General features: G+C 40.8%; 1 pseudogene; it reads right to left on the bottom strand.

The window, feature by feature from the left end:
- Positions 1–28,420: 28,420 nt before the first annotated feature.
- LOC133084620 (uncharacterized) lies at positions 28,421–68,259 on the bottom strand (annotated as a pseudogene).
- Positions 68,260–72,089: the final 3,830 nt, after the last annotated feature.

Raw genomic sequence — 72,089 nt, 5'->3', positions numbered from 1 at the left:
TGTGCCAGACACTGTGCTAGAAACTGGGACACAAAACTGAAAAAGATGTAGTCCTCGCGCACCGTCAAAGGGAGCAAGAGATAAGAATGCAACTACACCATCTGAGTGAGGCTACAACAGAGCAGGAAAATATTCTGGGGTCACAGAGAGAAGGGATTCCATGCGGCAGAGCCAGGCAAAGATTCACAGCAGAGGAGATGTTAAATTGAGTTTGAAGGAGGAATGGGGGTTTGCCCACCAAGGATGAAGGGAGATGAAGGGCAGCAAGGGCAGAAGGAACAGTGTGCCGGAAGGAGGGGAAGCATGGAAAGCAGGCAAAGGGGGAAGAAACACTGACTTAGCTGTGCGGGAGCAGGAAGGGCTGGGAGGTGTCCTGCCCAGGCAGAGGAGGCTGGGATCTGGAGTGGGGAGTCAACCTCAGGAGACACCAAAGCTCTCTGTCACTGGGTCTCCACAGTGAACTGGAGGGGGTGGAGGGGGTCCTCCAAGGCAGCCCATCCATCAGATCTGGTAAAAATTTGGCCTAAGCAGCAACAGGACTCAGCTTTTATCCCTCAACTTTCATTAGCCTTAAACGACTTGCCTGCACCCCCAAGATGGTCAAGTCTTCACTGCAGAGATAAGATACATAATAGGCCCAAGGGGAAAGCAGTGGCCCCTGAATCGTCATACTGGACACCACCCCACACCCCCCCACCATTCTTACCTCTATCTCTGCCTTCCTTCTAGTTTGAGAATGCTGATCCTACTGACCAGGAAGGAGGTCTGTGAGCAAAAGCTGTTTTCAGTTCTACCAATTGCAAAAGTATGTTCAGTCTCTGTAGGTGTTTTGTCAATGCAGTATGACTTGAGTGAAGGGAAAATTTCCACAATCCAAAATGCACCCTATTGATTCTGCCTTCAGTTTCTACATTGCTTCCTTCTTAGGACAGGGCTTTTAAAGGTTGATGCTAGAAAGAGAACACTATAGACGAGGGTTGACACCAGGAACAACTTCATCAAAAGAATGTCTCAGATCAGCCAGTCTCCTCCAAAGGCCCTGAGGGGAGAGACAGGTGGGGCAAGAAAACCTTGTCTTGGAGCAAGAGTCAGCAAACATTTTCCGTAAAGGACTGGATAGTAAATATTTTAGGCTCTGTGGGCCACTTGGTCTCTGTTGCAACAATTTAACTCTGCTGTTGCAGCATGACAGCAACCATAGATAATGCATGAATCAATGATGAATGGATATGACTGTGCTCCAATAAAACTTTATTTACAAAAACGGGATGTGGGCTAGACTTGGCCCACTGGCTGCAGTTTGCTAACGACTGCATTAGTGATCCCTACTATGACAGGTCAGTGGACAGCTGTAAAGGGAAACTAGATGACAATTTGACAAGGGCTCTGAGGATGCTAAAATTGGAATCTGCCCCATTAACTTGTTGTGCCCAAACATATTAAGGTCCCCAGAGAGTGCTCATTGGAATAACCCTTTTGTTCTGACCTCCAAAAAAACAGTCTCAGCATCATCCTGACTTCATTCCTCATCTTCACCTGCTTTATCCAATCTGTCACTAAACGTTATTATTTCCTCCATTGAAATCTCTGAAACCAAAGCTTAAGAGGTTAAGAATTACATCCAGAGTTAGTTATACAGCAGTGAGGGACCAAGCCAGGACTTAAAACCAAGTTTGGCAGATACTAAGGATAGATGACTATCTTTACTGCATCTTTACTTTGCAAGAGCCCCTGGGAAATGTGTTTGGTATAAAGCACGCCAGGGTGCTAGACCTGTGGTGACAACACACAGCCTCTCTGGGAACTCTTCCCCCATGACCTTTGCCTTCTGTACTCACAGCTGGTCCCCCTGAAGACCTTGAGAAAGATACCTAGGAAATGAAACACATTTTTAAATATAAGTGTAATTGCTTGTGGATGCTGGGAATGCAGGCCTGGGGTCACACTGTAGTGTGGAAATGGATGAGTCAGAATGTGAGCTTTTAAGTGAAAGGTGCAAGTTTCAAACAACTTTATCCAAAAGTAAAAATTCACATTAAAATAAAACACTGCATGGTCTGAAACAAATATATATAAGTCAACAACAGCAGGGGGTGGGGGGACTATTATTTTATAATACTCTAACTTTATTCTTTAATTATCCATACCCTGTCAACTTCTAAAAATGTTGAAGGTGACTTACATATCAACTTAAACAAAACAAGGATAAAAGGGTTACAGCTAAGTAAGAAAAGAAGAGAGATGCTTGAACCATGAAACCATAGAGTTCAAAATCATATGAGATAATCACAATCACTTAGGTCTACAGGAACACTGTTTGCTCTGGTGCAAAACTCTAGAACTGTGGTTCTAAAAATGTAGGGTCCCTAGGAATGACCTGGTAAGCCTCTGTAGAACAGCTTCCTGAGATATCCCTGCAATTCTGACTCAGTTGGTCTTGACCAGGGCCTAGGAATCCACATTTCAATACCCATTCCTGGTAATTTGATGCAAGTGGTTTAGCGATCACACATGATAAATACTGATTTTTCAAGAACTCTTGGTACACTCTTTGAACAACACAATGATCATCATTATATCGGGAAGAAACTTAAGGTAAGAAATGTTCTTGGAGTGACTTTTCAAAAAGCTCAAACCTTGGTAAAACACTGAGGACATTTTATTTGAGATCTTTCTTTTTTCTTTATGTAGGCATTTATCACTATAAAATTTCCATTTTAGATCTGCTTTAGCTTCAGCCCATAGGTTTTGGTTTGTCTTTCCATTTTTGTTTGTTTCAAGATATTTTTAAATTTCCATTTTGATTTCTTCTTTGACCCATGGGTTGTTCAAGACTATGTTGTATAATTTCCACATATTTGTGAATTTTCCAGCTTTCCTTATGTTACTGATTTCTGGTTTCATACTATTGTGGTCAGAAAAGATACTTGGTATGATTTCAGTCTTTTGAAATTTTCTAAGGCTTGTTTTGTCACCTATCATTATGATCAATCCTAGAGAATGTTCCATGTACACCTGAGAAAAATGTGTATTCTGCTGCTGTTGGAAGAAATGTTCTATTCAAACCCAACAGAACACTGTTTCAACAGGGAACAAGTTTCCCTTGTTGAACAATAGAACCCTGTTCAACAAGGAACAAGTTTACTTGTTGATTTTCTGTCTGGATGATCTATCCATTGTTGAAAGTGGGATACTGAAGGCCCTTACTATTATTGTATTGTCTATTTCTCCCTTCAGAACTGTTAGTATTTGCTTAATACAGTTAGGTGCTCCAATGTTGGGTACATCTATATTTACAATTGTCACAGCTTCTTGATGAATCATCATATAATGACCTTTTTTGACTCTTGTTACCATTTCTAGCTTAAAGTCTGTTTTGTCTAATAAAAGTATAGCTATTCCTGCTCTCTTTTAGTTTCACTTAAAATGGAATATTTTTTCCCATCCCTTCACTTTGAGCCCATGTGTGCCCTTAAAGCTAAAGTAAATCTCTTGTAGGCAGCATATAATTGGATACTGTTGTTGCTTTTCCCCCATCCAGCCACTCTATCCCTTTTAACTGGAGAATTTAATCCAGTTACATTTATAGCAGTTACTGATAAGTAAGGACTTATTAATGCCATCTTACTAATTTTTTTCTAGCTATTTTGTAGTTTCCTTGTTCCTTTCTTCCTCCTTTGCTGCCTTCCTTTTTGAACTGATGATTTTCCACAGTGGTATGTTTTGATTCCCTTCCCTTTATCTTGTGTGAATCTACTGTAGGCTTTTGCTTTGTGGTTACCAAGAGGCTTACATAAAACATCTTATAAATATAATAGCCAATATTATGCTCAAGAAACTAAAAAGAAAGGAAGAAACTAAGCCCAAAGTTATCAGAAGGAAGGAAATAACAAAGATCAGAGCAGAAATAAATGAAACAGAGACAAGAGAAACAACAGAAAAGATTAACAACACTAAGAGCTAGTTTTTGAAAAGATAAACAGGCACTCAAATAAACAAAATCATAAATGAAAGAGGAGACATTACAATTAATACCACAGAAATAAAAAGGATCATTAGAGAATACTATGAACAGTTATGTGCCAACAAATTGAATTACCTAGAAAAAAATGGATAAATTCCTGGAGACATCCAACCTACCAAGACTGATTCATGAAAAAATAAAACATGTGAACACACCAATAACATGTAAGGAGATTGTATCAGTAATCAAAAACCTCCCAACAAAGAAAATGCCAGGACCAGATGGATTCACTGATGAGTTCTACCAAACACCCAAATAATTAACACCAGTTATCCTCAAACTCCTCCCAAAAACTGAAGAAAAGGGAACACTTCCAAACTCATTTTACAAGGCCAACATTACCCTGATATCAAAGCCAGGTAAGGACACTGCAAGAAAAGAAAACTACAGGCTAGTACTGCTAATGCATATAGATTAAAAAAAAAATTCTCAACAAAATACTAGCAAACTGAATTTAACAGTACATTAAAAGGATCATACACCATGATCAAGTGGGATTTATTCCAGGAATGCAAGGATGTTTTAACATATGCAAATTAATAAATGTGAAACCCTAAATTAATATAATAAAGGAAAAAATCATATGATTATCCCAACAGATGCAGAAAAACAATCCTAAATTCATATGGAACCACAAAAGACCCTGAAGAGCCAAAGCAATCCTGAGAAAGAACAAAGCTGGAAAATCACACCTCCTGATTTCAAACTATACTACAAAGCTATAGTAATCAAAACAGTATGGCACTTGCATAAAAAGAGACACATAGAGCAATGGAACAGAATAGAGAGCCAGAAATAAACCCTCACATGTATGGTCAACTAATATTTGACAATGGAGCCACAAATCCTCAATGGTAAAAGGACAGTCTTTTCACTAAATGGTGTTGGGAAAACTGGATACCCACATGCATAAGAATGAAATTAGACCTCTATCTTGCACCACTCATAAAATTTACTTGAAATGGATTAAAGACAAACATAAGACCTGAAACCATGAAGTGCCTCAAAGAAAACACAGGTGGAAGATCCTTGACATGGGTATTGGCAATGACTTTTTGGATATGACACCAAAAGCACAAGCAACAAAAGCAAAAATTAATCGTGGAACTACATCAAACTAAAAAGGTTCTGCACAACAAAAGAAACAATCAACAAAATGAAAAGGCAACGTATGGGATGGGAGAAAATATTTGTAAATCATGTATCTGGTAAGGGGTTAATATCCAAAATATATACAGAACTCATACAATTCAACAGCAATAAAAAAAAAAATCAATCTGACCAAAAAATGGACAGAGGAAATGAATAGATATATTTCCAAAGAAGACATACAAATGGCCAACAGGTATATGAAAAATGTCCAACATCACTAATCACCAGGGAAATGCAAATTAAAACCACAATGAGATATCACCTCACACCTGTTAGAATGGCTATCATCAAAAAGACAAGAGATAACAAGCATTGGCAAGGATGTGGAGAAAAGGGAACCCTTGTGCACTGTGGGTGGATTGTTAATTGGTACAGCCGCTATTGAAAACGGTATGGAGGTTCTTCAAAAAATTAAAAATAAAACTGTCATATGATCCAGCAATCTCACTTCTGGGTGTATATCCAAAGGAAATAAAAACAAGATCTCAAAGAGACATCTGCACTTTCATGTTTATTGCAGCACGATTCACAATAGCCAAGGTATGGAAACAACCTAAGTGTCCATCAATAGATGAATGGATAAGGAAGATATGGCATGCATATACAATGGAATATTTTTCAGCCATAAGAAAGAAGGAAATCCTATCATTTGAGACAACATGGATGGACCTTAAGGGCTTTCTGCTAAGTGAAATAAGTCAGACAAAGAAAGTCAAACACTGTATGTTCTCAAGTACATGTGTAATCTAAAAAACCTAGCTCATAAAAACAGAGAGTAGAATGGTAGTATCAGGAGCTGGCAGGTGGGGGAAATGGGGAGATGTTAGTCAAAGGGTATGAACTTTCAGTTATAAGATGAAGTTCTGAGAACCTACTGTACAGTAGGATGACTATAGTTGACAATACTGTATTGTATACTTGCAAGTTGCTAAGAGAGTAGATCTTAAATGTTCTCATCATAAGAAAGAAATGGTAATTATGTGAGGTGACGGAGGTGTTAGCTAATGTATGGTGGTAATAATTTCACAAACTATAACTGTATCAAATCAACACATTGTACACCTTAAACTTGCACAGTGTTATATCTCAGTTATATATTTCCTTTAAAAATATTGAGGATACAGCATTAAGCCACTGCCCTAGGAAGACGTTTCCCTTAGGAATTAAGGAAGTTCAGTACAGATATTTAGCTTTCTGGCAATTTCACTTGCTTCAAAAGGGAGCTCAGAGAGCCTAGGAGAATGCATGGTTGATTTCAGAGCTTCATATTGGGTCCCTATGTCACCTCCAGGAGACTGATTCAGTCTGGCACCTCTCCAAAATATGAGGATACTCTTCTCAACTTTGTTGTACAGCAGAAATTAACACAACATTGTAAATCAACTATACTTGAATAAAATAAATCTTTAAAACAAGACCTATGGATCACATGTCTCGTTCCCCCTCTCCTCTTGATATTCTGCCATACCCCTAAATAAATCTCATTCCTCCAAATACCACTCTACTTGTCTTCCTGAATGCCTGCCACCCTGGGTGCCTTCTGTGCACCCCAGTCTCCCCCTTCTCCATCTCTCTGTGCCCAAAAGACAGAGCACATGGGCCACACCAACAGCGTCCTTGCCTTCCAAGTTCTGGTTCAATTTCTGCTGGGTCGCAGGGTGCCATAGGCTGCACTCACTCATCTGCCAAAGTTCCAGCTCCTGGCCGGCAGCCTTCTCCAGCAGCCATACTCTCCAGGTTCCAGTAACCACTCTCTCCTGTGCTCCTGCAGGCCCAGGTGGGAACAGTTTCCCATCAATTTTAACCCTGGTGTAGGCCACTTTTTTTTGGTGGCACTTTCACCTTGCTCATGCCTTTGTAAATCATGCCCCTCCTCAATTTCCCAGTGGTGGTGAGCAGGGGAAGGGATGGAGTCAACGCCACTCAAGAAATGAAAAGGATGTTAGAAGCCAGACTGCCTTCACAGTAGTTGAAAGCAACTTCATGTGTTAGGGCAGGTAGCAACATCCTTACTGTAAGAAAGGGAGAAACTGAAAAAATAAAATCAATAGAAGTTCACGGCACAATTTAGCAACCTTACCCCCTCCCTTCTGTGTGTCCAGGCTATCAGTGAGATAATTAGCAATGAAAGTATGTTAAACTTTGTTTTAAAAAGCAGGTTAAAAAAAAAATACCCAAAGGGGTGATGAATTCTGTAAGTAAAACCAGTTTTTCTCATCTGTAAAACTAATTATTATGATCATCCTTACATTTGAACAGTTTCCCAAGTGCTTTTACATGTATTCTCTCATTTGTGCACCTCACATCAACCCTATCCATCAAGTGGATAGTATTGTTCCCTCAACTCCATAATGTAGAGAATGAAGCTCTGAAAGTTTAAGGGACTTGCTCACAGACTCACATAAGCGGTACAGGCAAGCTTTCAGCCCTCTACCCATTGAATGAGCCTAGTTCAGGGAAGAAGTATACCGCCACGCCAGGTTGGCCAATAGGTTTCACATTATATCAATTCCCATTGGTAGGGCTTCCCTGGTGGTGCAGTGGTTGAGAATCTGCCTGCCAATGCAGGGGACACGGGTTCGAGCCCTGGTCTGGGAAGATCCCACATGCCGCGGAGCAACTAAGCCCGTGTGCCACAATTACTGAGCCTGCGCGTCTGGAGCCTGTGCTCCGCAACAAGAGAGGCCACAACAGTGAGAGGCCTGTGCACCGCGATGAAGAGTGGCCCCCACTTGCCACAACTAGAGAAAGCCCTCGCACAGAAACGAAGACCCAACACAGCCATAAATAAATAAATAAATAAATAATTTTAAAAAAAATTCCCATTGGTTGGTGGTGATTGCCTAGAGTCCTGTGTTGCGAAGGATTCTGAGGTTGAGTGTGGACTCAAGAGAAAAGAGTATTGTGATTAATTAGCAACATCTGGCAAAACATAGAATTGAGGAGCAGTAGCGCGACTCTCTCGTTTTCTACCCTTGGTGTAGTGTTTGAGAGCACGGGCTTGGGAGGTTCATAGTTCTGTAATAGGGACTGACTCAACCTCTCCACTCAATATTCTGGGCCTTGGTTTCCTCATCTACAATCAAAGGGCCATAATACCAACTGCCTCATGGAGTTGACCTAAATTTATTTTCACATGAAAACAAGCTGTCATCCTCGTCTAAGAGAATAAATCATTCAGAGAAAACTATTAACAGGACCCATTCTAGACTTAAAAATTCAACAAAGTAGCAGAGTGCAGTAGGGGAAGGGCTGGGCTTAGAGATTGGAATCCTGGAGTCTGGCCCAGTTCTGCTTTTATAATTTGTTCTAGAGCTTCAGAGATGTCCGGGAAGAGCTGTCATTCCTAAAGTAAGCCCAATGGAATGTACGGATCATAGAGTCTTTATTAGACACAGGCTGGCATAACTTGATGGCACTTAAAAATCAGTAGAGAATACTCCAATATAATTTATCAGCCTTCTTAGATGGGTGTCCTCTTTGTAGGTCTTGAGGAGTTCTGTATGAGCTGTGTCATCATGAGCAAGTTAATTTTCCTAAATAAGAGTTTCTTAGTCTATATAATCAGATTGTTGAAACAAAAAAGTTTTTAAAACAGCAACTTCCGTATTGGGGAAAGGATTATGGGAACTATTCTTCTCAATTTCCCCACTTCCTATAGTGTTATATCATCTTTATAATAATGAAAATAATAGTAAGAATAAATGATTTAACATCTGTTTGAAATGTTAATCTCCTTAGAATCAACTTACTTTTCTCTTCTTATTTTCCCATTGCCTTTGATTCCCTCTCTTACTTTGTAAGTTTTTGTAATGCTTTTATTTATTTATTTATTTTTGGTAAACGGCTCTGTTTTCCTTGCAGAACATGGTGTGTATGTGTGTTATGTGCATGCTTTGTTCATGATAATGATTGAGGTGCACCTGAAATACATGCTCCTCATGCCCGAAAGTCCATCCTTCTTCTAACAGTGGCATCTATGGCTCTCATTTGTCTTGTCTTTTCAGTTATAAATGGTCCTGGGAGGGGCAACAGCTTAAGCCCCTAAACCTTGGAGCAGCTGAGTCAATTAGAGGGTTCCCAGAAGTTACAAGGGTAGTTTGCTAGTACTAAGACCCAGAGGAGGGCAAGAAGGCACTTGGAACAGGGAGGCTGCTGAATTGTCAAAGGATTCCAGAGGCCTGGTCCTAACTGAAGCTAGAATACAGAATGATATACCTCTCAAATCCCTCTATGTCAAAGCACAGTGTTTTAAATTGGATATGCATCAACTATTAAAACCATCACATTCACTGGAATTCACTGCTTACAATTTGTATTATAAATACAATTTACATTTTAAAACCATTGTAAGTAATAAAATCATTCTCACTTGGTCAGAGGCAATGTAACTAAGCAGGACCCTATGGGGCCTTCCCAGAACAGGACTCCTCCCCATGTCCTCTGCCTGCCTTTGTCTGTAGAAAAACTTTAGTCAAAGAATAAATTTAATCAGAGAAGTGAGAAAATGCAGAAAGAAAGGAAAACAGTCCAGTAAGCCAAAACAATAATAGTTTAGCCATTAAACAAAGTCAAGGACCTTTAGTTCCTCCTCTAGGGCTAGAGATAATATCCTGAGCCACATCCTTTGAGCTGTTTTGCAGAGACTGAAACCCCCACCAGGTGGAAGAAGTTAACTGTCTGCTGCCCACAAGCACGTAGACCCCAGACCGCTTGGAACCAGAAGGTTGATGATGCTGACTCCCAATTATCTCACCACCAACCAATCAGAAGAATGTCCACAAGCTGATCACACACCCCACAACCTGGCTCCCTCACTCTGTCCTTATAAACCTTTCCTTGAAAGCCTTCAGGGAGTTCAGGACTTTTAAGCACTAGCTGCCCTGGACTCCTTGCTTGGCGCCTGCAATAAACGCTGCACTTTCCTTCACCACAGCCTGGTGTCAGTAGACTGGCTTTACTGCACGTGGGCAAGCGGACCCAAGTTTGGTTTGGTAATGGCAATGCTAGTTGAACTCAGGCCTATGGTTTTTGCTCAGAATCCATAACATGTAGATGGCATGTGTTCTCTTATTCACTCCCTAAATCTGTAAAGATGTGTTTCATAGTGTCTCAATCTCATGTATTTCTAATTTTCTCTTTTGATCGGTCATAATGTCATTCTGAGATCCAACAATAAATGAATGAATGAATATACATAACATACATATATAATATTCACTATATAAATACATCTATACACATAAAACACATATCTCACAGCCCACATATCTTGTTTAAGTGGCTCTTTCAGGAAGATTTATAATACTTTGCTTTACAAAGAAAGTTTAAAAAAGAGGGAAAATGAAATGAAACAGTGACTGTTCCCTAGTGCAACTACTGTGTCAAATACTCCCCTGGGGAAAGGAATTTGCTGTTATTGTGAAATAAATTAATATAGAAACCAGACTCCTGCAGTAACTTTTCTTTATCCCCAGGCAGTATTTTCCCACTACCGCTCTCAGAATTCACTTTTGGCGATTCACATATGGGAGGTTGGAAATAGCTAGAAATTGTATGTTAGAATTTCAAATATATTCCCATTTCCAAAAATGTTAGCAGCTCCCCAAATTATCAGGGTGTGCACAATCGTTTAGAGATTGCCTGCCCCAGAAATCAACTGCATGTCTTCTTCATCCTCTGGAAGGGTAAGAGCTTTCTCTTACCGTCCATTCAACTGCCACAAATCAGGATTTCTGTCCCAGCAGCTACCATTTGCTCAGAAAATTTGGAAGGACAAGGCCCTCTGGGCTGCAAGAAAAGTGCAGAAATGGCCAAGCTTAGTTAGTCTTTTCCCAAAACCCACAAGTCAGCCTTCTCTGGATATCTTCACTACCCAGGCTGCCAGCACAAGCCCTCTGTGATTCCTAATTAGGTGCTCACTGCTCAGTTAATACCCCATTAGCCCCACAGTCTCTTAACATCAAACCACTGGACAAAATTCTCTTCACCTCAGCCATATCATGAATGAACTTACAGTCAACGGCTGAAATCCATGCTGGCTGAAATTCACTCTAAGCTAATCTTAAATCAACATCATAAGGGCAGTGTATGCAAAATTGATTAGGGAAAGTCTTCATCAAACTACAGAGCAAAGCAGGGTCTTGAGAAGGAGGTTATTTGGGGGGGGGGGAATCTGGAATATACAGTGCAAATAAGTATTAGGCCTGGAAAAAAAGATAATGACTGAATGTTCTTTGTTGACCTTTACAGTCTAAGCGTCTGTGCCAGGCCTGTCTATGTCATGGGAGCCTTGCTGATGAAGCAGTTCAAACTTCTTTAAGTAGCTCCCTCCTAGGCAGATATTTTGTCCCTTAAATGTAAAAATTACAACAAAAAGTAGCAACAACTCACACTTACTGAGTTCTTACTTTGTGCTAGGCTTTGATCTAAGGGCTTTTTATGTTTAGCTTGCTTAGACTACACAGCCTGAAAGGTAGGTATCATTACTATCTCCATTTAATGGGAAAGAAAACTGAGGCATGAGATCATAGCTATCACTGCATAGAACAGGGAGCAAGCAAGCCCTACAGATCAGAGGCCCTATGCCCTACATTATTAGCATTGTTGGCATTTTCAAATGCCAACAGGTTCGATAATAATAAGTATCATTATGTATCATTTATTAAGCACCATCTATGTTCCTTTGGGATGCGTGTGTATGAAAGTATAGTGTATATGCACTCTTTTATTTTTGGAGTCAAGCTGACTTTGGCACTCATACATGAAACACTGGCACAGGTTATTGAACTGGTTAGGAGCCAAGCTATGGCGTCAGATGCTCTCGGATCAAACCTCAGCTCCACCACTGCTCGCTGTGTGACCTTGCACAAATTACTTGACCTCTCTTAGTCTCATCTATAAAATGAAGACAATAATGGCACCTACTTGATAGGGTGGTTGTGAGGATGAAAGGAGATCATCTAAGGAAAGTGCTTAGAATGGTGCCTGGTGCATAATGAAAGTTAAATAAAGGTTGTAATTATTTTCCTCTGTTGATAGAGAAAAAAATTTTAATTGTCAATAGGTAAGCAGCCAGTATGACTCCTCCACCAAAAACGTAATTGGTCACATTGTCGTTTTACACCAATAATCATTAAGACAATAGACCTCTCTCTTTTACGGTGTTGATTTAGTTAGTTGATTAGTTTCATTGGGCATTTCAAAGAGCACATCTTTTGACCCATTTCTGGTATTTTCTGTGAATTGCATGGACTGAGGGAGACAGTGCACTGGAGGGTGGGGGAGGGTCCCCAGAAACAAGGAGGAATGTAAAAGGCATTGTAAAATTCTGAGAAATTACAAGTAGTTTTCTCCAAAAGGAATAGTAAGGCATTGTATTCTTCTCTATTAATTCTTATTATGAGCAATACATCCTTGTGGTACAGAATTTAGAAAACAGAAAAAGGTATAGAAACGTTTTAAAGACAAAAAGAAGAACATCAGCTTCCATTATTGTAACACTTACTTTTTTGAGACTAGATACTCTGCAGTAACCACTGGCTGGCATGACCAGACCAACTGAGAAGAGAAGGTGGCCATTCTAATTGGCTAGTACCTGCCTTAACAGTTGTTATATATTTTGAATATTGCTCCTATGCTTGTGTGTATGTTTCATCCTTATGTGTTTATTTTTAATTACATTAGAAACATACTGAATATCTGTTTGTTCAGATTTTTCATTGTTTTTATCACATGTAATGAACTTTTCCCATCATTAGACATTCTTTGAGGGCAGCATTTTAAAATCATCTACTAATAATGCATAGATACACCATGATTTATTTAACTGTTCTATTACTGTTCAATATTCATGTAGCTTCCATTTTTTGCCATTATAAATATCTTTACACATAAAACTTTGAGTAGCTAATGTGTTGTCATTTGAGCACATATTTACTTCCATAGTAAAATAACATTTTAATTTTAGAACAAGCTGTTACTTCTACAAATCACTGGGTTATCTGGTATGTTTGTGGGGATTTTGCTACTAGGAATGAAATTTATACCAGCCTTACATATACCATTAAATGTAAATGAATATAACAGTGTCCTTTAAAAGGTAAATTGCTATACAACTATGTTATTGTTATTATTTATGGTAGTATTAGTCTCATCGATTGCTGACGTTATAAACGCTCTGGATTCTACCTTGACTTTTAGGCTTTTATAACTTTTACTAGACTTATTCCTCACCTAAAGAACATTATGATGCAATTTTATCTGCCTCCACCTAAAGATATTTCATACCCTTTTCCTGCCCCCCATTTGCTGACTGCACCATTGCAAGACCCCAGATTTTGACATAACAAGCGCCTGGACACATTTCATTAAACAGCTGTCCAGGTAAGAGCAAAAAGGAAAGTCAAACGGACATGTGTTGTTTGCTGTCCAGCACACTCTCCCTCCTTCTGGATACCAATACCCTGAATTTCTGAAACATGTTGGTACCATGATGTGGAAGCCTAGAACCTTCTAGAAACCATGATGTGGAACCTCAGGATAGAGTCAGCAATGGACAAGGCCAAGCAGAGAAAGAAAGAGACTGGGTCAAACTTGTAGTTTGGGAAAGATGGCAGACTAAAGATAGCCTGAAAAGCCCTCTACTTCACATACTTAGAAACGCTGGATATGCATTATTTTCTTAAGGCAAGTATAAGCTCATACAGAGGGGAAAAAAAATTGTGAGAGAGTGTACACACACACACACACTCATTCCGTCCCTCTCCTCTCCCTCTCTCTCTATATATATATTCAGTCAAGTCAGAAGTTAACATGCTTAATCTCAATCCAATCAAATCAAGTCAGCTGAAGACGGCAGAGTGACAGAAAATGAGTAAAGATCTCAAAAGGTGAGCTCAGATCCCCCTGGCGAAGCCACCCACGGGATAATGATCCAGCCAATGATAGCCAAGTGAATGATGGCCATCTCTATCTTTCTAAATGGCTAAGGAGAACACTTAGTAATAAGGAGTGACCATCACGGCAGAGGAATTAGAAGAGATGGGGTTTGCAGAAGAGAAGGTAGCTGGCAAAAGTGGGAGGAAATCATTCCCAGGCCTTGTTAAGAAGATATCTGTTTGGTTACCTAATAATATAATTTTTAGTACTTTCAAGTGAGTGGATTTATGCTGACTCTCATATTTATGCTGTAATCTTTGCCATATATTAATGAGATTGACTGTACATGAGATGATCAATTATTTTCAGCAGCTTATATCTTAAATGTTATGCCAGTTATCTTGATTATGAGCTTAAATACCAGCCTGGTGATGGATTCGCCTTTTAACTTTTCTCTCTTAAAAAGAGCAAAATTAGGAAATCGAAATACACCCCACATAGATTTTTCAATATGTAGTGAAAGTTAGTAGTGGCACAGTTGTAGCTGAGCTGGCATTTAAACATGTAATCTGCTGACCTTGAATTCCAAAGCAATTTCTTGTCCCTTAAAAATTTGGAACACATAAAAATTATATTAGCATCAAATTATTTTAATCATTTATGTTAAAATTTATCTTTTTCAATTTTGGTGAATTGGTACTATAATGCACTATCTCTTTTCGTCTCATATTCCCTCATTAATATTCATTGGAAGTATTTGCTACTTCAATAAACCCAGACTAACTTATTACATATTCATAAGTATTACTTTTTAAAGGTTTTGAGCTACTTCCACCTTCATTGAATATAATCATTTGTGCTTTATACTAATGTGACACCTCAGATATGGTCTAAAGTAACGAATCAGGATGGACTTCAACTCATCTTAGCAAGGACCTACACTTCCCCACTCTGCATCCGAACATCACATGGTTCTTGTGTTAATCAACAGTCTTGTTGCCTGATGGGGGTCCAAGGCTAAAGACCAGAGCTGACCACTTCAGCCCAATGCAGGGTTTCTTTCTTTTTTGTTTAGACATATATGTATTTGTTTATTAAATATATATATACACAAGAAGCAGAAAGTAGGAAATATGGTCACTGATAGCAGCAGGGCAGGGTAGGGACGAAAGATGGACTGGACTTGATAGGCATGGATGTCAGTTATCTGTGGCTACTATAACAAGTTGCCACAAATTTAGTGGCTTAAAACAATAGAATTTTATACATTGCAGTTCTGGAGGTCAGAGATCTCAAATGAATGTCACAGAGCTAAAGTCAAATGTCAGCAGGACGGGGTCCCTTTTTAGAAGCCTAGAGAAGAATACATTTCCTTATCTTTCCTAGCTTCCTCAAGATGCCCGCATTCTTACGCACTCTTCTCTTTGCCTCCGAAGATGGGAATAGGTAGGTAGAAGGCCAAGGGAGGCATGTTCTTAGACCAAGTGTGTCAGTTCTTCCTTACTCCACTGGGGGGCTGGGCATTACCCCAAGGGTGTGGGTTCCATCTGAACCCCTTACTGATGTCCTGGAAGATTTCCCAAAGCAGGCTTTCTTAATACGGAGCCTTTGGCAGGGTTTCAGGCATTTTGTGAACCCCCTGTAATAGTATGCAGGCTTTGGGGTACAGGTATGTGGGTGCATTTTTCTGGTGAAGAAAGTCTATAGCTTTTATCAGATTCTCAAAGGAAGCTGTGATGATAATGATGGGAATGGTGGCGGCAGTGGTGGTGATGATAATAATTTTGAACCCCTAGCCTATGAAATATTTTGTCTGGATTTACATCAAAGAGTAGAGGGAGAGCAGCACACAGGAGTTGATAATTGTTGGATTCATTTGGTGAGTACACAGAGGGTCACATTCTCCATAATAAAAAGTCCTTAAGGATAAATAAAGAAAGGCTTACGAGTCTGGGGTCACCTCTTGTGTTGAGAAGCTGGAGCAGGTGTATTGAATTAAGAATATGCAGCTTGTGACCTGCTGAGTGAGGGGGCACAAGTTACCCATGCGTGGGTGGCAGGCAGCTCCCTCAGCATCCAGCTCTCACTCTGCGGAAGTGAAACCCATGGGGTCGTTTTGAGTGAAGGCACAGTTTCAATACATCCACACAAAGGAAGTAGTCACAAGATTTATTATTTCAGATCCCAGAAGCCAGGGGCCGCAATGAATCGGGGGGAAGGGCAGTCTTCCTCCCTCCCAGGTCCTGAGGGAGAAGACAGAGAGCAGGGTACCAAGCACCTATTATAAGGTGGTAGGGGCGGAGGTCACTAACTTTTCGTGGGCTTAACTCTAGGTAGTTATTTTATTTTATTTTTTTAAATTTATTTATTTTATTTATTTATTTTTGGCTGCTTCGGGTCTTCATTGCTGCGCATGGGCTTTCTCTAGTTGTGGCGAGCGGGGGCTACTCTTCGTTGTAGTGCGCGGGCTTCTCATTGCGGTGGCTTCTCTTGTTGCGGAGCACGGGCTCTAGGCACACGGGCTTCAGTAGTTGTGGCTCGCAGGCTCAGTAGTTGTGGCTCATGGGCTTAGTTGCTCTGCGGCATGTGGGATCTTCCCGGACCAGGGCTCGAACCTGTGTCCCCTGCATTGGCGGGCAGATTCTTAACCACTGTGCCACCAGGGAAGCCCTAGGTGGTTATTTTAAAAGGTGCCCTGGGAAAAGCAAAGCAGGCACTGATGGCAGGAATCCTAAACTCAAGTCCTTATCAAAATGTCCAGACTCTTGGTGTGAGGAGGGTTATCACACTGTAAAATGCCTACGTAGCAACTTTGAAAAACAAGCTGCTTTTCAGAGAAACAGAAGTTGTTTTTCTCATCACATCTCTCTCCTAGACCTGTGAGGCCAGGTCATGAGCGTTTGCTTCCAGGGCCAGTAGATGAATCTTAAGAGGAGAAAGATTTTAAGAAGAACCACCACTAAGGACATGATCAAAAGCATTCTGCAATAGTTCCAATGCAAAGAAACAACTGACTGTATGTAGCCCAAAGATGACTCACACACACGTGATCCCAGGCATCCAAGGCTTTCTGCCCTCACTCTCACAGGAAGCAGGCAGTTGCACAAGTCAGACTAGGAAACCCTGGCACCAAAGATGACTCAAGTCAACTCCCCATAGTGACCCAGGATGCTCTGAGGCCAGGACCAAGCTACCCGTGGGGAGGCCCTCCAAGAAAACCTGCAGTTGCCCTATAGAATGTGGAGTTTGGGGGCACCACCAACCCAAAAACCTCTGTGCGAAATGACCGGGATGTGACTTTTGTTCTGACCTACCTTTTGCACTGCTTTTTGTATGTGACCCAGCGACTTGGTCTCCATCCATCACCAGGCCCCATCTCTCTGCATTAGGTCCCTATCTGCAATCTTAACCTTTCTAGCTCATTTCTCCGGTTGGCCTTCATTTGGGCATTCATTCATTCACTCGGCAAATATCTATGAGCTACTAGAAGGCCTTGGCTAGAAGTTGTGCAGCTACCAAGAAAAAGTTACAATCCTTTGCCTCTAATAAGCCTGTGGTCCAAATAGATATTTGAATACTCAGCTTTAAGACCACCAGGTCAAGCCCTAAAAAAGCCTGTGGCTCCTGAAACCACTGTTATAACATCTGCCTTAAACCCAAGGATCGTCCCTGAAGAGGTTCTAGTGCCTCTGAGTTACACCCCTGGTTTGAGTCACATTTCTAAGCATGCTGATCAAAAACCAACATTTCCACTCTGGCTGAGAAAGAGGCAATGTCTCCATAAAGGACCACTCCACGCTTCTGAAATATACCACTTGTCCAAGAACCCACAGGCCTAAAAATCATTACTCCAAAGGAATTTAAACTGGCAGGGAACTCAGATCCCCACTTAATTTTACACCTATCATGAATAACTTTGGGGTAACTGTATATTTTTTTAATATCTACGTAGTGGCCTTTCCTTTGTCTCATACCCTACCTATCTCAATCCTCAGGACAACTCTGTGAAATACTCATTACTACTTTTTTAGCGATGAAGAGCTGAGACACGGAGAATTTCACAGGGGTAGTAGTAGCAAAGCTAACACTGGGCTTCTGACATTTGTTCTATGCGTCTTACAGATATTTTGTGAAAATTATCTTTTTCTGTAAAGTTCTCTTAAGATGCCCAGATGAACTCTGTATATCAGATGAAGCCCCTGGGATGTTACAAGCCATCTGCCCACTGAGTATTATTTCCCTTATGACAGGTAACGAGAGTTAGAGAAGATACCAACTAATATTTTTAAGAATTAATTGATACATTCAACATTTATTGAACATCTGCTGTATGTCAGATGCTACATTGGGATACTGAGTAGAAGCATCATGTTGGCCCTTCACTACCTATGCATGAAAAGGTGATACCAGGGACATCAAGACACTAAAACTCCTGCAGAGTAACTGTTACCCTAGCCACATCTATCTTCCACATCCTATGTCTCTATCTGTGCCTTTTCCATTTTCTTTTTTCAGATACACAAAGCTCTCATGCTCTTTCCCTCCTCCCACATTAGAATTTACTTTAAGAGGGCTTCCCTGGTGGGGTGCAGTGGTTGAGTGAGAATCCACATGCTAATTCAGGGGATACGGTTTGAGCCCTGGTCCGGGAAGATCCCACATGCCGCAGAGCAGCTAAGCCCGGGCGCCACAACTGCTGAGCCTGTGCTCTAGAGCCTGTGAGCCACAACTACTGAGCCCGCACGCTGCAACTACTGAAGCCCGTGCACCTAGAGCCTGTGCTCCGCAACAGGAGAGGCCACCGCAATAAGAAGCCCGCGCACCACAACGAAGAGTAGCCCCCACTCAGCCAAAAATAAATAAAATAAATAAGTTTTTTTAAAAAAGAATTTACTTTAAGAAAGACCTCGATCAATCATTCACACTTCAGTAGTAATTTTACTGTCTGAGAGGGCATCTCCCAGGCCTTTTAAAACTACCTTCCAATGGGAAAAATAAGTTGGTTCCTTATTTTTAAATTTTGAGATATTGGCAAGCATGGCTGAAATTATAACTTAAAAACAGCCAAAATGCCTTCCCAGAATCATATTTGAAGGGATATAGAAGAAAGCATATTTGAGAAAGACCAATTACAACCCAAAATGTTACTGTCTGCCCTCTCCTTTATCTTGTCTTCTTTATCTATGGGAAGAAGCTGCCCTCTTGTTTTTTTCTGAGATCTCTGGCATGATCTTTACAAGATAATTATTTTCAGAAGTTCACCTGCACTCAATTCCTAGCACAGTGACTCTCTCTGAGGAGAGAGAATCCCTAAGTGGATAGATCAAACCCCCCAGGTGGAACAGAAGACCATAAATAATTTGAGAAAACATATTCAGTATTATGTATAGTTGAAAAATGAAAACACACCACTATTTTCATAGCATGGAAACTAAAGTCCAAAAAAAAATTATCTTACCTGGTGAGGACATACAGAAGATACTGATTTTTGATGGAGATGGTGGAGGTGAGGGGGAGGGAATAAGGAGTGTCTCATAATCCTGGCAGTGAAGGAAGGGCATTTTACGTACATCAAAATAAAGCACAAGCTTTAAAACGTTGAAAAAGACTGGCCTGTTCTGTGCTCAATTTACCTGCTGAATGAGTCAATAAATGTGTCCATCATCCTCTTAGCAATTTCATACATATTTTACTACTACCAGATCCCTTCAATTACACCTTCCGCATCTCCAAAGGAACGAGCCACGGTGGCTGTAATCATGGCTTAACCCTGTACAATTAGATCATCCAGCATATTTCAGCTTCTGTGGTAGCCATCACGCCACACAAAGGAGAAAGGTGGACTACTGTACCTGATCTCAAGATCTACCACCGATGCAATCAGCAGAATCAACCACACCATGTCAGAGACCTGAAGGGCTGACTCGAATCTTTACAACCCAGGTGCCCTACATCCATGCCAATAGCACAACAGTACACAAACTCTGTTCCCTCCACAGAAGTGCAGTGTCCAGTTTGTAAAATTCTGTAGTGAACTTAGGTATCTTCTCTATGACATCTCTGCTTTAATCTCCTCACACTAGGCCCCGATGAAAGACCTCTACCAGGAACCTAACCACAAGCTCCCCAGCAGTGGCGATGGTACCCATGACTCGGTGATTTGTCACAAGAAGCTGCTCTTCCACCTTTTCCAGTGGCTTCCGAGTAACAACAGGAGAGCTGGATTCTGTACAAATGGGTGTGAACAGCCGAGGGGTTCAGCAGGAAGCACACCTTGGGGATTATTCCTTCTAGTTTGTTTTGTTTATGTTTTCCGGAAAATCTGAGCTGAAGGAATGGATGGGGACTTTCAACAGCCAGGTTGGCTGGTGACTCCTTGAGTCCCCAGGAGGGGACCAATCCCATGTAGAGCAGAGATGATGCTCTATAGCAGGTTAACCTCCTCCTGCGACAGCATTTGGGGATTCAAAATCCAGACCTTCCTGGGTGAAAGGAGAGGAAATAAACTTTCCCTTCTCCTCGATCCACAAAAAGCTCACTCTTCAAACTTGAATGTGCAGAAGATTCACCTGGGGAATCTTAAAATGCAAATTCTGATTCAGGAGGCCAGGGCGGTGCCTGAAACTCTTTCTAACAAGCTCCCAGGTGAGACTGGTGCTGCCGGTCACTTGCCCTTACTCTGAGTAGCAAGGCAATAAATATAAACAACCCAGCTATTCAGCTGAGGAGTGGGGGAGGAGGGGCGGGTACTAGGAGGAAAATAGAAATATATTTGATATTTGATGCACTCATGTATTACTCAGTTTTTTCCTTTGTGTCCTATCTTTGTAATTTTTAAAAAAGATCAGATACATATAATCTTTTTTTTAGAAGGAAAGGAAAGAAGAAATGACCAGCTCTGAGTTTTTTCTTGTTATGAAGTCGGTATCTGCTCACACCCTGCCCGAGGGTATGGCTTCGGAATTCTGGAATATCACAACCTGATACTAGAGCATGTGGGAACCAGGAGACTCTTTCTGAACAGAAGAGCTGACCACAGTCATGGTCAGATCTCGGTGAGATCTGTGCTTGACAAACCAAGGAACATGGTGGTCACAAGCCAAGGCAGCCCGAGGCCACCATGGTGCATCTCCCTGGATGTACACTGATTCAGGTATGGGGGCCGGGGGGCAGCTAACATGCATAAGTTGACTAATAAATCATTTAAAACATAATTTATATCAAAACAAACATGGATATTTTATGTGGCAGAATTCAGACCCTAAATACATTTTTCAGATTACGCAGACACTTGAAAGAAAATTTCTCCTTGGCCCCAGACCCCAGTCTCCCCTGTGATGTAGGGGCATCTTGGTTAAAAAAAAAAAAAAAAAAAAAAAAACTGGAGAAGTGATGACCCACGTGAACCACAGTGGGGCTTAGACTAATGATCCCACAACCACCTCTGGGGACGCAGACAGGGAGACTGCCCCAGCAACGGCAGCATTTCCCAAAACTACAAGCCCCATTCATCATCCATGGAGAGTTTAATTGTCCTGTCCCACCTTTGTGTCACTCCTCAGCATTACAGTCTTACACTGATATTTTCAACTGAACTAAATAAACATCACCAACTACCTGTCCCACAAATACAACATGTCTACAACTAAGCTCCTTGGAGCTACACCCAGCCCTTCCAGACCTGCTCCTCTTCTCACATTACGTTTAGCTCCATCCATCTGGAGAGAAGCTGAGCACTTCCCCAGCTTTTTCTCTCCTTTGCCCACAAGATCCAGTCTCTAAATCCTGTCATCTCTGATGATGCCACCCATCTCCTGAGACCATTCCCTCCCTCTCCACCTTGGCTCAGCCCTCGTCTCCTCTCACCTGGACTACTGCCATGACTCCAAGCCAGGTTCGCTGTTCTGGGCTGTTTCCACCTCAATATTCCCTCCACACACTGGCTGCTGGAATGATCTTCCTAAAGCATGAACCCAGACCTGTCCCCTGTCCTGCCTAAGAGCTTTAACTGATCCCACCCCTTGTCCCCATCCTTCTCTCTGGATCAGATCCAAACTCCCAAACCAAGCTTTCTAAAGGCCCTTTATAATGTGGTCACCAAACTGCGGTTCCAGCCCCCGCCCCTCAGGTCCTCCTCTTGTTGTCATTCTCTGACCACCCCATGTTCCAGGGCCACTACTTTGCACATACAGTGTTCCTTCTGCCTAGAAAGATTCTTGCACCTTCTCCAACTGATGAAATCCGCTATCCTCCAAAACTCAGTTTAAATGTTACATAATTTATGAAACATCCCGCAGATCTCATGCTCATATAATCCTCCTCCCTCCTGACTCCCCCAGTACACCTCGTACCTGCCTCTATTATTGCCCTTTGCCATCATATCATGGTTATATGTCTATTGTGAGCTCTTCACAAATAAAAGCCAAGTATCTTTGTAGCCTCAGAGTCTAGCCCAGAACAACCCAGTGAATGAGTGCATGAATTAATGAAAGGTGGCTTTTCTACCCTGCTTTCTGTTTAATTCCATGCTTTCTGACCCAAGTAGGAGCCTACTGATCCCACTTGAGGAGAGACAGGAGTGAGGGACCATTAACCATTTCCCCCGCAGTTGAAAATCCTCCCCTTACCCCAGGGGAATGCCAGGAACCAAAACCTTACAGGAAATGTTGGTCCTGCTTACCTGGGTCTCTCACGTCAGTCCAATTGGTGACACTACTAATTTCCAGCAGTGGGATGGAGATAGAGAGAAGAGATACATTTCTGGGCAAGAATTCAGGATAGAAAAATTGGATGTCTCCAACCTCCCTAAAATCAAGTTTTTGTAATTTCAAAATGCTGTGAATGAATTCCCAGGACATGAAAGTATAAAAGAACTAGAAGTCCAAGTAAATGTGATTAGAATTGTCTGTGCTGGTACATATTAGGTCTCTAATACTTATGTCAACACAATCCAGCACTGTCATGATGTATATCATATCTTCCTAACCAAACTGTAAACTCCTGTGAGCATACACTATATTTTTACCTACACTGGGTTAACTCTCTGGGCCTAATGTTGTCTTTTTAATACAGGAGAATTCCAATAAATGCCGTATACATGATCAAGGGTTGGCTGTATACATGTGTGTCTATATATACTACGTAATTTTTTCTGTTATACTTTGCCTACAGCTTTCACTTAAAAAATGGAAAAAAATGGAACCAATCAGGTTTTGCAAACAGAACAGGCATATAGGCCTGTGCTGATACCTAAATGGGTTTTGCTTTTGGTCCTGCCAGAGGCAGGGGGATTGATTAGTTAACTCCTCCAGGGGTCTTCCAGCCCTGTGGTTTTCACTCCGCATTTTTCTCCTGAGAAAGTCTATGCAGTCAACTATATACCCCAATGCTGAGGCGTCACTGTGGATTGGATCTGGCATCTAGAAACCGCACTGGTGAATCTTAAGTATGTTAATATGGATAACTTAAACCTTATAAATAGCTTCCCATAATGTGTTTCTTGCCTGAGGAGGTCTTTTGGTTGGAGTACACTACAATCAGGCTTGAGTTTGCAACTTAAAAAGAAAACCAGAATTTGAGAAGTATAAAATTTTATGTAGCTTTTTCTTTCATAAGCTCATGTTTATTGAAAGGGCTGGTGGTAAGCTCAGGGAAAATGGAGCTGTGAAAGGGACACGGGGAGGTTGCTTCAGCTCTCTGTGGGTGCTTCCTTATTAAATTGGTGTGGTTTCAAAATCAAAAGCTAATTATTCCAATATTCTCACCTGAGATGGGCAGCCTGCCTGGGCCATGATGGTTCCCACTGACTCTTCAGCAATGAGCAGGTAAAATTTGGGTGATGACACCTAGAGAATGAATAAAGCAGGAAAAAATATATAGAACTTTACTACCCTCTTCCTAACTTAGAAACAAACAGATGAAAACATAAATTGGGCTTTAAGACCTAGTTTAATAATTATTTCCACACTGCTTATCTTTTTAACTGTATGTCTTCATTATCTTCTAAAACAAGTGTCAAGATTATAAAAGACGTTTTTGGTTTTTTTTTAAGAGGAAGGAACTTTTTTTTTTTTAATAAATTTATTTATTTATTTTTGGCTGTGTTGGGTCTTCGTTTCTGTGCGAGGGCTTTCTCTAGTTGCGGCAAGTGGGGGGCCACTCTTCATCACGGTGCGCAGGCCTCTCACTATCGTGGCCTCTCTTGCTGCGGAACACAGGTTCCAGACGCGCAGGCTCAGTAGTTGTGGCTCACGGGCCCAGCTGCTCCACGGCATGCGGGATCTTCCCAGACCTGGGCTCGAACCTGTGTCCCCTGCATTGGCAGGCGGATTCTTAACCACTGCGCCACCAGGGAAGCCCCCAAAAGAGGTTCTTATACAGACTTCTTATGTGCGCTTAGACATTTCTTTAGCAGTACAGAACTTGGTAGAGAAGTTTCATACCTAGGAGTCCTTCTAAAAGATGTTTGTGGGTGGTCAGCACCCTTGGAGAGCCCTCTTAAACTAATTCGGGAGGGCATCTGTCCTGGCGTTACCTGGTTACCAAATCCGGAAGTTCTTAGCAGAAAATGTTGAGGGACTTATTATATTTTTAACTTGCTGTTCATTTTGTAGTTATCAGAAAAATCAAACAGCATGAGTTCATGAATTTCTTTTTGAAATATAACTGAGTTGGCTAAATAGCAATTTTGAAAATGCAGGTTCTGGAGTCAGACCATGTTGACAAATGAAAACTCCACCATTTAGAGAGGGTGGAGCCTCCTCGTCTGTAAAATGAGATCAGAATAGGATCAGCTTCATAGGGTACTCCACAGAATTAAACGGGAAAATGTAATCAAAATGCTTGTATAGGGACTTCCTTGGTGGTGCAGTGGTTAAGAATCCGCCTGCCAATGAAGGGGACACAGGTTCAAGCCCTGATCTGGGAAGATACCACATGCCGCGGAGCAACTAAGCCCATGTGCCACAACTACTGAGCCTGCGCTGCAGAGCCCGCGAGCCACACTGAGCCCACACAGCACAACTACTGAAGCCCACGCTCCCTAGAGCCCACGTGCTGAAACTACTGAGCCCACATGCAGCAACTACTGAAGCCTGTGCACTCTAGGGCCTGTGTGTTGCCAACTACTGAGGCTGCATGCTGCAACTACTAAAGCCAGCGCGCCTAGAGCCTGTGCTGCGCAACAAGAGAAGCTGCTGCGATGAGAAGCCCACACACCGCAACGAAGAGTAGCCCCCGCTCGCCGCAACTAGAGAAAGCCCACGTGCAGCAATGAAGACCCAACACAGTCAAAAAAAAAAAAAAAAGCTTGTATAAGGGAAGTTCTCATTACATATTTGCTATCATTATTTTAAATGTGTGATATTTGTGGTTCCAGGAGCCTTACCAATAAAGCAAATAGTGTATGATATTAACTTCTAGTGAATTTACAAATTATTAAACATGCCTCAATACAGAGGAGTCGAACAAGAAGAATACTGATGCATCTATAATTAATTCAAATATTTTGATAATAAATTGTTTCTCTAAGTCTCATGCTTTCAAACAAACTATAATTATATAGTGGTTTTATCTGTGCACACGATCACTGTGAGAGGGACGGAGGTCTCGGTGGGAAGGCCTCTATCGCCCTCCATGAGGTTGGGCGACAAAATGTCAGGTTCACATTGCTGGCATGAAGTCATGGTGAACAGGCACTAGGCTGAAAGGTAGGGAACTTAAGTCTGCTGTTAAACAGCACAAGTCTGGATCGAGTCACTTCACTTCCCTGGGCCTTGATTTCCTCATTTTTAAAATGAAAAGACACAACTACATGGCTCTCCTGTCCCTGTCACCGCTCAGGTTTTATACTCCTACCCACTAACAACAAAATACTTGCTGTTCTGAATAACTGAATGTTCTATTTTACTTGACAAATAACATAAGTACCATATATGAATGATAGATGTTCAGAGATGTTGTTCATCCACAGGGGCTTGGTCTTAGAATCAAAACTCCTAGAGTGTGCATAAAGAACTCTTGATTTGATGACTCAGATGACACTTGAGGATATGGTAGTGCCAGAAGTTTGTTATTAGAGACAAAAACCATAAAACTGTACCACAAAGTGTACCTGATTATGTGAACTTTGCAGGGGGCGGTAAGGAGTTCTACATAAGCTTAAGGTTGGCTGCCCTTATGTGTTAATATTTTAAAAGTTCAGAGTATACTTTTTAAGGTACATGTGAAATGAAAATGTTCCACTGTTGTTGGAGTGACGATATTATCCAGCACATAATTCTGGATCTGATACTAACTAGTTCCAGAACCTTAGCCAAGCCAGGTGAGCCACTCTGAATCTCCTTTCTCTACATGTAAAATGAGGTGAGGATCCAAAGACATAACAGATGTGAAAACACACTGGAAAATAAAAACCATCATACAAATGCCATAAACTGTTATTCTGCTCTGCCAAAGAAATGGAATGATCAGTTAATTCAAGTGGGATGGATTCAACATGCCAGTTCTTTGAGGTAAAGAGACCTCCAAATGGATGGATTGTCAGAATTTTCCATCCAGATGCTTGCTCCTCTGTCAATTTAGCCTAAGTCAACTTGAAGGCATCCCTTATGCTACATACACTCCTTATCAATTAAGCTCTCATTTAGATACTTAGGTTTGTTTTTTTTTTTTCACTTGGTCAAGATTTATTTCAAGGCCTGAAAACACTGACTAATCGAAAATGGCCCTACTGCAATTTCTTATAATATATAAATACTTTATATATAAAACTTTAAAAAATGTAGACACTATTAACTAACTCCTAAACCACACACTATAGGCTTTTCAAAAGCAATAGTTATTTAACAAAATGTAAGGTGACAATATCAAAGAATTTTCACACTTAATGAGGATGCAATCAGTCGCAAGCTACTCAAACACAAATCTTTTTTACACTTTCCATGTTTGTTTTTAACTTTGTTTCTTAGAACCACTGATAATTGAGGCTTCTTTCAAGTATAGGACTTCTAACATTAAATTACATTTTCTAAGTATTTCTACAAAGAAGAAATGAAAAAGACACATACTACATTGTTTGCCATAAATTCATACACCAAAAAGTCAAAACAATCCAACTGAATTTATTCCTGCTTCCCCCTTCTCCAACATTAGCTTTAGATGTTCTTCTAAATATTATATAAACTGTTTTGTTAAAATCAGTTCTCATTTATGCAGATCAGGGGAAAATGGTTTTATAATGAGTTATCTTTAAAATTACCTTCTAGATAGCACTCTTTAGCCTTAAATTACATTGTGCACACACAACTACAACAGTCTGCATTTGCTCAGGAACATACAGTAACATTAAAAACAAATAACTTTGTATTTCATAGTTTAGTTGGCTCTTAGTTTCCCTAGGGGGGGAAACAAGTATTTTGTGTTGTTTAAGAAACTGGTATATATAAATGAAATGCTAGGTGTTCGTTTAAACTTTGAGGAAACCTACAGATCAACATTTGGGTGTTTTTTCTAAAATGCAAGAGATATGCACTTAATCACTGTTCATATAGTGAAGCGATGGGATGGCAGATACAGACGCAGATGAAACTCTACATTTTGTAAATGTAAAGTTGGATATTCTAAATGGAAGAAGTGACACTGACAATTGTTTACAGGAAACAAAGGTTAAGAAAAATGTTGAAGAATATCTACTCTTAAAAAGAGAGAAGTGTTATACAACACAAAAATTAGAACTAGAGATTCGAAAAACACTCATTTTACTGTTTCAAAAGAAAAACAAAAACATAATAGGGAGTCTAGACCAATTAGAACTGAGGCAGCTGTAACAAAAATGGAACACAGTACAATGATTTGAGCCCTTAAAGGAAATGACTAACTAAAATGAAATTTCACAAGTCTTCATGTCTATAATAATATATAAATGCACAAAATATCAAAAATACAAAGTCTGGACTTTTCCCCTTAGGTTTGTAATAAACTGTCAAACCTCTGCTTAATATAGTTACTTTTATGAGGCTTCTGATTAGCAGAGCATGCTATACAGGTACATGCATGCTAGAATTTTACCATGAGAATTATAGTTCTCATCTCAAACTAGTGACTTGCCTGTTACCCATATTTATATATATTTCATTTCCATTATAAAACACTTAAGACCTTTCTAGTGGTACATTTTAATCAACATATTACATAAGAAAGAATCTTGATTTTTAAAATGAACCTTTTTAGTACTGTAACATGATGGGTTTAATTGAACAGCTGGAACATAATATGGTAACTACATTGTACTGTTTAATTCACAGCTGTAGGAAAATGTTTGATTTTTAAAATATAACCAAGATGAGATTGTAGAGATATGAGCAGTAAAATATTAGAAAACAGTGAATGAATAAATAAGATGCTTTTCCTTCAGTGGCCATTCATTATTTTGCTTTTACGAACCTGGAAGAAATTGTCTTCTTTGAGTTTCAAATGTTCTGGTAAATCTAGTCGTTTCTTAGCTTCCTCAATATCACCTTGAATTGCTGAAATAAGTGACTCTAAAGAATCAAAGTTCTCTTCTGGTCTGAGGTAGCCGACGATGGCCACGTTGAGAATTTCCCCATAGAAGTCCTCTTTGAAAGTATGCATGATATGAGCTTCCATGGACTTTTTTGTATTCTTGTAGTATGGGTTCCATCCTATGCTCACCACCATCTTATGGACGTCTCCACTTCCAACACTGGCCCAACCATAATATATGCCAGTGGATACATCAGCTGGAAGATTATCTACTACTTGTTCAGGAAAGTTAGCTGTAGGGATGCCCGGCTGCTTGGGGCCGCGACCGAAGCCCCGCACCACCTGGCCGCGGCAGAAGTACGGCAGGTGCCTCATGACGCCGTCCGCTCGGGGTGCGGGCTGCGGTCCAGTCCGCGCATCCCGCGGAGCCGCCGTCGAGGCAGTGCCCGGACCCCCCGGACCAGCCGTGGGACACGGGCGGGAGCTCCGCAGGCCGGCCGGCCGGGCGAGCGCACGGGCGTACCACGGGCCGAGCGGCGCGGACGACACGCCGCGGCGAGACGCTCACGGCCGCGGACCGAACAGAAGGTGCCGGGCGACTCAGACGCTGCGTCTGGGCTCCGGAACCCCGGCGACCGCGGAAGGGCGGCTGTGGGCCGGGAGCGGAGCGGGGGCGGGCCGGCTTGGGAGGGCCCCCCAGCCCACCGAGCGCCGCGGGCCTACGCACTCTGCCCAGGCCGGGCCGATGCTTAGGTTTTAATTACACGATACATCTTGGCCTGCTGCAAAGTAAGAACTAGGAAGAGAGTGTGTGATCCATCTTTAAAACTCACCAGCTAACATCCTGAAGAAACAGAAAGGTGGCTAAGCATTCCCAACCAGTCACCACAAGAATGAACAGTTACCTGAATGAGTATGTGGCGGGCACATTCTGGATCATAATGCACCAGAGGATCTCATTCATTTCACTGCAAAGCTTACTGTAACGAAAACCGAGACCCTGCTTTCTGACCAGCCTGTTGCTACAACATGAATACTTCACTTTCTTGGTTTTCAACTGGAGGTGAGAAACAATGTTTTGAGAGCATTTTACACCTTCAATGAAAAGAAGGCAACAAGAAAATGTGCTGAGGGGTGCTTCTCTAGTCCAGGAAACCTAAATAAAAGTCTCAAAACACCACTGACACAGTTGCAGCACTTAGAAAAGTCGGTAGCATTTGCCTAGTAATAATCTAGACTCCACAGACTGCTCTCTTAGGGACCTAGGTTCCTTTCCTTTCTTCTTACATTCATATCCGATTTTTGTGATCATTGTTGAGCATTTAACTGGATTGATTCAACTGACTGGCTACATTTTGACAGCTCAAAGTACCAAGTTATTTAATTAACTCATTTTCAATTAACATAGTTGCTGCTAACCTGGTGTAAATTAAGTCTCCTCAGACTCTAGAAAAAGAGAGAAAGGAGGCCAATGGGACTGAGATTTCTATTGCATATCCCCTTCTGTCAGAAGTTTCCAGTTCAGGTCAGACCCATAAAAGAATGTCTTTTTTGTGGTTAAGTGTTAACTGGCAGCCAGGTGCTAAGATAGTGCTGAATCAGCCCAGAAGAGAGGGAGTAAAAGGAAGAAGAAAGTTTGGTTTATAGGCTGAAGTGAGCAAAGGAAACAGAGCCTGGCGAGTTATATATTGCTCCAGGCGGGCACAGGTGGATGGAACTGCAGGCCAGGTCAGAAAAAGAGAAAGATTTATGTTCTGTGCAAACAAAAGGCCAGAAGAAAAATCACCAATCCGGTTGGGCAGCTCTGAAGTGAAGGAAACAGCTGTTCATACAGTGAGGGAATGGTCAGGTAAGACGAGCTGGAAATAGTCATCAGAAGGCCATCTGCTGACCTGGGAAGGCATGCCCTCGAGGCACGGAACAAATCCTGTCCTCCAGGAGGCCACGCGGAGGGGCCAGTACTGGCCAGGCCAGGAAACAATGCCAGGACGAGGCATTAAAGTTACATGAGCCTCATGTAAGAAGTTGCCTGGCGAGTTTACTTCCGAATGTGAAGTCGAGTGGAAACACAATGTTTTCTTCTTTGAGAACTTGGCAAACCCACACCACCGGGCCTCTCTGTAAAGCAAGAATGCGGAGAGGTAGTTCATCAAATGCCAGTGCCCCGTTACCCATCACCTTCTCCGGAGGCTGCTCCTCCACCCCTCCTGGCCGCTGGTGGGGGTAGCCGTCAGCTTGGGGCAGCTGCTGGCTTGGGGATGGTGCCACAGCACCCCAAGAACTTGTGGCCTAAGTGAGGAGAGTGGATGGGAGGTGGCCTTTGACCATGGAAGGCAGCCTGCTGGGCAATAGGATGGGCAAGCCAGAAGGGCCACAGAAAGGCAGGGGGAAATGAGAGCAGGAACTGGCAATGACCTTGCATTAATGGGCAGCATACCCCACTGAAATAAAGGCCGGCATGAGTGGGGCTTTGCTCTAAGGAAGACGGCAGCAGCTGGGTCCTACCAATACTAATGAGCATCATTATATCCCTTGTACAAACGAGCCAAATTTCAGACAAACTGTGGGAGAGAGAAAAGATTTATATCATAACACAAAATACAAAATGTATGACCAAATGTCATGAAAGAACCAACTGATAATTGGTGGGACAGCAAAGGCAATCAGAAGAAAGCACTGCCTGTCCAAAGTACTAAGATTAATAAGAGTGAGTGTTGTGGCATTATTAGTGACCAAAATACGAAGCTGAAGTCAAATCCCTTGACCACCCTCCCTTCTCTCTCCCCTACCCCATATTTCAATATCTATGTCCTCATGGTGTTATAATTTACACACACATACAATACATACTCATATACATAGAAAGAGTGAAAGTAGTAACACTTGTTGAATCCTTATTATATGCAAAACACTCTTCTATATCCTTTACAGGTATTAACTCATTCAGTCTTCACAACATGCCTAAGAGGTAGAAACTATTTCTATCCCCATTTCACAGATAAGAAAATGAAGCACAGAGAGCATATGCCAGATAACACAGCTGGTAAGTATCTGAGCTGAGATCTGAACCAGGCATTCTGGGTCCTGAGTTAGCATCTTCATTTGAGTTCCTGAAATCTCAGACCAGGGACTTTGGTGATAAGTGGTTAATTATCAGTGCTGAGCTCCTCACATCCAGCCCTCTCCAGACTCCAGTCCTCACACCTACTGCTCTCTGAGGTGCGATCCCCTCATCTCTGTCCATTCAGATCCTTCTTTTTCTTCATGTCCCAGCTCAAGACCCAGGAGGTTACCCAGCTATGTGCCAAACCATTTTCTCTTCCTCCTCAGCCGACAGTGAGATTACATTTCCCAATCTCTTTCATTTAAGGGTGGCCATGTAACAGGCTTTAACAAGTGGAATGTCAGCAGAGTGACACGTGCCACTTCCAGGCCTAGCTTATGAAACTCTGCATGTGGAACCCGCCTTCTAGTTTGAGGCAGATAAGCATGGAGGCCTGGGAAGCCACATGCTGAAGCCAGTGACGCCATTTGATAGATGGTCCTGATCCCTAATCCCTGCTTAGAGGAGGGCCACCCACTAATCAGGAACTCCCGCGTGGGTCCTCATGTAAGTGGGAAATAGACTTCCAACCATCATGTCGGAATCATCGTAACTAGGAGTTTGTTTACTGTAACAGCCATCATCACTGTTAACTAATATGAGCTTTGATGGATCCACCTCTACACTAGGTTCTGTGTTTGTAAGCTGGTTCCTGACCTTAAAGAATCCACAGAAAGGGGCTTCCCTGGTGGCGCAGTGGTTAACAATCCACCTGTCAATGCAGGGGACACGGGTTCAAGCCCTGGTCCGGGAAGATCCCACATGCCGCGGAGCAACTAAGCCCGTGTGCCACAACTACTGAGCCTGCGAGCCACAACTACTGAAGCCCACGCGCCTAGAGCCCATGCTCCACAACAAAACAAGCCACTGCAATGAGAAGCCCAAGCACTGCAATGAAGAGTAGCCCCCGCTCACCGCAACTAGAGAAAGCCCACCCGCAGCAACGAACACCCAATGCAGCCAAAAATAAATAAATAAAATAAATAAATTTTTTTAAAGTTTTCAAAAAAAAAAGAATCCACAGAAAAGAGGGAAAAGAGATAAATAACATAAATAGAATATAAAAATGTTGCAATAACAGGATGTCTAATATTTTGTGGGAATACTGCTAAGAACATTAAGTCAGGAAAAGACATTAGAAATACAGTGACAGTAGAGGAAGAGGTGGAGTTAGCATCTCTCCTTGATAAACCCAGCCCATTTGTTCCATCCCAGTGAGGATACTGGGCCTCACTTTACGTTATATGGTGAAAACTGTCCTAGAAAAGCCGATCCTGGTGCCTATCATACTCACCAGCTCTGTTCAAGGGACATGCCCCCTTTGTGCCCCACACGAAGGGAAGCTGCCTCAAGCTCTGCCTTGAGCATGTCTGTGCCCCTAATTAGACCAAGGGTGGCCCAATCTCCAGGTTGACTTCAGTCTATGGGGTGGTCTGATGTCACACTGTGCCCAGTGGTAATTAACTAGGCCATTCAGATTCTCCCACTCTGGAAGATGAATGAGGGAACCTCGAAGGAATTAGCCTATTGGAGCAGGATGAAAAAGAAGAAGGCAGGCAGAGAAGACTGGAACACAGGCTGTGCCACAGTGAGAATGCAGATCCCACCACTGAGGGGCACGTTGGTCAGCTGCTTAGTGGCAAGCAGCAGATGGACCCTGGCTGATTGAAGCAGAAAAGGGATTTGTTAAAAGGATAACAGAGAGCTCACAGAAGCCCTCTGTCTTAGCCTGGACTGCTATTACATTCCATAGACTGGGTGGCTTAAACAAGAGGCATTCATTTCTCATGGTTCTAGAGACTGGAAAGTCCAAGACCGAGGTGCCAGCAGATTTGGTTCCTGGGGAGAACCCGATCCTGGCTTGCAGACAGCCACCTTCTTGCTGTGCCTTTCCATGGCAGGGTCGAGGGAGCTCTCTTGTCTCTTCCTCTTATAAGGGCACTAATGCCATCAGAGGGACCACACTCTCATGACCTCATCTAAACCTAATCACCTCCCAATACTGTCATTGGGGTATATGGCTTCAACATACGAATCTACATAAACATTCATTCCATAACAGCCTCAAAAACAGAGCTAGGCTTGGAGGTTCTGCTGCCAGGAACCACAGCCAAAATCATTCTGTAGTTATGTCCCATAATCCTCTGCCATCCACCACTCAGTGAAGGGACTTGTTCCATTAGCACCAGTGCGCCAGGCACTGCCCTGTTCATCTTCTGTGGCACTTGTCACCTCCCACCTTCTGCCAGGATCATTTCTGACCACATCTGATCCCCCTACAAGAACAGTAGATCTGTCTCTCTATGCCTCTCACAGCCCCATCAGGAGTCTTCAGCATAGTGGTTAAGTGAATGCATCAATATCTAATGAATAAAAAGAATTTCCGTTTAATATGACAGCTGCCTAAAGTAATAAAGCTGCAATAACAGTAGCTACAATGTATTGGGTATTTACTAAGTGCCAGTAAATTCTTCAGTGCTTGATGTGCAGTCTCTCATTTAATCTTTACAGTAACCTTGTAAGGAAAGCATTATTATTATCTCCATTTTACAGAGGCAGAAGCGTGGACTTAGGGAGGTAAGTAACTTGCCCAGTTTCACTCGCCAAGTAAATTAGAGGAATAGGATTCAAGCTGTTGATAATGTCTCCAAAGCTCAGGCTCATTACACTTTTAGATCATCTAAAATAGACCCCACCCGGCACCTGCTCATGTTAAATGCCACCAAGATAAGAAAAAAAATTCCCATAGTCCATTTCTTTCCCCACTCACTCTTCCCTCCTCCCAAAAAAGTTAATAATGGAAAGACACACGACATATCCACCACAGATTACTGTGTCAGTCCATTCAGCTAATTTCAAAAAAGAGGATGCTAATTATTAGACATAATGAAAACTTGCTCTTCAACCACAATCCAAGGGGAATAGTCCAATTGATTAACAGGGATTTCAAACCACGCATTCAATTTCTCCTGCTCGTGTTGTAATGGATGGGAAAAATTGGTTTGTAGACAGAGATTTTTGAGAGCTAAGTGTCTAAGACGCTGAAGGGAGCCACCTCATTAAGTCCTAGGCCTGGTTAGGCAGGCTCTCGAAACCAGAGGCAAAGCCAACGGCAGGTAAACTCACGACAGGCATTATTTAATGAAAGTCTGCACTTTATCAGAGCATTCTTCCTGAGTCCTAGATTTTTTTGCATGTTTTTTTCTTTTTCTTTCTTTTTTAACCATTCGTTAGTCTTTAAAAAATGCAGCATTGAAGCAGTTAAAAATAAATCTAGGATTTGCAGAACAATAAGAACTTAATCATGGCAGCAAACTAAACCTCAGGGACAATTTTAGTCTCCAAGTTAAAATATGCTGTCTCTGAGTAAATTGACTTTTCACAGAATACTCTAAAATAATGCATAATAGTCAGGCACTCCAAGAGAAGCTCCTGGGTATTGGTCCAGAGCCCACAACCAGCAGAAAGATCATAGTGTATGTTGAATAAAATTACCCATTCTAAAGGTCCTCAGCTATCTTGAATATTTTATTAGAAACCTTTTTGTGGTGGAGACCAACTGGGAGCTCCTTCTCCAAGGAGCGAGCTGTCAACGGTAGGAGACTTGAAAACCAGACCAAGTCAAGCTTAATTAGATCTCCCCCCACCTCCAACCTCACACTTCTGGTATATTCTTTGCTGACCATGAAACTTGATAAATAATAATACATTGGGATTTGTTCCCCCCAACCTTTCAAAAAAGAAAAGTGCAATTGTGGACAGGTGGAGAAAGAAAATAAAAATGTAGTGGCAGATTTCAAGGCTCTAGACAAAATATTAGCTGAATGCTACTAATAATGTAATCACAATAATGTGGTCAGAAAACTCACAGAGGTGCCTCACGGGTGGCACTGGGCAAGGAGCAATTCAGATCCATGAGTAAATAGTTTCTGAGTCTCTGCTTTAAGGCCAGCACTTGCTGGGCAACACAGGAAAAGTGACCATATATTCCGGATTTTATGAGAAAAATCTCAATGTCAAATCTCCTCTTCCCTCATCCCTGCACATCCACATGGTCTCATTAAAGCACATGTCCCAACTCTGGGTTCAGAAAATATGATTGCTGAAAGGATGGTGGATATAACTCACTGTACATGAGGAGTTAGTACTATAGTTACTGCAGTAAAGGCACTGAGTGTGGATGGCAGAGCTGGGAAATCATCATTCCTTACACCAAGCTCACTTTTATGGATTGCTATTTTCTGTTTTGTAGCTTTACATTTTTCTAAATCCTTAAGTATGATAACTTCCCTTCTTTGTAATTTGGCAAAGTGCAGGAGTTCATATAACATTTCGCTTGCCTCATATTTTCAGACAACTTTCTATTAATAGCATTATTTGTCATATAGCCTCCTTTTGAGGACACCCCTTCTACCCTTTGCAATAATTTTTACAGTGCTGCATTTCAAAAACAATTTAATAGGAGCCTGGTTTCTTTTGAAAAATGTGTGCATATCCAATTTTCCCTTAGTTTCACAATACACAACACATCTGTTATTTCAATGATAACAGATGTTATACTGAAATTGTAATAACTTGTGAGTTAACTGTATTCAAAACTTTATAGTTACACACGTTCCAATAACTTAATCCTCTACCATTATCTCTTCAAATTGATTTAGCTCTGCAGAAGTTGGAGAAAATCAAATATTCATTGTGTTTGCTTTGTGCATGTATACAAAAATCACATCATGATTTATCTCTCCTGGTATTAATCCTGTCTTCTTTGGAAAGATGGGGTAAAAATCATAACAGGATCAACAATCCCTCTTCTCTTTACTCATAAAGATAAATTTCATAGGCAATTCAGGATTAATATGCATGCATCTATGTGCAAGCTTTTTTATGGATTTGTAGGGGCCCTATAAATCCATTCTGCATTTCTAGCCATTTACTGTTTAAATAAATGACCTTTCCTCTTATCTCAGGGGCACAAGCCTACCCCCATTTGGCCATTTTATCTTCTATTAGGGAAGCATCTCTCTTCTCCCAAAGCAAACTACTTTTTTTCTCTCAAGCTTCCCTTTTGTCTTTTTTTTTTATTTTCCTCCCAAATCCAGAGATTACAAACCCTGTGCTGAAATGTGTGGGTTACAATGACATATGCACAAGTAGACAGTGGGCCAGTATAGTGGGGGGTCTGAAGGAGCATGTTAAAGTCAGGAGAGCCTCCATCTTCTAGTACTTTCCATACCAGTAGAGAGCAGAAGACTTGTGCAACAACCATGAGTAAAACTACTCCTGGGAGCTGTTTGAATGAGACCATATGCTAAGGGGGTCCAGGAAGGGCAAGGTAGGGAGGGCTGGGGGCCCAGCAGGGCATCGTAGGGGAGCACGGCCTGGAGTTGGGCCTTGGGAAATGGTGGGATTTTGAAAGGCTGAAACCCAGGGAGAGGGTACCCCCAATAATGCCAAGGCTCAGTAAGGACTGTGTGAGAGGGATGTGAGCAGAGGGGAGTCTGGCCTCTCTTTTGGCTGATCTACTCCAGCAAGGGGACCATGCTCGTCAATTTCCAATCTCTTCCTTGCACTTCCCTCTGAATAAAAGCTAAAGAAACACCGGTCTTTTCACATATATGCTTCACCAAACACAGAGCCCCAAAAGTCACCAGCTGGACAGGCCTGGGTAGGAGAGAAACCCCTGAGGTGAGGAGCCTAAGTGCCCGTCACTCACTGGGTCCCAATTTTGTTTTGGCCTGTGGGCTCTGCTGACTTCAGAAAATTAGTTCCATTATGCTCAGCTCATTCCCAGACCAACTTGCCACGTCTACCACTCATCCTCTAGGGATTTCCCCCCAAATACCAGACCAGTGAGTGTTCAAACAACACGAGTGTCACTACAGATATTTACAAGTGGAGAGAAAGAGCTGCTTGAGGTGGGGACAGAAAATTAACTACCAAGTTAAGTATTAAAGGCTTCAGTCTCATCCTCTGTGTGGAGAGGCAATAGGGCACAGCAGGCTTTACAGCCAGACTGCCTGGGTTCAAGTCCCAGCTCGGCCACTTTCATGCACTTCTGACTTCTCTGTGTCAGCTCCCTTCATGTATAAAATGGGTGTGATAATAATACTTACCTCATTGGGTTATTGTAGGGATTACAGGAGAAGAAATGTGTAATGTTCTCAGAACAGTACAGAGCATCCGGTATTGATGCTATATTTGTTATTATTATTGGGGCCATGGCCCTTCATTAGTGCTTGTATTAAAGAGCTAGAGTCCTTGCAGCCCACGGACCCAGCGCAGTGATCCCTTCCACTCTTGCCCTGAGGTTGTTCCCTGGCCTTTGCCCTGATACTCCCGCTTGGATCTCTTTCGATCTGAGTGATGTGTTAGGTGACAACTTCTGTTTTGCAGGTTTAGTCCCTCTTACTGTCTTTTGACTAGTGCTCATTTCTCCAGAAAATGTAACCTTTCCTGCAAATGCAGCTCTGGGCCCAGCAGGCACACAATGAAGGCCAGGTGAATTGAGGTTGGCCATTCTGTTTTCACAAGCAGGCTTCTCTCAGCCTAGACCATGTCACTGTTAATGATGGATTGGTAAACATTTCCTCACTTGTCATAAGTCTTTGTGTGGGATATGATAGATTTCATGCTATTCTTAAGGACAATTGAAAATAATATGAGCTACATGTGTTACCTGAGAAACAAAATATCAATATTAGGTCTTTTTAAAAAATCAGAAACAAGGGGAAACAAATATTAGGTAATATCTGTAAAGAAATTCTCCTGGGGACAGGAAGACTCAAAGAATATGAGGTTTAATTCTAAATTCAGTGGTGTTAGCAAGTCTGCCTTGCTCAATTGCTTTTTGGAAAAAAGCATTTGTAGAGCGTATACCCCATCTGTGCACACCCACCATGGTGTTTTGCTTAATCTTCATGCCCCTGTGAAGGGGTTCATTGTTACTGAAAAGAAAAAACAGGGCTGAGTAAAAACTCCCTGAAAGCACCGATAAGGGACCAGGGAATGGGGTGGGGGTCACCCAAGGGAACTCTCATTCCATAAAAGGAAAACAAAGATAAAGTAATGGGACCACAGAGTAGCTGGTGTGATTGGCATTTGGAGGGAGGAGGGCAAAGACCTGGCCATAGAGGAGTCTGGAAACACGACTGTGAAGGTCTCCATGGCCCCACTGAGACAAAGGGGAGTGAAGAGACAGGTGTCTCTGTTTTCCTTCTAATTCTTAGAAGATTCTAACTCTTCATTCGGGTGCCAGGTGCTTGAATTCAGCAGGAAGACATGGATTCTCAACCTTTGGGCCACCTTAACTCTTAGGAAAGACCAGTAAATAAGCCTGCAGGATCTCTTGGATGAATTCTGAGTAAGTTCTGGTGACAGCTAGATGTTCACGTGAAGTTCCAAGGTGAGACTGTAGAAAACTTTGACTTGGGTAAAGGGTCCTTTCTGGTTTTTTGCTCCACACTTACTACTTGATAAATTCCTCTTTCAACAAAGTGCAGTTTTGATTCTTCTACTTTATCAGCTCTTCACTCAGATCTGTGGTTCTTTATGGATTCGCCACCAATTTTAACAATTTCTGTCCATCTGTGGCAGATACCAGGGACACCCTCACACCAAAGGATCCTGTGTATGCTGAGGATTCTTAGCACTGTTTCTCCCAGAGGGCAGCTGAGCCGAGGACCGCAGCTCTGCTCCTGCTTAGAACCCAAGGTCTAATCTCCTGCAACATGAAGGGTCTTGGGGAACACATTCTACAGTCAGGGTGTTCACAGCTATGTGCATGGTTACAGAGCCAGCTTTCTCCAGTTTAACACAGGTTGCCTTTTTTTTTTTTTTTGCTCCACCTTGCATCTCCCTCAGCTCAACTAAGTTCTCTCTGTACTAAAGAAAGCAAGCTTCCCCCTGGCTCTGTGCTCAGGGATGGTCCCTGTTTTAGGCCTTTGCTACCTCAAACTGGGTGTTCTCTCCATCCAGGGCTTTTGCCCAGAATCTATCCAGCTGGATGGTTTCCCAGGCTCAGATCATGCCTTTTGAGCTTCTATCCCTGCTCTTGTTTTGACTTCCTGCTCCGTCATGTACACGCTGTTTGCCTGGTTCAGACCCAGAGCCTTGTCCAACCCAAGTTGTCTCTTGCACCATCATCCCCATCTCCTGCCACCAATCCCTGGCTCATCACCACAACAGTATTCTCAAAAACCCAAACGCCTGGACTATTTCTTCTGTCTAGCAAAGAGGCAGATAATGATGGCACACACAATCCTTCATGGAGAACCTAACACAGGTCAGGCAGTTTTCCAAAGATGGAAAGGGCAATCATCACCCTCAAGGGGCTACAATCCAGTGGGAGAGATAGAGGATTAATAGAAAATTATAACTCAGTGCTGAAAAATGCTAAGATGGTGGTAGAAATAGAGTGTGATGTATGCACAGAGAAGGGTACCTAAGCCAGCATTGAGACAGTGAGGAAGGCTTCTCTGAGAAGCCTCCTAAGGAGGATGGAGAGTTAGCTGGGTGAGGGAAAGGGGAGAAAACAGAAAGGGGTTGTTGTAAGAAAAGAGTTAGCATGTGTAAGGGGCAGGGAAGAAAGACAGCAGGAATCTGTGACCTGTAGATAATGCAGTTAAGAATGGAGCAAAAATGACAAGTGGGAGTGGTCTAAATTGAGGCTATAGATATAGCCTGAGCTAGACCATGAAAAGTCTTGGCCACAGATTTGAGACTTTATCCAGGGGACATTAGGAAGTCACTCAAGTTGTTTTAAGCTTATGTGATCAATTTGTTTTAGAAGGGTCCCTCTGACTACCATATGGACCTACACTAGAGGGGAGCTAGGTTTGAGGCAAGCAAGTTAGGTAAATAGCCATTTGCAGAAGTGCTGATGGCCTGAGCTACTGCAGAAGCAATGGAGAGGGACAGGAATGGATAGATTCAGGAAATATGAAGGACTTGACGAGGGACAGGAAGAAATGAGTCACTCCCAGGTTTCTGATTTGGGCAACAGGGAAGACTGTGGTTCTTTTAGCTGGGACAGGGACCTCAAGAGGAGAAACATGTTTTGAACCTGAGTTTGAGGAGCCCATGAGACATGCAAGTGGAAGTATCAATCGGCTAGACGTGGACTTAGGAAGTGGGAATTCCACTTCACAGAGCACAGCCTGTGCTACCTCCTGGGATAATGAATTCCACAAGTTACCATGCTCTCTGTCTGAAATAGACTTTCCCCCCTCAACCATCACAGCCCCACATAAAACAATCAAAAGCAGGAAGAAAGTAATTCCTCTCCTTGTTCTTTCCCCTCTTTTTGTAAGGAAGGAAAATCTTTTTCAAAGGCTCTCCCACCCAAGACCGCCCTTAAGTTTCATCAGCCAGAACTTGGTCATGTGACCAGCCATGGATGGTTTATTCCACTGAAAAAGAGAAATGAAATTGCCATGATTAGCCGTGACCAATCACAATTCAACCCTGAGGCTGGGGGAGGAATCTGCCTTCCTGAGCTTACTGCTGCCCAGGGATAAGTGAACAATATCCGTGTTCAGGATGAGTTCAGTTACGCCACGGTGGCTTAAAACCACAATGTTTATTTCTCCTTCTTGCTATAGGTCCAGGGCAGGATGATAAGGGGTCTCTGTTCATGGTTACCCCCCTTGGAGTCAGGTTGATGGAAGCTCCATCTAGGTCAGTGATTTCTAGATTACACTGGCAGGGGAGGAGAACTCTTAAAGTCTCATACTGGCAATTAAATATTATGGTCTGGACCTAACAGCCAGAAGTAGTCACATGGCCACACTCCGACCACAAGTGCGCCAGGAGTTTCAGTCTTCTAGGTGACTGGAATGAGAGGAGAGTCAGATATTGGAAAGCAAGCAGCATTAATGTCTACCAAATCTGCAATCCCTAGCAAATCCAGAGAATGTCCTGGTGTGGGAAACTACTATCTCCTGGGATAACCCATTTCATTTCTGCTCATCCTTGACTGACAAACAATCCATCCTTATAATGAATTAAAAACTCCCTCTACAGCATCTGTCCCTTGTTCTACATACTTATAGAACAATGTTTTTCATCTTTCCCATGACAGACCTTCAACTATTTGAAGATAATTATCATGCCCTCCCAGGTCCTCATTTTTAAAAATTGAATCAAAATTTCAATTAGGAATTCAAAAGTTCAAGTATCTGAAAATAGAGTGACATTGAATTGCAAGTTTGGAAAAAACACAGGAATTTGGATTAACTTCAGAGAAAGAGAACCAAGCTGACGTGTTGGATCAGAGGAAAAGACAATGGATGAGAAAGCAAGCTCCTATCTGAAACTGCGGACAGAGAACCAAATAATAGAAGATATCTTTTCTTCCTTGGACTCACATTAACTGTGAAATTCTCATCCCTTGGTTGCCATTTCACTTCCAGCCTGATAGAATAAGGATATTTCTGCAGTTACCTTCCTTGACTGCTGGGGGTAGTACCAATGCAAACATACCAAAAACTTGATATCCCTCCAATTCTACTAATTGACTCATCTTGTATTTAGACAAGTGTTATTTGAAGCTAAATTACAGAGTCTTAAGTCAGATAGAGACTCTTAGAATCTTTGACTAATGAATCTTTCTTTTTCAGAAGTGTTTCTTAATACAGACACTTCACTAAAAAGCCAGGAGAGATGGCAAATACAACTTCCCTACTTTCTTGAAGGTGCTTGTGAATTGTGGGTTAATAGCATAGCAGGGCAGCCAGTTAACACCTGCCTGTGGATTTACATACTTCCAGCCATATATCATCTCCCACCTGATACAGACTTTGTTGAAACCAGAAATGTTTTACCAGGACTGGAAGGTCAGTCCCATTTGTCAAAGCAGGGACAGTCCCTTTGTCTTAGACAGCCTTATCTGGGTTGTGAAGTCGCTCAAGGACATCATCTGCCTTCCAATTAGCAGAGCCTTGAGAAAGTTGAGCTCTGGGTACAGCAGGTCTTCTTACTTGTTTATTTCTAGCATTTACTTTTGTCCTGATTAGTAGGCCAGAGTCTACAGGCTGATAAGACAAAGACACCCATCCTTTGAAAGGACCTAAGAGTCAACTGCACCAAAACTAATTGTAATGGGTTTCTGTCATGCTCATTTCATGAAAGGGCCTTGTGAGGTCAGTGAATACTGGCTAATGTCCAATAGGAGATAAAGGGGAATACTGGCTAATGTCCAACCGGAGATAACAAACAGCAAATTCATTTTGGCAAATATTTATTGAGCACTTACTGTATGGCAGGCACTGGCAGGCACTAGGAACTACAATGAGGGGGCAAACAAGCCTGTCCCCAGCTCTCCTAGAGCTCATATCCTGGAGGGGGAGCCAGGCATCAACCACCGAGTCACATCAATCAGAACATTCAGGGAGTGCTTACTAAGTGCCTGGCTCTGTTCCACATACTTTACATCTACTCATTAACATAATCCTTACCACAGTCCTATGAAGCAATTACTATCCTTATCCCCCATTTTACAGATGAGCAAACTGAGTTACAAAGATATGAAGAAACTTGCCTTAGGTCATGTAGCCAGTAAGCGACAGAGCTGGGAATGAAACTCTGGCAGGCAGTCTGGCTTCTAAGGCCATCCTGCCCCTCAACAGACCCAGAAGCCTTTGGAAAAACTTTGAACCACACCCTTCCCAGGCCCTCTCTCTGGGCTTTCCCCAGTACCTGTTCTACTAATCGCTACACTACATTGCATCAAACTCAGGTGCACACTATTATTATTTTTTTTTTTTTGACATTTCTGAACTCAGGATGCATCCTGCAATTGATAGCCGATGTGTAATAAGTGGAGTTGTCATGCAGTTTTTTCTAAGTGGTAGGTAATATAATGGTGCAGCATACAAACGAAGGTGAGTTAGACTCGGTGGAAGATGGTACTTGGTGTTGATCTGCCTACCCCACTGGGAAAACACAGGGCTGGACCAGAGCAGGGCTCCATTGTTGGAGGAAAGAAGTTACTCTCATGTCTCGTGAAAAAAGGAGCATGGAAAGTGATAGGTACAGAGTCATACTCTTAGAGCTGGGGGTGCCTCGGGAAGCACCACTTCACATGAGAAGCACCACTTACAGGAGCAGAAACTGAGGCTCAAAGTCAAACTCAAGAGTCAGTTCTTGACAGAGACAAACCAGACCAGGTCTCCAGACCTCCACCCAGCTCAGGGCTCCTGCTGTCCTCTGCTCTTCCAGCTAAAATTCTCCTACAAGAAGCCAAACCACAAGAATCCCAAAGCCAGCAGCAGTCAGCAAAGAAGGTCCTGTTTATATTCCTGTTGTTTAAGTAGACTCCTTTGTTCTGACAAAAAAATCTCTTGCCTTCAACAAAGGCATTCATAACAATAAATGCATTATTTCCCCCAAGAAAAGGTTCAATTTCACTGCTTTACAGGGACACAGGTTTACCCAGTATTTTCTTCAGTTACACTTCAGATTTGATGTCTCTCAATACGACTTTCCTTGAGCCCAAAACTGATCATTCCTGACCAACCAACAACCACCATTAAGCCATGGGTTTACAAATGGCATCTTTGTTTTTCCCTCCATGGAACTCAGCAGTGGTTGAAGCAGACACAAGATGCAGAGACACATAAAATCTTTGAACTCAGGAAAAATGTGATTGTAAAAGCAGCCTTCTCTCCAGTCGAGGTTGGACAGAGCAGGAAGGCATTTAGGCTACTTCTGTTGTGCCTTTCATTAGGATGCTGCCTGCCAGCATCCTCCCTAAAAATAGTTGTCACGCCAGTGGAGTCCTCACTCTGGCAAAGAGACTGTTCTGCATCAAGATCCTTTTGAGCTGGTTCTTAAGTTACAGGAATTTTAACTAAATTAGAAAGTTTGCCACTTTGTTCCTCATAGAATAGGAGTCAGAGCCAGAGCTCCTGAAACACGGGTTCAGCTCAGTTCTGAGAAACAGGAAAATGTCGCCTTCATGGCTGGGCACAAAAAATGTTGAAGCTGGAGGGGGTTTAGAACAAATGGAACCTCCTACTTATTAATGCTTGGGTAGTCAATTTCTTCACCCAGCTATTTCCTTCACCACGTGCCTTCCTGCTAATGTTTTATCAGCGCTGGACCACAGAATGATACATGCTATCCTGTATAAAAAGGTAAAGATGCCTTAAAAACTAGTTCGGGTGTTTCAAAACACAGCTCCACTTGCTAAAGTGTTTTTATTTTTCCACAGATAAGGCTCTAAGGATTCTAGAACAGACAGTAGGAAAGCCAAGTAAATAAACAATTCAAAATCTTCTCAGTCAGATCTGAAAAGAGTTTCCATAGCATCAGTGCCAAGTTGCTCATCTTACTTTTTAAGTTTCTCCTCTTAGCCTTTAACACAGACCTTGATTTCCAAGAATCTAGCATCAGCTGTTGGGCAGTTTTAAAGACAAATTCTGTTTGCACCTTTTGGCATGCTTTTGATTTATTTTACATCCTTAGGGTACTTTCACTTGTATTGTCTCACTTTGGCTTCCCATACAAACCAGACCGACTGGGGTTCTCAAGAGCCCTTGGGCACGGGGCTCTCTTTGAGTCCCCAGCTCTGGAGACACAATTAATTTTCCCAAGCAACTGCAGTCATCACGATACTGTCTTGCTCAAAAAGTTATCATTTCACTCTTACCAATAAAAACAATGTTGAGATACAGGTATGTGTTTGTGTGTATTCCTGTCTGAAAATACACTACCATATTATAAGACATTAACAAAAATATTAATATGAAAGAGGAGGTTTACAAATCTGAATACAGGTTTTAATATTTTGCTGTGCCTGAATGGACTGCCTAGCATACTCCTGGAAGGAGTTGGTCCTATCATGGAAATCTCAGTTTTAGAAGAGTCCTAACCTTTGAGTGGTATTCAAGGCTCTCCACAAGTAATTCCCAAACTTCTTCTCCAGCGTAATCTACTACTGTCCCTTCACTCAGACTGAGCCACTGATTGCCTGGAGGCTCCAAGCCACCCTGTAGGCTTTGGGGCCAGGCTATGTGAGTCTAGGCTCTTCCATGAACTACCTGTTAGATCACAGGTAAGTCACTCATTCTCCTTCAGTTTCCTCATCTGTAGAATAAGAAAAATAAAGATATCTGTGTCAATGTTCTTGCTGTGAAATCAGACGAAAATGCACAGTGAGATCACACTTGGTAATGGTTAAGTGTGACAAAAATCTTTTGAATATATTAATTCCTATAAAATACAGGTACGTTTAAAGTCATAGGTACAGATCAGACAGACTCTGTGTGGACTGTCTTACAACTAGAAAACACCATCCTTCATCGGATCTTTAATTTAAATACTATTGAGTCTTTTTTAGCTATTTATCAGTCTCATTAACACATCAAAAATTTAAGTCTCACACAGCAATCATCTATTGAAGGCGTAAAGTGTGGCTCTGGCAAAAAATGAAAGGGGTAGACTTCGGAGAATAGAAAAGCCCTGACCAATTGGAAGAATGGAGATGAGTAAAACTGGGAGACAAGCCAGTTTGGGGTGGTAAAATCAAAAGTCTAATTACAGACATGTCAGGTATGAGATGCCTATTTGATATCTGCATGAGGATGTAGACAGGGCAGTTGTGCCTATGAGTCAGGGCTCAGGGGAGACATGTGGCATAAAGATATGAATTTGGGAGTGACATTCTTCCCAAGCTTCAAGGGCCAGTTCAAATGCCACCTCTTCTATGGACCCTTCTCTAATCCCCCTCAGCTACACAAAAGTTCTCCATCCTTAGATTTTACAATGCTTTCTGTATACTTCCTTGAGTACCTACCTCTGCCTCCCTTTTATCTCATTACTTGTGTACTAGACTGTAGACTCTTTGAAGACAAGAATTATGTCACTTTCAACTTTGTGTTCTCTCAATGTCTAGCACTATGCCTTTCTATATTTGGAACACAATAATGTGACATTGGCTTAATTAATTAATCTCCTCTAACTATAATAAGCTCAGCAAAAATTCCTTGAAAAAAAAGTAAATCCAGAATGTTTGATAAATGAATGAATGATCAATCAATCCCTGGAGTCACATTAAAAGATTCAGATAGAATTGGCCCTGTGCAGAACTGAGTGAAGCCTGGTGTCCTCCCAACCTGACAAAACCAGTTGCCCAATGCCCAGTGAACTCCCCAGGACTGTCCATCATGGTGCCCCACTTAGGTTCACCTTCTCCAATTCTGTGCACTTTAGCCTTTCGTTTCCTTTCTTACCCAATAAAAAGGTACCAGCCCAGCCAGCTGTCACCTTGGAAGTCAGACTGCAAGGTGAAAGCAAACCAATTAGACCAGCTAACTCATGCTAGTGGGATCATGGAGCCTATTGCCTAGATGTCTTTCCCCTCCTACCCCACAGAGTTTCATTTTAATGAGGGTCTTGAGAGACCCTATGCCTTAGAGAAAAGGTGACTTCAGGGCAGGATATACTTGCTCTTACTGTGTCCTCAACAAGCGAGGCTTTCTTCCTATGCTGAGTCTGGACAGAAGTGCTGAGAAATGATTAAGAGGAAGCAACTTGTTGGGAACGTAGATATTCAGCTCTGCCCTGGAGGCTGCTCTTTCAGCCAGTGTGCCCAGTTCCAGCTCTGAGACCAGGGAGTCTTTCGACCTGTGGCAGGTTCCTGGTTCCCTGGGTCTAAGTCGCTATGCATGAAAAATAAGCCTATTGAGCTGGACTTCACAGATCCCTTCTGGTTCCTTAGTTCAATCAAACACAAAATTTAATGTTCAAAATTTTAAAACTCTCTACCCATTTATCAAGCTATCCTCATTTTTACATTCCATAACATCCTTGTATAATATGGTTACAAACCGCCATCTCCTCCTCTGTACAGTGGTGTTAATAAAAATGGCGCTTGCCTCCCAGGGTTGCTGTGAGGATTTTATTAGAAACTCTACTGTAAATTCTGACTTGTACTAAATTTAGTTATTATTATTTTGTTATTAAAGAGTCTCCTTCTCCCTTTCTTTGCAGGTGGGAAGGAAAAGATTGCTACTAATTCCAAGTTAGAAACATTTTTTAGAAGACTAGATAACCTTTGGTCTGAAGCAAGAGTCCTAACAAACCTTCACAGTAGAAAGCAGGGAAAATGTATGAGGACAGGAGAATTCAGGGAAATCTCAACTCCCCTTCTGATGCCGGGTCATTATGAGATCTCCAAAGGGCAAATGGGTCTGATAGACCATATATTCGTAGGTGTGGAAAATTAGAGGAATTCTTTAGTTCACCCATTCTACTGTTTTCCATACAAAGCTGTTCCCAAGAGTGTATTCCAGGACAGTGAGTTAAGGGCACTACAAAATAGATGGAGGCATGAGCTTCTTATATTTGTGGATTATTCATATGTGGGATTAGAAAACAATGAATTCTATAAGCAAATAAAATAAACATATTACATCAATAGATTCTGAGCATTATCTAAGAGCATTCTTAACATTAAATGAATAATACAATTTCTTCGTACAACCATTTAACAAATCTAAATTGCATTGAAAACTGAAAAGAAAAAAAAATGCCCATTTTGAGTCCCAATATTAAAATACACCAAAATATCAGTAATTCAAGCAGATTAACTAGGGAGGAAGTCTGAATTGGGAACTATTCTTTAAAGAAATGTAGCTTTAGTAGCCTCAGAAAGATAGAGAAAACAGCAAACCTGACCAAGTATGGCAAGTCAATGATTTTAGGAACTATTTTAAAAGTATAATAAATATTATCATTATAACGTGTATATTTCCACATTTCTCCCTAGTTCCTTTTACAAGAGAATAAAAACTGAGATTATATGAGATGCTCTATATGTTAGACCTAAGAAATACCCAGTCTTAGATGAGTGGCTAGTGAGAGGCTGAGGAAATAGTCCTCGCCTCTGGACAAAGGAAACTACTCTTTGGCAGAGACAAAGTAGAACTATAGAAAGTATGAGTGGGGATACCTACAAGTTTTCTGTTTCTATAATCTTTGAGCTCAGGCAGTCCTCAGCTCAGCTCTTGTTCCATTGGTTGGTACACTGATGGGGAGCCAAACAATGTGGTTAACTCTTCAGAGCCATGTTCTGTGACATACTGCACCCTGAATGACTCTGCATGCCAGTGTGACCTGGGGAAAATGAGAGAGTTCTCTGCTTCCTGAAAACTCTTTGCCTCTACTAAGAAGAAAGATTAACTTCTCCTGGCACTTGCCTAAAGAACCACAAATCACAAATTCTAGGAATCTGAATAAATTGTCACAAAGTAACCACGTGAAGCAGGGTCTAAAAAATAATAGACCTCTCTCCTTCACTTTACCCACAGAGGTTAAATCTTAAAACAAAACAACCCATCACAATGTTCAGGTCAACACTATAATCAATCAATGACTCTAAGGCTTGAATCAAGATGTTCGGAGATGATAAAATATGAAATGCAATGGACTTGCCATCCTAAGGCAGCCATGTCAATCAGTGCATCACATAAAAACCCATGCAGGGAAGAAATCAATGCTTCCAAATGGAAAAAAAAACACACACAACTTCCGACATTCAATCTATAGAAAGCTGTTGGGTCGCCTTTTTAAAATTCTTCCTTGAAAGAGTTTTAAAAATTATCATGCCTAAGTCAAAATTCAAGCTTAAATACCAACATATGTTTTCACAGTAGAATTTATTAGTGCAGTAACATTAATTACATATATTCCATGATCTTATTAGCCCTTGAAATTTTAGTTGCTTACATATGATTTTGACTTGTTTTAAGGACTGTGACAAGAAATAGCACTTGGATTTAGTTAATCCCCAGCTACTTTAAATAACAGGTTTAACTTAATCAAAAACAAGTAAGTGAGACTTCTGTTTGTAATCATGAGGGAGTACTTGGTACCAGACTAGCCCTGCTGTTGTAAACAACTCTCAAACTAGACAAAAATATATGAATAAGTTATTTTCAGTTGTTGGAAAACAGTGGACACATGACTCATCATCCCTGAGAGAAAAAAAATATATGTGATGATTGCCATCAGCACCCCACATTTCTGCTTGAAGTTAGTTTCTGGACAGCAAAGCAGGGAGGTGGTTCCCAAGCAGAACTCTGAGGCCTTGATAAGCTGAAGAGTTATAGACAGGAAATCAGGGCTGATGAAGTAGGTTGATTTGTAGAACAGGGCACCATAGAAGACGAAGCTGCTCAGAGAAGGAGTTCCAGAAATGTATGAAGGGATCCCCTAAGTCTTTGGCAAAATAATAAGTTGTATATTCTCAGAACATGTACTAAGGTGCACATGCTCAGGCAATATGACCTAGATGGAGATTCCAGAAGTCACACAGTGCTGCAAAACATAAGAATTTTGAACAGCCAGAGTTTAGAGACCTTTCTAAATACTCCCAGTCATTCAACTGGGCCTCTAGCCAACTGTAGTAAGATCTCATCTAGACTTGCTCTAACAAAACTTATTACTAAAACCCAAAGGTATGAAGCACCAAATTCCTTAGATTCCGAGTCACCAAAAGCACAGAGGTGAAAAAGAATGTGATGTGGACTTTATATTCTCTGTGCCTTTCTCTCGCTTTGGCTATGCCATCTCGTGGCGCCCCTCTGGTCCTTCCCTGCGACTGGCCATTGCCCACTTTAAAATTCAACCCAGGCATCTTTCTTCCTGGAAGACTCTCCTAAATGTAACCTCCATCTTCAGATTGGATTCCTTCTCTAGGTTCATGCATCTGCAAATATCTGTTTCCCTGCCCTTAATACAAAGTTAGCTTAGGTACCCAAATAACACAGGTTTGTTAATCACAATATACAGCACATAATCTAAAAACATTAGATGCATAAAGAAGGAAAATTTAACCCACAACTAGGGGGGAAAAATCAACAGAAATAGACCCAGAGATGATACATATTTTAAAATTAGCAGACAATTCAAAATAGCTATTATGTTTAAGGACTTTTTTAGAAGATGGACATAATAAGAAAACATACCTCACTGTAAACAAAGGGACACTATCTAAAAAAAAAACTGGAAGTTCTAGAGTTGAACAATCTAATCTGAAAGAAAAAATTCACTGGATGAGCTTACAAGTAATTTGCCACTGCAGAAGAAAGTGAACTTGTAGATAGGGTAGTAGAAATCATAACTGAAATGGAGAAAAAGAAGGTTGAAAAAAAATGAACAGACTCTCAGTGACATGTGGGAAAACATCAAGCCAGTATACACATAATTTGTGTCCCACAAGTAAAGAAGAGAAAAATTAGGGCAAAAAAAAGTATTTGGAGAAATAATGGCTAAAATTTACCTAAATTTGATGAAAAATATCAACCAACCGATACAAGAAGTTCAACAAAACCAAGTAAGAAAAAGACAACGAAAACCACACCTAGGGACTTCCCTGGTGGTCCAGTGGTTAAGACTGTGCCTTCCAATGCAGGAGGTGTGGGTTCAATCCCTGGTCGGAGACCTAAGATCCCACATGCCTCGCAGCCAAAAAACCAAAACATAAAACAGAAGCAATATCCAATAAAGACTTAAAAAAAAAAGGTCCACGTCAAAAAAAATTTTTTTAAACCCACACCTACATATATTAGGGTAAATTAGGTAAAAACTAGAGATGAAGAGAAAATCCGAAAAGCAAACATTGTCTATAAGGAACAATGATAAAAGCAACTACTGTCTTCCCAAGAGAAATGGTGCAAACCAGAAGACAATGGAATGATACATTTAAAACGCTAAAATAAGGGACTTCCCTGGTGGTCCAGTGGTTAAGACTCCACATTCCCAATGTAGGGGGCCCAGGTTCAATCCCTAGTCAGGGAACTAGATCCCGCAGGCCGCAACTAAGAGCCCACATGCCACAACTACATATCCCACACACGGCAACGAAGATCCCATATGCCACAACTAAGACCTGGCACAGCCAAATAAATAAAATAAATAAATAAATATTTAAAAATAAAAAAATAAAAAATAAAATGTTAAAATAAGACAACCTGTCAACCTAGAATAGTATATCCAATAAAAGTACCCTTCAAAAAAAAAAGTGAAAGAATTATCACAAGCAAACCTATACTGTAATAAATATTAAAGGAAGTCCTTTAATTAATAGATTAATTAAGTTCTATTAATAAATTAATAGAAAACTATACCAGATGGAAACACGGATCTACATAAAGAAATGAAAAGCAACAGAAATGTAAATATGTGGATAAAATATAAAAGGCTTTTTAATTTAATTTATTTAAACTATACCTAACTTTAGAAAAAATAATAAAAAGGTATTATGGGTTTATAATATATAAGTAAAATGTGACAATAATAGCACATAGAATGGAATGGGGTAAATTGGAGCATACGCTCATAAGTTAATTATAATATAGGTGAAATGGTGTAATATTAATTCATGGTAGATTGTAATGTGTTAAGAATATATATTGTAATCCCTCGAGCAAACATGAAAAAAAAGTAAAACAAAGTGGTATAGATAAAAAGCTAATCGAAGAAGTAAAATGTAATACTGAAATGTAGTCAAGTAATAAAAACAAATAGCAAAATGGTAGACTTAAAGCCAATCATGTCAATTAACTCATTAATAAAGTGGATTAAGACATTAGTTCAAAGTTAGACGATATCAGACTAGATAAAAAAATAAAGATCAAGCTATATGTTGCTTATATCTTCAAATATAAAGATACATAAAAGTTCAAAGTAAAAGATGGAAAATATTACACATGCAAACCTAATCATGTGGCTTTGTAAACAACAAAGTAGTCCTCAAAACAAAGACCAGAGATAAAAAGGGACATTTTATAATGATAAAGGGGCCAGTTCAGGGAAAAGACATAACAGTTTTGAATATGTATATATCCAATAATAGAGTTTCAAGATATATGAAGCAAAAACTGACAGAATTGAATATACCAATTCCAATTTATATTATGTTTTAACACACCTCTCTCAGTAATCAATAAAAATAGACAAAAATCAGTAAAAAAAGAAATCTGAGCAACATTATCAATTAACTTAGCCTAACTGATATTTACACAACGCCGCACCCACACAACAGCAGAACGCACATTCTTTACAAGTTAATGTGTAACTGAAGTAGACTAATGTTGAACCATAAAACATGGCTTTATAAATTTAGAAAAGTGAAATCATACAGAGTATGGCCTCTGACCACAATGGACTTAAAACAGAAAATAGTAATAAGATATATAGAAATTCCTCAAATATTTGGAAATTAAGCCAAACACTCCTAAATAACTCATAGGTCAAAGAATTCATTTTAGTAGACATCTTTCCTCAGCTGTTAAGACTATACATATATTTCTGTACCCTGATTTTTCCCTAGATATTACAACATATGCATCTTCCTCTCTTACTATAAACTCTTGATAAATATTCATTTAGCAGAGCAAATATATCTTTTTTTGAGTTTGTAATTCAAAAAATCATGTCCTTTTTGGATATACTGACTGTTTCAGGTTTTCTACAATGTACGTAACACTGCATGAATGGATTTATGCATAAGGCTTTTTCTCTCTTTCATATTATTTACAAAGGATGGTAGTAGGGTAACTAGTTGAAAGGACCTAAATATTTTTAAGGCTCTAGAAATAGATATGGAAAAATTACATTCCATTAGGGTTGCTGCAAATTACATACCCATGTAATAGTTCCTAAAGCTAGAAAGGTTGGGTTGAGGACACAGTCAAATTTCTGCACTTAGTGGAAATTTAATCTTGTGTTAAATGCTGGCTTAAAATGTTAATTTTTTTTTTTTTGGCTGCGCTGCATGGCTATGGGATCTTAGTTCCCTGCTCAGGGATTGAACCCAGGCTCCCTGCAGTGGAAGCGCAGCATCCTAACCACTGGACCGCCAGGGAATTCCCTTAAAATGTTAATTTTAAAGGAAATTTTAAAATATTTAAAACTGAATGATAATGAAAATAAATCACTTGAAAATTTGTGGGATATAAATAAAGCAGTGCTTAGAGGTAAACTTATTGTTCTAAATGCTTCTATCAGGAATGGGGGAAAGTATAAAACCACATATCTGAACTTTCTCCTTAGGAAGCTAAGCAAAGAAAAGCAATTTTAAACCAACATAAGTAAAATGACTAAAAAAGAGTAGAGTAGAAGCCAATGAAATAGGAAAATAGACCAACACTATAATAAATAAATGTAAACAAATATTAGTTCTCTGAAAATATCAAAAATGTTATAACCCCTTTAACTAGATGGATCAAAAATAAAAGAACAAAGCATAAATTACCAGTATCTAGAATGAAAGATGACATCACCACATTAAAAAAACAAAATAGTAAAGGAATATTATGAAAAACTTCACACCAATAAAGTTGATAAATCAGATGAAACGGACAAATTCCTTGAAAGATGTAAATTAGTGTAACTGATGCAATAAGATGCAGATAACCTGAATAGCCCTTAATTTAAGGAATTAAATTAATAATTAGAACTCTTCCCACAATGAGAAGTCCAGTTCCAAATAGCTTCTCAGTTTAATTTTAACAAACATTTAAAGAACAAATCAAATAGTACCAATCATACAGAATTTCTTTTGGCAAACAGAGAAGGACTGAAATTTTCCCAAACGATTTTATGAGATTAGCATAACCCTGATATCAGAAAATGAGTCTTATAAGCAAAGCACAAACCATGAACATAAAAACAAAAATATTTAATAAAATTTAAAGAAATCTAATCCAGAAATAAATAAACGGTTAATACTTCATGACTATGAGGGTTTCATACAAGGAATGCAAGGTTGGTTCAACATTAGAAAATCAAAATGAACATGGTATAACTGCATTTTTCAATTTGCTTTAATCATCCTCAGCAATATTTTGTAGTGTTTATTGTGCAAGTCTTTCACATCTTTCCTTAAAGTTATTCCTAGGTATCTGTTGTTTAGATGCTCTTATAAAATATGATTCTTTTAAATTTTCATTGGTCATTGCTAATATTTAGAAATACAATTGATTTTTGTATATTGACTTTGTAGCCACTAGTGTTGCTAAATTCACTTATCGGTTCTAGCATTTTTTTAGATTCTGTAAGTTTTCTACGAAGACAATCATGTCATCTGCTAATAGCAACAGTTTTGCTTGTTCTTTTCCAATTTCACCCCTTTTATTTTTTTTTCCTTGCCTTTCGTACTGGAAAATAAAGAAAGAAAAAGCTGTCTGGAAGGTGTAAACTAACAGTTATAGTTGGGCCTGAAATTTAACTCACAGTTTCCTGGTAACCAAAATGACAAGGGAAATATGCAGTGATATGTTACATTTCTCTCACTGTCTTTAAACAGTAACATACCAATTACTCAAGGAAAGGAAAACTTTTCCCTTGCATATAACCAGTAGTTTGACTTAATGTTTATAACTGTCTTTGATCCACAAATATGTTTTCCAAATCTCATTTTTCGTACTGTTCTATAGGTTCCTAAGACTGTTTATTTTTTTCAATCTTTTTTCTTTCTGTTGTTCAAACTGGATAATTTCTATTGCTCTATCATCAAACTCACTGGCTTTTTTCTCTGTCACAGCCATTCTGCTATTTAGCCCATCTAGTGAATTGGGGGGGGGGGGGGATATTGTATTTTTCAGTTATTAATTTCCTTTTGATTCTTTATATCTTTTATCTCTTTGCTGAGAATTTCTTTCTATTAATTTCAAGAACGTTTTACCTTATTTCTCAAAGCATGATTATATTGACTGCTTTAAAGTCTCTGTCTGATAATTCCAACATCTCTGCTTTCTTAAGGTTGGAGTCTGTTCGTTTTTCTCTTCAATGTTGAATTTTTCCTGGTTTTTCCAATGCTGAGTAAGTTTGGGTTGTATCCTGGGCATTTTGAATCCTAAGAAGGTTGACTTTCATTTGCTTTAGTAGGCAATCACCTAGGTTAGAGGTCTCGGCTGCAAGTTCTAACCTGCCTTCTCTGGGCTATAGTTATGTTATCAGTTCAGGTTTCAAAGTGTTTGTTGTGCTATTTAGACCTGTCCTGCATCTGGGCCAGAGTAGCCAGTGTGGGAACTCGGTGATGATCTACCCTGTAGCTCAGTTCTCAAAGCCTGTGGTATGCTGCTTAGGGTCAGATTCATGCATGTGTAGTTCAGAAGGGAACCCAGAAAATTCATATATAACTTTATGAGATTATTCTCTTGACATCTCTTCTTGACCTCTCTTTTCTTCATGATCTCCTCAACACTTCCAGGCTCTCTGGGCCTCTCTTCCCAGTCCTCCAGCCAGAAAGCTGGGACTTAAATTTCACTGCTCTGCCATGACCTCCCACAATGGTGTCTGCCCGAGGGCCAAGCAGTGGGAGCACACACAGAGAGAGAGAAAAAAACAAAACAAAACCGTGGAAAGTCACTCCACACTCTCGGGGCCATAGGTATTCTGGTCAGAAAGAAGGGTTTCCTCTCTTAGAATTTTAGGCACCTGTCTGGTTACCACTGTTTTCATTGTTCTGCCTGGAGATAGGGCAAGGAAAAAGGGGGAAATCCCAAAGACTTCTCCCACTTTCTCTAACCCGAAGGTACCCTTTTCCTGCTCCTCAGACCAGAAGACAGGAGTCTCTTCAGTTTTTGTTTCCACACCCACCCAGTGTGCATCTCCATGTTCGAGGCTCCTTTTGAGTCCAAACCTGTTGCTATCAGAGGAGAATAAAGAGAGAAACGTCCTCACCACCGGTTTGGTTGAACTTCAAATTCTGGTCTCCTTTCACAATCTGCCTGCTACCATTTACTTTTCAGAATCTTCCAACAGCTGCTTCATGCATTCTGCCCAGGATTTCTTATTTCCTTTAGTGGCAAAGACAGGGTAGAGTGTGTTTACTCCATATGCCATAGCACCGGAACTCGCAAATCTCTTTTTTTTTAAAAAATGTTTTTATTTATCAAACTGTTGTGAAGTATGTTGACATGCAAATATGTTATATCTCAAATTTTAACTTAAAGGAAAATACAAACGTGTTCACTGGAGCTTCCAGGTAACTTCATGTTTATTGGGCTCTCAGAATAAAGCTTCCCTGACCTTTTCTTTTAATGGAAGAGTATTCTGAGATTGTAAGGCAAGCTGTTAGAAAACTTACAACTTACAATTATGGACCTATGTAAATCTGGCTTTTCTTGATACAGTACAACCTAAATATGAAAAAACAGAAATAAAGCAGATGCTGAAACTGATAAAAGATGGCAATTGTCATCAATCACTAGCAGTTTCAAATTTCTGTGTTCCTCAAACACTTCCCTGCTCTCATTGATTAACTGTATATCAAGTACTGACCTTAAAAAAATACATTCTGCTACTAAAATACCTACCAATTTATCTGTTCAATATGTTAGTTTCTTAGGAGATTTTGACAACAGGTTTCTGCTACTTAAGAAAAAAAACAAAAAACCTTGGAGAGCCGTGATGCTAGAATGGGACACAATTTTGTTCAGGCTGAGAGTGCCCATCCCCCACCTCACAAGGGCACATGGTCCCTCACACAAATGCAGACAGACACACGAGGGTCAAGATGCCTATAAACAAAATACACTTTTATCAGTCACTAACTCTGTTGCTAAAAATCACCCCCTCTGAGCTGAAACCAAGTAGCTATAAATGTTTTCTCAAACTGAACTGAACCCATCATTCCTTTCAGCCAGGACCTCGGCTCAACAAACACAGACCCAGGGGGACTCAGAGTTCACGGAATGACAATGTTGTAAACAAACTACTTTTAAACCTAGGTGAATAGGTCTATAAAAGATTAATCATGTGCTTCCTACAGGAACTCCTAAGGTAGGAACTTGATAGAAACTACCAGGCAGTATGGTGGGAAGAAAAATGACAGTCAAGTCGCATTACCAAAAAACGACATGAGATGCGGGTGTTGTACTTGACTCAGAGGAAGGTCATGGAATTGGATTTCCTTAATGCATCTCTGTTTAAATGTTGGGGCCGTGTGCTCTGGAAACACTCTCCTGTGGATTTAGACTTGAAATATGCCCAGCAGCTCTCAGAAGGACAGGGTCAAATATCTGGGAGGTAAATGCAGGCTCTTTTTTCATGTGTCACATGGCCACGTCCCCTTTGCTGGAAAATAAACAGGTTGACTATCACTCTATTCACCTGTGTGAAGTATGGACACAGAGGGAGCATTTATCTTCCCAATCGACCTTTATCCAGGATGACGCCCTGTTCTTGCCTTGCTTCAAAGTCACCTACTTACACACACATTTCCTAGGGAGTCAGAGTCTTTTGCTTAATAGGGGAGAAGTGAGTTGGCTCTGGAAGAAAAAACCAGGAAGCTGACTTGCAGGGGACTCTGTTAGCATTTCCCGAAGCCATACGCAGACACTTCTGGGCTTCACTTCTCTCCTTCACAAGGGCACACAACCCCTAGTAACATTAATGGAAGTTTTTCACAGGCAATAAGTGCTTAAAAGTAGACCCATTTATATGCTACACTTCATGTTAAAATTTGGTGTTGGTCAGGCTGGCAGAGAGTAAAAACTCCTCTATAGTTGGAGTAGAATCAAATTCCTAGTCTTCCCTATTAAAACATCCTGTTTATTGGATTATTTCTCTAACAATCCTCTTCAAGGAACTTTGCACAAATGCAAGTTTCATGCCATGATTTACGAACCCTTGGCCATGAAATAACCTGGGTCAGAGAAAAATCCATGTGGGCCTGGATATGGGGAATGGCTTAGGAGTTGCTTGGTAGAACAGCACCCACTGGTGGCAGAAGCAGTGAGTGAGTGAGGTCCTGGGACCCTGTGATTACAGAGAGTACCAACACCAGGAAATCTACAACTTCAAATATTCCCACTCCATCATCCTAACAACGCCATTTCAGGAGGGTTCCCTCACGCTGTGTGTCCAGGAATTCTGTCTAGTGGACATTTCTATTGAACACTTGCCCAACAAAAATTTGGTTCAACTATGAAACAGGAGCTATGCTGAGTTCTTGGTAAAAGTGACTGAAAAAGACATGGGACCTGCATTCCTAAGCTTAGATTTACAATTTAATATTAAGCAAGTTCTGTGTTCAAGGTATACATGGGGTACCATGAGGACACACAGAAGGAAGTGCTGCCCAGACAGAGATTTCAGGAAAGCTTCTCCAGAGTGATGGTGTGCTTGCACAGAGTCTGTAAGGGTGACTGTGCTGGCTAAGTGAAGAGTGGAACAAGAGAATACCTGATACAGTGGAGAGTTCTGCATAACTCATGCCAAGAACTGCACATTCTTCATGCAAGCTGAAGAAGTATTGTGAGGTTACAGTGCACAGGGTATTTATGGGAGGGTGATGGTAAATGAGAATGAAAAAGTAAGCAAGGGTCAGAGCATGAGGAGAGGGTGGTGTTAATCCTATAGGCAATGAATGGGGAATATTGGTCAGTTCTAAGCAGGAGAATGCCATGAGGAAGTGTGCATTTCTGATACATCCACCCAGCAGCAGTGGAACAGGCCATTCCAGCAGAGAGGCCGGTCAGGGCTGTCACAATAATCCAGGCAAGTGGAGATAATGGTGTGGACAAAAGAGAAACAGTGGGAATGCAGAGGTAAAGAAAGATTTAGGAGCTTTAATGAAGGAACAATTTGTTTGACTTTGCAACTGCTCGTTATTGGCGTTGTAGGAAAGGAATCAATTACAATACAGATATCAGGGTTGGGGTCCTGGATGGAAGGTGGAACTAGTTCCTGAAGTAGAGCGCATGGGAGGAGAAGCCATTTTGGGGGGCGGGGGAGACTTAAAAAAAATTTTTTTTAATTTTAATGTGAGATTTATTGAGGTATAATTTACATGTAGTAAATTCACCCATTTTAGGTGTTCAGTTCTGAGGTTGGACAAACATATACAGTCGTGTAACTTCCTCAGCTGTCAGGATATAGAACATTCCCATCACCTTTCTCTGAAGTCACTCACTTTCCTTTACCCCAGATCTCGCAACCGCTGATCTGATTTCTGTCCTGACAGATATTTGCCTTTCCAGAATTTTACGTAAGTGAAATCATACAGTATGTAGTCTTTTGTTTGACTTTTCCACTTAATGCTTTTGAGATTCATCCATGTTGTTGCTTGTATCCATAGTTTGTCCTTTTATATTACTAGGTAGCATCCCATTGTATATATCATAAGTTGTTTATCTGTTCACCAGTTGATGGACATTTGGGTTGTTTCCAGTTTGGAGCTTTTACAAATAAATTTGCTGTGAATACTCAAGTACAAGTCTATATGAACATTTGTTTTCATTTCTCATGAGTAAAGACCTCGAACTGGGATTTCTTGGTTGTATGGGTTAGGATTTAGCACTATAAGATGTTGCCAAACCTTTCCATTGTGCCTGCGGCACTGCATTCTCACTAGCAATGAAAAAGAGTTCCAGTTGCATTGCATCTTTATCAGAATTTGGTATTGCTGGTATTTCATGTTAGCCATTCTAATAGGTATGTAGTGGTGTCTCACTGTGGTTCTGATTTGCATTTCTCTAATGAATAGTGGTGTTGAATAACTTTTCATGTGCTTATAAGATCATATCTTTGGTAAGGGTCTATTCAAGTTATTGGCCCATTCTTTATTGTTGTTTGTTTTAGTGATGAATTTTAAGAGTTGTTTATATATTCTGAATACAAGTCCTTTATCACATATGTTATTTGCAAATATTTTCTTCCATTCTGTGCCTTGTCTTTTTATATTTCTAATGATGCTTTCAAAGAGTAGAAGTACTTAGGTTTGACTAAGTCTAATTTATCAAACTTTTCTTTTATGTGTCTTGTCAAGGAAATCATTGCCTTGTCCACGGTTTTAGATTTTTTAATCCAATGTTTTACTATAGAAGTTTTAAAGATTTAGATTTTATATTTTAGGTGTATGATCCATTTTGAGTTCATTTTTGCATATGGTGTGAGATATGTGGGTCCATTTATTTACCTATGTATGCCTAGTTGTTCCAGCACCATTTCTTGGGAAGTTAAGAAGCCAGTTTCAAGGGGAACAAGATGAGTTCTTTTTGGTCATGCTGTGTTTGAGATGTTCTTGTCCATCTATCCACGTGGTTATATACAGTAGGCAGTGAGTCTGAAACTAAGGAAGAGATGTATATATCGATTTAGGAATATAGTCTTTGTGGTATTTGAACCCACGGGATTTAATCAGTCCTCCAATTAAAATGGATCTGGCCAAGAGAGAAACTAGAGATGCAGCATGGAGGAACAGGATAGAACTTCTTTGATCAAAACACGGTCAACCGCACACTAAAGATTTGGAACAGGACTTCAGCATCTAAATCCTACTATCCATACCTTTTATTGGAGAAGAAGAAATGAGAGACAGGATAATAACCATGGACAACTGTGAGGTTCTAAATTAGGGTAGTGGTCATGTTTGGGGAAAAAAAGTAAATAATACATATTGGATATGAATGTAACTTTGATAGGTACACACAGGGCGATATAGATGTACAAGAAAACGTTAAGGCTTAATAAAGAAGAAAATCTGGTAAGCTTAGACGGGTAAATTTTCCTATATATAGGTCTTATATTATTTACAGGCCTACAGCATTCACAATAAATGTTTAAACTTGAACGTCTATTCTCTGTGATAGCTTATAGTACAAAAATAAAGTTGTCACCCACCTGGTGCATCTAACAACAGCGAACACACTTGTGTACAAATGTTCCCAGACCTCTTTTACCTCTCTCCTATTGTTCAGAATCTTTGTCTCCTTACCTGTATGATGTGAGGATAAAGAAAGAAGGATGGTGTAGGCAAAGTGTTGGAAAGTCCTGCACTGAGTCAACTTTATCATTTGATAACTGTGTGACCAAGCCCGCTTTCTCTGTAAAATGGAGATGATAATGTCCACTTTTTAAGTATTAAGCAAGATAATATATGAAGAAAGCTGGGGTTCTAGTAAGTGCTCAAAAATGTTTCCTGAGCAGAACTGAATTGAAATGATTAAAGTACTGTTGCTGTGACAAAGGTATAAAGTATTTGGTGGTGTAAAACAGCACAGAGAGGAAGAGAAAGCCTCTGGGTATCTTCCATCGCCCATTCCAGATTCACCTTTCACTCTCCTCCACTTGGTTGCCTGTCCTTGCAGGGTAATCTCTATGAATGTACCAAAAGTCTCCCTTGAGCCTGGCTTCTGGAGGGTTCAGAGAATAAGGCACTTGAGCAAAGGATCAAGGGAGAAAGAGTTCAGTAGCTAAGTATTCCCTGACTGGCTCCCTCCCCGTGGCGGCACCTTTCTTTGCCTGGTGTTGTATTTGGAACAAGGCTTCTTAACCTTTTCATGTCCCTTCGTTCTCTTTGGCAATCTAGTGAAGTATACAGACATCTTTCCAGATTAATAATTTTAAATTCATAAAATAAAACACATAAGACTACACAGAAAGCCAATCATGTTGGAATATAGTTTAATATATATATTTAGTTACACACAGTGTGAACTTATAGAGGCACACATATATAGTTATGTATTTGGAATATACAATACAACATATATACTTACTTATTAACACATTAAATACCAAGACAATATAATATAGGCAAGTTGAGGTTACATTTATTTTTTAAGAGGCATGGCAATGCAGTCTCTCGTTGAGCATGTAAAATCACATTAAACTCTGGGGTGACCATTGACTGACGACACGCACAAGAAGTTGGACGTGCAACTAACTTTTTGGGTTTTTTTTTCGTGCAACTAACTTTGACTTTTTGTTTTAATGATTACAAATGTTAAAAATTCTTCAGAAAGATACAATATTACAAGTAGAATTGAAGTTTTCATAGCTCACTTCACAAGATCGAGGTGAACTTCTCCCAAGAAGCTCCAAAATTTGTCAAGGCTGTTTGAAACTTCAACTGTAGTGAGTCTTTGGTCCTATGATCAACATGTCTCTCTTTGGTTTAATCCACACCTTCGATATATTTATATCAGAAAGAGAAGGATTGTGAATCCCTAACTCAACTGCAGTGCCATCAAGATAGAGATACGTTTTGCAAAACTTTTGAAGTTTCCAGGCGTCTTCTGATTTATCTTTTCAAAGAAATTGACAGAGAATTTTGTGTCTCAACTTCATCCAGAAAAAGCAACTCCTCCAGCAGTTGAAAGTTTGCAAGGACACTGGCCTTCGCTTTTTTCCTCTGTATCAGGAGCTAAAGTAAGAAAGTTTTTTCCAATTTTTCAGTAGCATCCACAATGATAACTTTAAGACCCTGAATTCAAGTATTTCTCTTATTTATATAGTTAAACCTATCTGCAAGGTAAGCCAATTCATGGACAAAAATTTTTCAGAAAGGTTCAAGAATGGGTTTTCTTTTTCTCTGAGAAAAGGTAAAACTCTGGCTTTAGTTTGCTAGCCGTGGCCAGAAGGCTCTCCTGCCAGAGACCCCTGTGTAGGAGAAAAGTTCCTCATAGCCTGCTCCTATTTCTGGACAAAATCTTTCTTAAACACTATGATTCAGAAACCGCTCCTGATAAAGTTGATGCCTTTATGGCTGTTTACCGAACTTCTTTCAGGATTGCTGTCAGAATCTAGACATGACATAAACACACGCCTGTGGGAAATGGAGTTAGTGACACAAATGTAAGGAGCCTGCAGCTTCACTATATACCAAAAGCAGATGCATCATCAGGTACATAGAAGCACCATCTGGGCAGAATCTGAAGCTTTTATTTCTAGGCAAAGTTTTGTTTTTACCGTTTCCAAAATACTAAAGGGCTTTGTAGTTTCCGAAAGGGACTCACAAAATAAGAATTCTTTAAATATATCAGCATGCACATAGGGAGCAAAACTAAGGAGCTGGATATTGTGCTAAATGCCTGTTTGCATCTGGCCATGTACTGAGTGCAAACAGCAAAGCTGCCAATTCTCAGTGACAGGCTTCAGAATGTTTTTTTAACAAAATCAACTATTCCAGACCAGATCTCGCCATTTAACAAGGGTATTACTATCAGCTTCTCTCTTCTGCTCTGGTCCACAAACCAGCCCATGTTTGTCCATTGCTTTACCACCATCTCTCCAATGGCATGGAGCTTCTTTATTTGGCAAATCCAAATGTGGAAGTATCCTACACAGAATTAAGAATTCTCATTTGAACCATCCAGTTTTTCAAACTCTTAGCAACTCTGAAAATGACTATTTTCACAAATTTATCAAACAACTGTAGACAGGAAATACTGAAAAGCATCATAGGTATCTGGAACACCAAAATGAGAACAAGTCTACCTTGACCGGCACCATCACATAAACATATGTATATAGGAAGATTACGATCATGTTTCTTCCAGCAACACGTCTAAGTACTGTTATATTTTCAAAGTAGTGATGCATAGATGATATTTTAAGATATCCACAAACTGTACTGTGTTATCAAAGATTGTGTGATTCATTCATTACAAAATCACAGGCACTACTAACACTAACATGGCTTATTAACTACATTCATGATCAAAAGAAATTCTAAAATTCAGTTAGATGTTAGTGAAAATGGAGGTTTAATTTTTTTCCCCAACCATGTTCATGAACTCCCTGAAATATATCCATATGCCAAGATTAAGTAACCTGTAGAAGGAGAAACGGCCTGAGGTTCTACTCTGTCTCATGGGAAGTAGGTAGGATGGCTGGTCAGAACCAAATTAGGAAAGTGAGAACAGGAAGCCTGAAAGAGAAGTATGGGGACAAACCCCTCAGAATGGTAAATAATAGAAAGATACATGTAACTTTAAATGCCCACCAGAGGCATCCACAGTGAAGGCAGCCTTCAATAATAAGGTAGATAAGATGACCAATCCTGTGGATGTCAGGCAGCCCCTTTCCCCAGCCATCTGATACCTTCTCAATATGCCTGCTCGTGTACAAAGTGGCTTTATTTGCAGGGATGAAGACTATGGATATTCTGAACACCACAGTCATATCCTCATCAAGGCTGATCTTGTTACTGCCAGTATTGAGTGTCCAACATGCCATCAGCAAAGACCAATGCTGAGTGACACGTATTCCCAGGGGACCAGCCAGCTACCAGGTGGCAAGCTGATTACATTAGATCCTCCTGATCATGGAGTGACCAATGATTTGTCACCATAGGATTAGACACACATTTTACGTATATATTTGCCATTCTTACCCAAACCGGTCCTGCTAAAGCCACTATTGATGGACTTACAGAATATCTTATCCAAGACTGTAGTATCCCATACGATGTTGACTCCAACCAGGGGACATATTTTATAACAAAGGAGGGCCAGACATGGGCTCACACCGAGGAGTTAATCAGACTTAAACTCAGATGCAGCTAGCTGGATAGACGTTGAATAACCTGCTAAGGATCTAGTTAAATACCAGCTGGAGAAACACCCTGTGAGGTTAGGCTACCCTCCTGCATGGTGCAGAGCATACCTTGGACCAGCAGCCTCTATATGGTTTCATCTTTACTATAGTCAGGAAGCTTGGGTTCAAGAAACTAGGAGCAGAATTGGGAGTGGTTCTCCTATTTTTTTTTTTCTTTTTTTTAATTTATTTATTTTTGGCTGCATTGGGTCTTCATTGCTGCACATGGGCTTTCTCTAGTTGTGGTGAGTGGGCGCTACTCTTCGTTGCAGTACGCAGGCTTCTCATTGCAGTGGCTTCTCTTGTTGTGGAGCACGGGCTCTAGGCATGTGGGCTTCAGTAGTTGTGGCATGTGGGCTCTAGAGCGCAGGCTCAGTAATTGTGGTGCACGGGCTTAGCTGCACCGCGGCATGTGGGATCTTCCTGGACCAGGGCTCGAACCCGTGTCCCCTGCATTGGCAGGCGGATTCTTAACCACTGCGCCACCAGGGAAGCCTGGCTCTCCTATTTCTAATAACTCACTTAAAGAATTTCTGCTTCCCATTCCTACAGCTTTGGGCTCAGTGAGTTTGGAAGTCATGGCCCCAATGAATTGAAAGCTGAGATTCCCCTGACCATTTTGAGCTTCTCATACCATTGAACAAAAAGGAATTTAAAGGGGTTATTCTAATAGCTGGTATTCATGTGCATGATCCCAACTGCTGGGTGGAAAACAGACTGCTGATACCCAATAGAAACAAAAAGGATTAGGTTTGAAATCCAAAATATTCACTGGAGTGCCTTTTAGTACTCCCTTGCCCAGTGGCCTTGATCAGTGGAACACAATAAAACCAAGACTGTCAAGGCTTCTCATCTTACAGGAAAAAGGTTTTTGGTATCCTCGGCAATAAAGTAACTTAAAGAATCCATCTAGCCTATGGGTCTGGAAAAGGGTAAAGGCAACATGGAATTGTGGTGAGAGAAAATAGCTATGATTATCAATGTGGACCTCAAGACTAGTTCAGAAGTAAGGACTGGAACATCTGTGTTTTAGGTTACTTAATATTTATTTTATTTTTTTATATTTTTTTCTTTATTTGTTTCAGAAGTTTTTTTTTTTTAATTTATTTTTGGCTGCACTGGGTCTTCGTTGCTGCGCGCGTGCTTTCTCTAGTTGCGGGGAGCAGGGGTATACTCTTCCTTACGATGCGCGGGCTTCTCATCGCAGTGGCTTCTCTTGTTGCAGAGCACAGGCTCTAGGTGCACGGGCTTCAGTAGTTGTGGCACGTGGGCTCAGTAGTTGAGGCACGCAGGCTCGAGGGGGCAGGCTCAGTAGTTGTGGCGCACAGGGTTAGTTGCTCTGCGGCATGTGGGATCTTCCCGGAGCAGGGCTCGAAGCCGTGTCCCCTGCATTGGCAGGCGGATTCTTAACCACTGCGCCATCAGAGAAGCCCCAGGTTACTTAATATTTAGTTTCTCCCTCTGCCCCCGCCCACAACTACCTTATACAAAGAATATCAGTAGTGGTTAGTGGGTTAAGATTCCCATATAAGTAAAACAACTGATGGAACTTTTGCATTTGCTGCTTGGAGAATATGAACTTTTCACACACACAAAGAATGAATGGATTCTGCACGACAAAAGGGGTGGACTGCACTTAGGATTTTCCATTTCTCCTCCAGATCCACTCTCATTCCTCCTCTACCTGCCCTGCTCTCTGCCCCCAGGCTGATCCACTTGGATCTCAACAAAAAGACTCCCATGCCCTCCGGCATCTACTTGGGTGTTGGCTAATGGGGAGCTTTAGCAGGAGATCAAAAGGGAAGAGAGAGCATCCAGAGTATTTGATTAGCTAGGCCTGATTTCTCTCCAGACAGCCTTTTATGCATAACTCTATGCTTATGGGTTTGAGTTCTGGGAACTCCTTCCTTTTGTCATCCTTTTGGATTTAGGGATGCTGATGAGTCTACACACTGTCCATTCTTCTTTGAATAGTATCTCTATTTTTTCTATTGGTAACTTTATTAAACCCTCCTGGAATTACCCTAATGTGAGTACATCCTTCGTTTCCTTTTGAGTCTTGTCTGATATAGAGATTCCCTGAGGAGGTGAATGTCAAGCTGGATCTTTCAGGACACATGGAAGATCACCAGGGCAAGGCGCGTATGACAGAGAAAAGCATCTATTTCACCAGCATTTCAGTACCTACAGGACTGATAGAGCCAAATATGTTCTAGAAACCACAACGTTTGCTGGGGCATGATCTTGGCAGAAACATGACAGAAGATGAAACTGGAAAATGCACAGATCACAAAGAGCCTCAGTGCCAAAGCACGGGATATCATCCCAGGAGGTGCAGGAAACAGAATCCAAAATTGTTTACTTCTTTTTGGCATTAAAATTTATTATCTTTCCATTCTGAAAGCCATTGCCTTTCTGGAATTAAATCAACGTAATGATTTTGCCTCCAGTGGGTAAAAAAGATAGTCACTTTAAAAAGTGCAATGACATCCCCTGTACATTTGGCTCAGAAATAACTCTTAGCCTGTCAGATGCCAACATGTTACATGGAATCATCGCAGCCCTCTCCAGTCTGCACAAAGGAACAATTTCCCCTCTTTCATCTTCCCTTCTCCATTGAGCAGCTGAGCAGGCCCCTGAGAGAATCCTGACTCTCTTGACTTGGCAGGGTCTGAGGATGTGTGCAGAATAGCATTTTTGCTTTGTTTAGAAACATCTGTGGGAAATCATGGGCATCAATATGGCATATATGGCAAGAGTTCGGGCTTCTGATACAAAGCCCTTTCTTTGGCCTGAGTGGCAGTCCCTATAATCCTCGGGATTCCTCTGGTAGATTGCTGACTATCTCCAACACCAGCTTGTTTCAAAGCACTTAGCTGGCTTTTACAGAGTTCCTGGGCTGATGTGTCTTAAGTTCCCACTGTGCTTTCCATGTCAAGCATTTCTGGACTGTTTGAATATCCTTCAAAGTATGTGGACTGTTGAGGAGGCAAAGTGTACCAAGATTTTATTAACTGACTAATCCCCTCTCTTGGTAAAACAGTGTTCATTTTTCCAAATACCTAAATGACCATCTGCATTCCATTACCTTAGGCAAATCTGCAGATTCAGGGCCCTCCTTATCACTCACATTACTAATTAGCACAGTTACTCTCTTTGAGATGCTGGACGACAGGATCAGTGTGGCATCCAGACACTGGAAGCCAAGGCTCTCATCTCTAATGTGTCCTTGGCCTCCTCTGCCGCAGAGTGGGCTTCGGCCCATTAACGGCCCTGTTTCTTAGCTGTCCAAGGACTTGACTTAATTACACTGCAAGTCTCTGTCTTCATTGGAAGTCTCCACACATGCTGTTTGCCCCATTATTACGGATTGCATTTCCTCTCTGCCGCAATGTCTCATTCTTGTCCTTCCTTGGGCTTTAGTGGCTAATAGACACTTGCATTAATTTTCATTTCTCCTGGTGCTTAATAAACATCCTCTTAGGCACTCATCCTGAAAGTAGGAAACTGTCTAGTTCAACCAAAAAGCTGAACTCCAGACTTCCTAGAACCAAAACTTGTCTCTCTATTGGTACTGTCCCCCATCTCTCACGTCCTCTGAAGGACAACTCCAGGGACCTAGCAGAGACTCTGTCTTTGCCTAATGTGCTTACACTTACCTGAGGTTTTCTGGTTGCCCTTCCTTAGTGAACCTCGTAAAAGTCACACTTACACAGACACAGACACACACACACACACACGCACGCATATGCATTCAAACACACGTACTCTGTGAATAAAGTCCACTGCTGCATCCGGTGACCCAGGAATGGTTAAGTATACTATGATACTCATTCAATAGAAGAGTGTGCAGTTACTAATATGATGTATATAAAGATTACATAAAATACTGTGAGAAAATATTCACGTTGTGCTGTTAGCAGGAAACAAAATGCGACATACAACATTATCACCATTATGTTTTAAAATATACATACATATTTACATCCCCATGGCTAAGAAAAAGACAGGAAGGAGATATACCAAAATATTTACAATGGTTGGGTTGGGAATAGAATTTCTTGGAAAGAATTCTTTCTTTTTCTTTCATTTCAAAGAGAGAATATTTATTTTTAGGACAGAAAATAATAACCTAAAAAATAAAAGAGAATAAGCAAATATATTTTCTCATCATTGGAGATTCCCAAATAATTAAGGTCAATGGATGTAGAGGATAAAACACAGAAAGAGATGTAAATTGGGACCACTGGACAGATAGCCAGAAAATTTAAGAGCAGTGTCTTCGAATCAGGAGGATTCCAAGAACTTTATTTAACCACTAGGTCTGTCTCTTTTGCAGACACACCACAACTGTGTTAAAACTATCAGTGGAGGGAGCTGGGAGACTGCTGACCTCACCATTATGTAGAGGAGAATGGGGGTGAAGCTATGGAGAAAACGGTCCCTTTCATAGCCACCAGGCCAGGGGAGATGGAAAGAATGAGACAGGAAACTAACATAGATAACAGACACCACCACTCTGACTACTAGATTAAGAAAACAAATTTAAGTATTACACAAATGAGTATTTATTTAAAATCAGAGAAATCACCACAAATTACAAGTAAAAGAATTTGACAGGGGGCGTCCCTGGTGGTGCAGTGGTTAAGAATCTGCCTGCCAATGCAGGGGACATGGGTTCGAGCCCTGGTCCGGAAAGATCCCTCATGCCATGGAGCAACGAAGCCCATGCGCCACAACTACTGAGCCTGCACTCTACAGCCCACGAGCCACAACTACTGAAGCCCGTGTGCCTAGAGCCCATGCTCTGCAACAAAAGAAGCCACCGCAATGAGAAGCCCGCGCACCGCAACGAAGAGTAGCCCCTGCTCGCCGCAACTAGAGAAAGCCCGAGCGCAGCAACAAAGACCCAGCACAGCCAAAAATAAATAAATAAATAAATTCCTTTTAAAAAAATGCAGGTGGATAAGCCTTTAAAAAAAAAAAAGTTGACAAATACAAAGCACCACAAAATCCATAAAAATAACGTTTTGCTTACTTAACTGCCCTAAACATCTCTATAATATTGCTTCTCCGACAATTTTGACTGTATACTTCATCATTACCACTTCATGTGGCAATTATTTTATAATATTTCCTAACTAAAAGTTTTAAAGGTAATTCAGTCTTTCCTCTGGTGTGGTTAATTGAAACCTTAAAATAATTTCTATTTTGAGATAATTTTAGACTTACAGAAGAGTGGCAAAGATAGCACAAAGAGCTCACCCGGCTTCCCCTAATGTAAACATTTTATGTAGCTCTAGGACAATCATAAAACTTAAGAAATTAACACTGGTACAATGCTATGAACAAAACTATGGACTTCACTTGGATTTCACTAGTTTTTCCACTTACGTCTTTCCTCTGTCCCAGGATTCAATCCACATTGCATTTAATTGCTGTTCTTTAGTCTCCTCCTATCTGTGGCAGTTCCTCAGCTTTTCCTTGTCTTTCAAGACCTTGAACTTTTTGAAGGGCACTGGTCAGGTACCTTGCAGACGGTCCCTCAATTTGAATTTCTGGGGTTTTCTCATGATTAAATTGAGCGTATGCATTACTGGAAAGAATTCCACAGAGGTGACATCCCCAGTGCATCATTTCAGGAGGACATGAGTTGCTCTTCCTTATCAAGGTGATGTTAACCTGATCCTTGGTTAAGGTGGCACGTGTCCAATTTCTCCACTGGAAAGTTACTATTTCTCCATTTGTATTTAATAAACATTGGGGAGAAGACACTTTGAGACTATGCAGAATTCCTGGTTCTCCTTAAGCTTTCATCTCAAATTTTATTATCCATTGGTGGAACTTGCTTACAGCAATTATTATTGTGGTTAATACTGTGGTTTTAATGGTGATTTTCTATTTCTTTCATTCCATCTTTATTTATTAAGTGGCATTCTTCCCTATGAAAGAGTTGTCCCTTCTCCCACATTCATTTATCAATTACTTTTCATATGCGTATGGACTCATGGCTATTTATTTTATTCTTTGGGTTATAATCCAATGCTATCCTAATTACTTTTTGCTCAAATTCTTCTAGCTTTGACCACTGGGAGTTCTTTGAGATTGATTCCTGTGCCCTTCAACATGCTCCCACTTTTTTTGTTTGTTTTTTTAGGACTTCCTTACTTTTTGTTAGAGGCTCAACTTGTCTGTTCCCCATCCCTGTCCTGGAAATCCACCACTTATCCAAGGAACTCTGGTTCCTTTCCATGGAGAACAGTATTTAGAAACCAAGATGTGGATAGTAGATTTGCTCGTTGCTCCTAGGACGTCACTGCTTCCAGGCCCTCTCCGTGGACTGAGGAAGAAAGTATATGCATGTACGTTAACCCTCGTATGCATGCACATCTAATTTCTGTATCTGTGTATTTGCGTATTTACGTGTGTATGTGTATATTATATACACACTAAGAGTTCCTAATAATTTTCTGAATCCAATCCAGCACCACAATATTCATTCTACACTTTCCTGTTGCCGTGCCTATAACTTCTTCATCTTACAGTAAGAAAGCTGGCTCTCATTACTGACAATACATTTACTTATTTGTTCAACCCTAATATACACAGAAAGCAGTTTCAGAATTGCTAACCCAAATCCCCATAGGAAAAGTGTGTGTGTGCACAGTACTTTCTGTCTTTAGTTTTATGGTGTCAAGTCAAAAACACAGATTTCCAAAGGCACTTAAGTCAGCTCCTTTCTTCTCAACCCCCCTTCAGTGTAGTTATGTCAGTGGTTCTCAAAAAGAGCTATTTTACCCCCAGGGCACATGAGACAATGTCTGGAGATATTTTAGGTTATCACAACTGGGGAGGTAACACTAATATCTACTGAGTAGAGGCCAAGGATGCTGTTAAACACTCTACAATGCCCAGGGGAGCTACAGATAAGAATTATCTGGCCTTAAGTGTCATTAAATTCAAAAATATATCTTTTTTTCTTAAAGATATTCTCCTTCTAATAGAATGTGAATTTTTTTGTTCAGTATTCCAACATAAGGAAGTGAAGAATTTTTGTTGATTTAATCATGTATCATTGCTTTCATTTCACAGTCT

The sequence above is a fragment of the Eubalaena glacialis genome, chromosome 2 (genome assembly GCF_028564815.1).
Source record: "Eubalaena glacialis isolate mEubGla1 chromosome 2, mEubGla1.1.hap2.+ XY, whole genome shotgun sequence".
NCBI classification, from domain to species: domain Eukaryota; kingdom Metazoa; phylum Chordata; class Mammalia; order Artiodactyla; family Balaenidae; genus Eubalaena; species Eubalaena glacialis.
The sequence above is the reverse complement of the archived record's forward strand: the minus strand, read 5'-3'. Positions and strand labels throughout refer to the sequence as shown.